Source organism: Telmatherina bonti, assembly GCF_933228915.1.
Source record: "Telmatherina bonti genome assembly, chromosome: 10".
Lineage (NCBI taxonomy): Eukaryota > Metazoa > Chordata > Actinopteri > Atheriniformes > Telmatherinidae > Telmatherina > Telmatherina bonti.
The window spans coordinates 35,109,892-35,173,401 of NC_136628.1; the positions used below are offsets into that span (position 1 = coordinate 35,109,892).

The following is a 63,510-nucleotide window of genomic DNA, read 5'->3' on the forward strand; positions in this document are numbered from 1 at the left end:
TCCCATAGTCTGGGTGAATACAGTAGTGAGTACTGTGAGTGAGTAGTGTAGTGAATAGCAGTTCCTGTTGTCTTTCTGTCCTCTTGCCCCCCACGCAGCAGAGGCAGATGGCTGCCTGTCCTTGAGCCGAGTTCTGCTGGAGGTTTCCTTCCTATTAAAAGGGAGTTTTTTCCTTCCCACTGTTGCCAGTGTGCTTGCTCAGGATGGGAGATTGAGTTGGACCTCCAACTCAATCTGTTGGTTTCCTTATATAGGCTGTTATGAATTGCCTTTCATTATGTTTTCTCCTCTGTCTGTAAAGCGTCTTGAGATGGCATTGCCGTGATTTGACGCTATATAAATAAAGTTGAATTCAATTGGATTGAATTGAATTGAATACTCAATTCTGATTGGTTGCAGGGTGTCCGTTAAAAAGTGATAATGGACACCAGTAAAAAAAAAATAGCCCAATGATTCTAAATCACTGCGCTGTCTCAAACGCCAGTTATGGTTGGTAACCGTGGCAACAGAAATGATAGCGACAAACAAACAAAACAGAAAGCAGAAAGACTATCTGGAAGGACTATGTCAAACATCATCACACCATCATCGGTGATTTGTTGCAACGGTATCTGCTGCAGAATGATCTGCGGGTGTTGCCAACAGCGGTTACCTTGGCAACACCACAAGATATATTAAAATTTTAATAGTAAAAACAACATTAGTAATTGATCTTATGTTATTTCCTTCGTGAGTGACCATGGCATAAATGGAATCATGCCCTCCAAGGTGTCCATTATCAGAAATTAATGGACTTCTCATGTATTTCTCGTTGTATTTCAGTTTGTTTTTATATTGGCATTATAAAAAAATGTTGATGACCTACCCTGTACTGGGCGTGTAAACTAACTTTTGATCCAATCAAATACTGTTTTTATATTCAACACATTATATTGTATTTTTCTTATGGGAATAATAAAGTGTTTCTCATGTTAGGCTTTTTGTGGAATAGTAGGTGGTTTTACAGCCCCAAAAGCGGACTTACAGTGGGTTTCTCAGCACAGCAGACAGCGCCCACAGATTAAATATTTTTAAGTAAATATGTTTTTAATAAGCGATAAAGACGCTTTATGAGGACAGTTCAGTCTTCTTAATTTAGGATTGCAAATTAAGGACCTTGAATATTAAGATTTGATAACTTGTTGAGAGTCCATTGTTGCATTTTTTGGCTCTTCACAGACCCCCACAGGGAGGAAATCATGTGCATTTCTAATTGCTGTTTATCCTCCAGCAGCTGGAGAACAATGTGGCTGACCCTTCTCACATACCAACTTGCCAAACTTCTACTCGTCAATGCTCAAAATGCCTGTATTGGAGATTCCACATACAGGAATCCAGGTCAGTGGGGATCTTTCAAAATGCAATACAGCAGCTAAACATAATTGATCAACATGGAAGAGTTTGTTTTGTTTTTTTTACAGACTGACGTCAGCTACTCCTACTCATTTACACAACAAGTGCAGTAGGTGAAAGATTGATGATAATCTCTATTGTCGCCCAGATTTAAACAATTCAAATCAGACCTTTTACCACTGGGTGAAAACTCACCAACTCTTGCTGTCTAATCAGCAACCAGGTTATTTACTGGCTTCGGCTCCAGTCAGCGTTGATGGGAACTGAACACACACACATGTTCAATGAGGATGCTGCACTCCGGGCTGCAAGAGTGGATGCAGTCCAAACACATATTAACTGACAAATAAAGATATGATTGGCTGATTTTTACTTACACTACAGATGTAAGTGGAGCAACATCTGCAAATCAGTCAAGAAAAATTACATTTTTGTCAGAGAAGTGTGCTTTTCAGACTTTTCAGCCTACCACACCCAACAAGCTGCAGTGTGGCATCTTCAGAGCATGGAAGGTTAATGCACGACTACTGGCAGTGGAAAGCTTTGTCGTAGCCAGTGTAATGAATAAAAACACTGAATATTCTTTTGCTGTGCAGGAAGAAAAACTCATATTATAAAGAAAAATAGTTCTGCCACAATACTGGCTTGAAGTTATAAAGAGTAATGTTACTTCAAACCTACTTTTTACATCAGTAATCTCCAACTCTGGTCTACATAGCTCACTTTCCAGAAGGTATGAGATGTTTTCCTGCTGCAACACAACTGATTCAAATTAAAATCTCAGACAGGCACTGCATGAATCTGCTGCTGATCTGTTCATTTGAGTCAGGCGGTAAAACCACAGACTGTATGTAAAAGATGGAGCCTCGGTGACGCCACCCGCAGGTTTCTGAGGAGCTGAATCGAACTAAAAGGCAGTTTCCATTGTTGCCATTTTGGGAGCGTCGTGCTTTTCGTCACTCGGGGGAAATAGAAAAATGGGCGAAGAGGTGGAGCGGAGAGGGAGGCTGTGAGCATGGGGTCAAACTTCAGTCTACTTGCAGCTAAGAACTAACCAAGCTAACAGGAGCTAACCAGCTCATGGAGGTATCTGGGGTAAAGCTAAGACATGCTGCTAGCTGACTAAAACCTGTAGTTGTGCTACACTCTATCTCAAGGGTCACCAACTCTGGTCCTCAAGGGCTACCATCTTTTAGTGTTTCCCCCCTGCAACACACTTGACCCAAATCAATGGTTCATTAACAGGCAGGTCCAGAAGATGACAACCTTTTCATTTGAATCAACTGTGTTGTAGCAGGAAAACACTAAAACCTGCAGGACGGTAGCCCTTGAGGACCTGAGTTGGAGACCTTTGCCTCCAGTTAGCGGATACCTATTAATTAAAAGGCCACGCCCCTAACTATGCAGAATTTCAAGACTAAGTAACATCTAAACGGATGAGTTGTCATGAAGGTATACCTGACCTATTAAACCTAAAATGTTTTTGTAGACGTGTTTATTTCTACTGTGAAGTTGGTCTTTTTAACACTCCTAACCCCTAGTGGATGAGGGAGGAACTGAAGGTTTGTGCACTGTATTGGCTTCACTTTTAACCGCAGGAGGTTGCTGCCTGGTTGAAACGGAAACATAAAACCACAAAACATTTGCAGGACAGCGGGCTTTGAGCAGTAAATTCCTGCTCACACGGTGTTTACATGGCTCATTGACCTTGGTTTCTTCTTGTTGGTTTAAACCCTGTGGTCTTCCCCTTTGGTCATTTCTCTCTCTTAATCTCTTAAGAAGCCTTGTTGATTCTCATCTCCTTCTCTTTCTCTTCAGCAAACTCAGATATCAATGTTATTTGCGGAAGTCAGACAGTGGACCTGTACATCCTCCTGTGTCCCATCTATTTCAATGGATACCATGAGTCACTGCTGGCCCTCAACTCCCAGCACTCCAAAACCCAGTGTAGAGGCATAGCAGACTGGACGGCAAACCCGCCTGTTGTCAAATTCAACTTCTCCATCACAGACGAAGCCATCGCTAAATGCTCCAGCACAATGACTGTACGGTATCAGAGCCCAAAATATCCCGCAACCCACAGCCCACAACACATCCTCATGAAACTCTCTTTTCTCAAAGGTTACCCAGGAGGTAGGAACTGGGATATTTGCAGATTTCTCCAGTGTTCAGTACGTCAACATCTCAGGCATGGTCTCCTCTGAAGACCCGACCACAGGAACCATCACCTACCAACAAGGAATGATGTACAAGTTCTCCTGTCGCTACCCACTGCAGTACCTGGTCAACAATACTCAGATGAGCGTGTAAGTGAGTCGTTGCTTTGACAAAACCTTAAAGGATTAAGTACGGATTAAACCAAGGTGGTTGTAAATGATTCTTTATAGGAAAGATTAAACTTCCCATGTAGTGGCTTTAGAGATGTGTGTTAGATCTGAGTCTAGTTTCAGCAACACATAAATCTCACCTGAGGCTGTTGTTCCCTCGTGTATCATATGAATGATGACCTGGTTTGTTTACAACTTGGGTTTTTCCCCCTTTGATTGATTTTCAGCTGCTGACAGAATCTTTTCTGTCCAACAGGGCCGGGATAAATGTGGCAATCAGAGACAATAACGGGAGTTTCATCAGCACACTGAGCATGCGACTCTACTCTGTAAGGAAAAGGAAGGTGTCAGCAGGAAATGACTTCGTGTTTACCAGATCACGATGGCCAAGTAGTTACTCAGAGGACAGTGTTTCTGCCTTCAGCACATGTGGCAGAGCGACAACAGTATCAAGATTCAAAGAAAGTATCCAAAAACAACAACTTATTCAAAACTGCACGTGTCTGGGTGCAGGATGGAAAAAAAAAAAAAAAAAAAAAAGTTTATGCCAGTTTTACCACAAAGATCCCTCAGATCAAATAGCCTCCGTCTTTGCAAAAAAAAAAAAAAAAAAAAGCTTGACTCCACATACTGGAGTCATGCACCAATAAATGGCAGCTAATCCGTTAGCATTAGAATGATAGCCAAAAAAAAAAAAGAAAAAAAAGTGGATGATTTGGTAGGTTTTCTACCTTGACATGATGGCAGCTAGCCTAGAAATGCTAATAGCTAGCAACCCTATTCATGCTAATACCCGACTGAGTGAATCTCTACTGGGTAACAAGCAGAGGTGGCAATTCCTGGTCCTGACATGTTTTTTAATCTACTTGTACATTTAGAACAGGTGTTTTCTCGAACAGGCTCGTTTACCTGGCAAATAAACTCTGCTTATTAAATTTAGCTGGTTTGGTGACTGGTCGGAACAGCTGCTGGACAGGACTTTTACTTTCCGGACCAGGAATTGCCACCTCTGATAACAAGCTATAAAGATGCTAATCATATGCCTCCCCATGCATATACACAGCCAATGATAAAATCAGTCATGTAAATGAGTTGCTCCCCAGGTTGGATGAATTTAGCTTTCTTCTTTGCAAAACCTAGCAGTTTAGTTCCTAGCGCCAGCTTGTTATACATGTTCAGATCAGTAGCAGCCTCGGGCAGGGATATAGCCTCCTGTTACTGGTCTATACCCATGTCTGAATGCTCCATATCTTAGCTTTATCCCTCCCACTGCAACATACAATAAGAAATGATTGTGTTACAAATAAGAGGCCTTTAAGAGCATCAGTTCACACAAAGACAGCGCCAGGATTACAGCGGATGCAACACCTCATGCAGCAAAATAAAAAAGAGCCATGAGAAGCCTTAAGATATATGAGTCGAATGTCATCTGGTTGCAGAAGACCAGTGTGACCTTATTAAAGCTTGCACAACCAAGATCTTCCATCGCTAAAGAAAGCCAGCCTTCATAACAGTTAGGTGTGATATATTTTATCGCCCCACAAATGGTTGCTTGTTTTTCATCAGTGGAAGAGAAGTTCTGAGTTTGGAGGGAAAATGTTTTAACTTCTGCAAGACTGTAACTGACATGTAATGTTTAGACACTGTCTTATTACACTCTATGATGACTTGAAATGGAAAAAAAACTAAATAATGAGGATTTTAATAAAGTTTTTAAGTACTTTATGGGTCAAAACACAGTCTAAATGTGATTTTTTGTCTGATCTATTTTTAACGTATTCCGTTGTAAATAATAATCTTTTATGTGTTAATGCACCAAAAGGACCAAAGCTACTCAAACAGCTTGCAGATCCCTCCGATTGGCTTGGAGCTGAAGACCAGGATCTTTGTCAAAGTAAAAGCATCCAACCTCACCACCAGGTACTTTGGTAGTTTATTACTTTCTATCCATCTATAAAATAAATAAATAAAGGAAACACTTTTTTGTCCTCTTTACTCTGGCATAACAAGATCTTCATACAGATATAATCACATGAAAGTATTTCCATCTTTTATGACATCAGCCAAAACCAAAGTTTGTTCTTACAGATTCAATGTGCTCCTCGACCGGTGTTGGGCCACGACCTCTCTTTACCCCGTCAACACTTCATCTTATGATCTTTTTGTTGGGTAGGTTACTGCAAAGTACAACAACATAGTCAACTTATCTCAGATCTTGATAGTTTGGATTTTTTTTTAACACAAACAAGAATAAAATGGAAATTTAGCCTCAATTGGTTATGTGGTTTTATGTGTCGGGAGAAGTATTTTAAAAAGTCATATTTGTCCTTCACCCTTATGTCTTATGTATCATATTTGATACATACAGTTTGAACATTTTTGCATCACTTTATGGTAAAAACTCAGCTCAAAACCTTCTTCTAAACAATCTCCTTTTTGTCCTCTGTTCCCTGGTGGACATAATGATAAACTACAATTGGTTTGACATATCACACTGTTATAAAAGGTAAATAAACATGAATTATTTTTGTTAATTATTTCCTTACATTTTGTTAAAGAGCCAAAGAAAAAAATAACTCAGTTAAAAATAATACATTAAAAATAAATACTTTTTCTTTTTTAGTTCGACTTTGAAGATTAACAGGTCTGAGTCAACCTGAAGAAGCATTGTGTGTCAACCAAGCGGCAATCTTTGATGGCTAAAAGTGAAGCCTAAGCAGAAGTGCATAAAACTGCAGTTCCCCCCTCATCCACTAGGGGCTGCAAAACAGAGCTAATCCCCATAGACTCCCATGTTAAAAAGACCAATTTCACAGCAGAAATAAACATGTTTACAGCCTGGTAAAAAAAAAAAATCCATTTTCAGTTCAATAGGTCAGGTTTACCTTCATGACAACTGTGAGTGAATCGTTTTCTAGCTGGTCCGTTTAAAAGTAATTAAATTTCGAAATTTGGCTATTTAGGGACGTGTCCCTTTGATCAACAGGTACCCAATCTCCTGCTTCAAGTCAAAAGAACGCAGAACAACCGCGGTTTTTAGCCGGTTAACAACGTGACTTAGCTTTAGCCCGCTGGTTAGCTCCTGTTATCTTCAGGTTAGCTCGGTTAGCTCTTAGCTACAGGCAGCTTGGAGTTCGTTCGATGTCAATCATCCACCATGATGCTCACAGCCCCCCTCTCAGCTCCACCTCTTTGCCCATATTTGTATTTTCCGGGCGAGACGAGACACATGCCCCTGCAATGATGGTGATGGTAGGAACCGCCCACCGAGCTTCAGTTCAGCTCTTCAGAAACCTATGGGTGACGTCACAGAGGCTCTGCCCATCTTTTTATATACAGTCTATGGTAAAAACTCAAAATATCTCTACCGCTATGTAAGTGTTCTCTGAACTCAGCACTGTCCACTCGTGGATGAACTGACTGGCAATGTAAAAGATGTATTGAAGTATGAGGTGATGTATGACAATGTAAGGGAGCAGAAATGGGCCTTCAAAGAGCTGAACAGCAACATATTTAGAAACTATGTTGAGCCAACTTTGAACTGCATTTGCTCTGTTCTGTCTGTTTCATGTCTGTATATCATCTCTATCGTCCTCTTCAAGATGTGATCGGGATGGTCAGACAGTCATCAACAGCAACGGGGCACAGCAGGAGGCCCGCTTCTCTTTTGAGGCTTTCCGCTTTGTCCAAAACACTGGCGCAATGATTTCCACCTATTATGTCCAATGTGCCACCAGGCTGTGTGTGAACACCATCTGCCCAACACTCTTTCAGGTTATTTTTCCCTGCATTACTTCCAGCAGCAGAGTTTAGTGCTATGCAGATGACACACAGCTCTACATCTGGGCTCTATCTGAGGACACTAAGATGGATCTCAGAAATGTCTTTGTATGTTAAATGTCTTTGTATGTTTTTGTTGTTAAAGAAAGAACAACAAATATTCTGATTATTGAAGAGTAAGATTGTTACTGAAACAACGTATCCAATGTTTGTGTTTTCACCAAAATGGTCGTCATTGAATGCAGAACTGTACCCAGAACACCTTGAGAAGGCGTCGCAGTGCCGATGAGGGAACCACCGTAAGCGATACGGCCACCGTCAGCTCAGGTCCCATCACCATCCACCTCGATAATGGTGAGGATGCTTCGGTTGGAGGCTCAAAGCTGTCGCAGCAGCTTGCTGTAGCGCTCAGTTGGTCATAAATGAAGTTAAAATTTTTCTTTTTTTAATTTCAGGGTATGTGCTGACATCTGCAGGTGTGTATCGTTGTTTATTGTTTTTATAGCTTTATTTATTACCATACTTAGGAACACTTGAGACTATTATTGGGAACAGCGGCTGTAGGACTGAAGTTTTGATTTAAAACAAATCAAAATCCAGAAAAATCCCATGGAAACATGGACACCTTTTTGCAATCAATGACAGTAAATGTTACAAAACTCATTTTCCAATGAGACATAGCGAAATTATTTTCTATTAAGGTATTAACTTCTTAGTTATTTGCTAAATTCAGCAAAACTGGTCTCTAAAGTCCCATAAAAATATTTGTTATTTGTTTGTTATAAGCTCAAAGAAATTACATCATTTGAGCTCTTGTTGGAAATGGGATTTACTCCATAATTCATACTAAAAGCATGTGTTCATGTGAATGTTGGCAAACATCAAATATTAGTGAAGAGATGGAGGTTCAAAGATTGGTCACAAATAACTTGCAGGATAATTTTCAGAGGGATGATATCATGTTCTTACTTCTCGTGTTTTTTTATCTTCCAAGGTGCGAAAGAGATGGACAGGAGCGACACTTTGATGGCCGTGGCAGCTGCAGCAGGAATCATTGGAGTCATCTGTCTCTGTCTGGTGGCCTTCATAGCTTACCAGAAATATAACTCGAAAGTCGCTTTAAACAAGACAATTCTGTACACACAGGAGTGACTGTGGACCAGAGAAGCCACAAGAATGCATGAAGAAATACTACCGTGTGATAACTGTAGCTGGATGTGAGCTCAAGGCTGCATTTTAAAGCCATGTACACATTACCAACAGACCTCATGTGAAGTTTTCACACATGCTTTTTTGTAAGACTGTTTGGGAAATTATGTTGTCTTTAGTGACAATTAGCGTACATTTTAGCAAACAGCCATTTAGAATAAAAAAAATAAAAGAAAACTTGACTCTTTCTGCAGAGCAACATAGAAACATGAATCTGATTTAGCATGACATACTAAAGTGATGGACATGGAGCATTTTTATTCTGACTGAATATTCATCTCATCATGGAAATAAGGATTCACAATTTTTTATTTTGCAATTAATCGTGATATTAAACGCCAATATTAAAATTTCCTAAACATCACTTTTTATAAAAGATCACGTATTAAATGAGATGACAGCTCAGCTCAGCCTGCACAAGGAGTGAAAAGGGTTTTATGATTTATCAAGCCTTGCAGCCTCTTAACGTGAGACCTGAAACCGTCAGGCTCTTCCTAAACAAGGAGGTAAACCTCTGTGGCAAGGCACCTACGTGTCTAAAATAAGCTTCTCTCTGCAGGATAATGTAGAATATTGATGCCTTTGATGCAAAGATACAGTTTAAATAAACACAAAATGTAATATTTACACATCTGCGTGAATAAAAGCAGGGGAAATTATTTCAGCCTGATAATGTGAACATAGTTCATAGTTCAGGTGATGAGAAATAAAATCAGCCGCGAGTGTTTCACTCCACCAAGAGCCAATCATCTAAACCTGGATTCATATTGAGATCAAGCAAACAATTCTGAACTTATACTTCCTAAGCGAGGACAAACAATACCAACACATCAGCGCCACGTTAGAGGTAAGAAAGATTTATAACTAAACCTTTTAGAGCCTGAGTGATCACAACAGCTCAAACTTAGTGATGCTACTAGTTATTATACAGTCACTTCCACAGAAGCAATAATAAAATAGCCCTCATACGCTTTTTGTAACCATGTTAAGACTTATTGATACATTAGTTAAATCAATACTGGCATTGATTCCTTTTATATGCCATTTAAACAGGATAATGATTATAACACACATGGGTTGGTTTTTCTAATACTTTTATAACCATTAAAGGCTCTGACGTTTTGTATTTCTTTCCAATAAAGATGTTTGACAACATTTCGTGGTTTATCATTATTTTTTAAATACAGTTATGTTTGTGTGATTTAATAACAGCTTGTTTGAACAGAAAATTAACTTGGATCATTTAAGTGCACCAAATAAAAAGCAGCCTTGTTATGTGACACTTTAGACCACGTTATTTTGCTTAACCAGCTATTTTTGCAGCTGTTTTGCTAAAGTTATTTAATTGTTAAATGATTAAAGATTGGTTACAAACTTCTTTTGGGACGTGGGATCTCTCCGGGTACTCCAGCTTCCTCCTACCGTCCAAAGACATGCACATTTAGTAGGTCAAACTCCGGTCCACCAGGGCTGGTTTCCTGCAGGTTTGTTATTATCTGCACCAACACACCTAATTAAAATAAAATGGATCCAACAGCTTCTTCTCAACTGTTTTGTTCATTTGGGTCAGGTGTGTTGGAGCAGGGAGACAACAAAAACCTGCAGGATACCTGAAGCCCTAAGGGACTGGAGTTTTACAATTGTGCTCTGAATTGTTACTTGGTGAGTGCGAGTGTGAATGGTTGTGTGTTTCTGTGTCGGCCTTGTGAGGGGCAGGTGACCTGTCCAAGGTGTACCCCGCCTCTGGCCCGCTACTTGCTGGGATAGACTCAAGCTTTTCCAGAACCATGAACTGGACTAAGAGGTTTGGAAAATTAGTTTTATGTTTATTCTAGATTACCCTTTTTATGATGAAAATTTACACTAAACATCACGATTTTCTGCCAAGAGGCTAAAAGTATCGACATCAGTATTGAAGCAAAAGCATCATAAACACATGGTATGGCATCGACAGGAAATATTCTGGTACCGCCCATCCCGATCAGGCGGTACCATGGTGATGGAGCAACAGTGGCCGTCCAGTAGATGGAAACATGGTCATGTGACACCACATTAAGTTTCCAACTTCTCCTTCATTATGCTTTTGGTTTGTTTTTAAACTTTATGGCCTTGAGATGAACCCATTTAGCCATTTATGTCATTTTACAACCAAAGCCACATCTTTACAGTGCCTGTTAGGACTAATTTTAAAGTTTCTGAACCAACTTTGCCTCAAAGTAAAGCTCATGTTTATAAATTAACAAAATGACAAATAAAAAATCTTTTATTCTCAGTTTAGAAATAAACATTGTTTACTTCCTATTACAATTTTATTTCCCATCCCATGGAATTAGAAAGCAGACCCAAAATCCTGATCCAAGCCCCTCAGCTTCCCTGTTCCGGCAAAAACACACAAGTGTGTCTCTGGTTGTTACACAGTAAAGATCAGCAACAATCCTACCACACGACACGGCTTCTCAACATTTTATTCCCCCTGCACAAACATTCAAGCACTTCTCAAAGACCGCATTGAGAAATACGTGGAGCTGGTTTTTGTAACGTTTTTCAGTCAGCAGAGAGAGAGAGAGAGAGAGCAGAGCAACAATACTGAGAGCTGGATGATGGTGCCCAGCTTGCTTATACAGAAGAAGAGGAAGAAAACTTCAGAGTGTGATGCTGGAATGTTTGCTAGTAAACAAGTTCCAGAAATTACGATGGACTCAAAGATATCAGCAGAAAACTGACTGCACCTGTGAAGAAGTCCCACTACCTGCAAAATACAAAAGACACACAACGATAGCAGCATTTCACGTCACGCTTCTGCATAATTTACATATCTGAGAGGAAATATTTCCCTGGTGTTGCGTCGCACTAATAATAAATGAGGTCAAATTAATATTCAATATGATTCAAAAGTACATTAACAACAGTTAACGTGCTGATGTGCCCTTTTTTAAAATATTGTTTTAGTACTGGAAATTAAAACTATGCAGCCGAACGGATTTTAAATTGGCACAAAAATCTGAGGAGAGTCCTGAATCTCTACAATATGGCTGAGTAACAACATTAACTCAGACAGATGCTAAGCTAGCACCACCGTTAACTCAGACAGATGCTTAGCTAGCAGCACCGTTAACTCATTCAGATGCTAAGCTAGCAGCACCACACCACCATTAACTCAGACAGATGCTAAGCTAGCAGCTCTGCCCCACCGTTAACTCATTCAGATGCTAAGCTGGCAGCACCACACCACCATTAACTCATTCAGACCTTAAGCTTCATTTTAAAAAACGTTTCTTGACCAAGCTGACTAAAACTTGTATGCCAAAGCCTTTGGAGAAACGAGAAAAGGCAAAAAGTAAAAACCATTAAATGAGTTAAAGCTTCCGTTTTTATTGTAAATCCTTGACTTTCTCCTCCCGTTTATCAATATAAAAAAAATAACGTGTTTTTGACAGATGTGAAAGCTAAAAGTACACATTTGTAGTATCAGGTCTGAATGGGTTAGGAACATTAAGTGCTAGCAACAGATCAGCGCTCAGCTAACGATCCCTGGTGGACACAAGGAAGCATCTTTTCCTATTTTTTTTTTATTTATTTATTTATTTTTTATATTTTACGTGTATCTTGGCACAGATGCAGTCTGGGGCTTTGTTTTGGTGAAACTGTTTCTCCGTTATGTGCGCGAAAAAAGAAAAAGAGGAGCTGCATGGGGACACAAGGGAGGGGATGATGAGAGGATTCTTCAATCTTCATCCAATCAGCTTCCAGAAATTCAACAAAAAATAAAGAACTAAAGAAAAGAGAGCGAACTTGAACATTTCACACTGTCAATAAATAGTGATTTTTTTCCCCCAGAGTTCCAGCTGTTATAATTCATCCTCTATGTGGTTTTCAGGTTGAGCCTTTTCTGTTGATTCTGCAAACAAAAAACAGAAGAATTAGGAAAGAAACACAAAAAGTCAACATTCCCTTCTTCATGTGTCATGATTATATTATTACTGTGCTTTCATTTACATTTTTCTACCAAGTAACCAGACTTTGTTGTAATATTTAACCCGAGATCACATCGAATATGTGGTACAAAACTATTTGAAAGCAGTTGCATCACTATGTGGTAAAAACCCTGTTGTATACAATCTGATACTGGTCATCTGCCGCCTGGTGGACACATTTTGCACTACAAAATTAAGTGGTGATAAGGAATACAAGCATGTACATGATTTTTGTTCTATTTTTTTTTTTTTGTTAAAATAAAGGTTTCATATTTAAAATAAATGAATAAATAAATTTGTGCCTATTAATTCTAACAGACATTTAAAAAGATCTGATCAAAAATTCTCCAGACTTCAAGGAATCCCTTGTGTTAACTCTGAATTATGACTTAATTAAGCATTAAAAATTCTCCTGACCCCTGTTGTTTCGACACATAACAGCAACCACACAGTGGTGTGGTGCTGCTAGCTTAGCATCTGAGGTTTTTTTATTCATAAAACTTAATAAACATTTGTTCCCTTTTTTTTTTTTTTTTTTTTTTTTTTTTTTTTTTTAATAATTACAGGCTATGAAAAATGCCAAATACAACATTTAACAAACAAAAAATAAAGTTTTTCTGCAACAATGTGCCAAAAACTTGGCACTGGGCCCTTTAAACAAATGGAGGATGAAGACAAAGAGTCACTTGTCTCCACATTTGCAGCCATTTTCAGGCACATACTGGAATATTTTATCTTTAAGTTTGGATTCCCCCACAGTCACTACTGATCTATAATTTACATCTCTGTGTTTTAGTCATTTTGATTAATGGCAGACAAACCTGTGGTTATCGTTTCTTCTGTGGGCTCTGATTGGCTGTCTGAATTAGGCTGTTGAACGGTTTCCTCAGTGGGCGGAGTTTCACCTGGCGAGACGTCTTCTGCGTTTCCTGCTGTTTGGAGAAACACACCAATTATATGCAACCCTTGTTTTCTAGAAAAGCTGAGAAATTTCTGAAAAACACAATCAAACCTCAAATCGGAAATTAATTTAAATCTTTAACACATGAATAAAAAATGATCTTCTGTGTCTTCACTGACCAGGTCCTTTCGCTTAGAAAATATAACTCAGAATTTGATGCATTAACAAACAAGAAAAGTACAGCAAGAAGTTAACAATAAAAAGCTTAACTGTAGTAATTAGTTCAAGGTGAGGGTACCACAGTTGAGTATAAAATGAGAAGGGGTGGGAAAATTAAAAAAAATAAAAAATAAATATTGAATATCAAGATTATTTGCTTCGCAATTTAATTAAAAAAAAAAAAAGAAAATTTCAGATAAAAATAATCCATGGTAAAATTTGTCATTTTTATTGTTTTTATTGATCTTTTTACTTGTCTTCTTGGGCATTTTAGCAGCAGAATGATGGTCTGGCTACTGTGTTGTTTTTTCCTAATTGAAATCAAGAAAAATGATGAGCAATGACTTTTTTTTTTTTTCGTTTTTAGACATCTGCAACATTGAGGAATTGTGAGAGTCGTAATTTAAATCGAATCGGCACTCAAAATATATGAATAGAATTGGGACAAAAGCATATCGTCACAGCCCTAAATATGAGACTTCAAAATTTTATTCTATAAAGATAGTGTCTAGGTAATTAATTTATGCCAAACTCTATTAGAGAATTAATCAGTGAGCTCCAAAAATATCTTTTTCATAAAAAACTCTTAACATTTAATAATTATTGTTACAGTGCTGAGATATAAAGGAACTTCCAGGTAATTTTAATGTAAACAGGCCGTCATGTGACATAGGCTCAAGAATATCTTGGAAAACCTCCTCTTTGGACAAATATCTGCTTTTTTTTTTTTTTTTTTTTTTTTTTTAAATTTTTTAATCAGAGCTGCAGTAAAATACTATTTGGGTAAACATTTAATTTATTTTTTCATCAATAGGGAAGAAAAATTTCAAATTATCAAACTAAAGAGGAAAAAACAACAAGTCTTCACATAAACCAGTCATTTTCCTCTTCCTCAACAAATTTCAATACTGAGCGGCATGTTAGAATAAAAACAGCATGTTGGTATCGTATCAACATGGTTTTAAGGTTTCAAACCATAAATCTATTTAAAAACTGTAAAAAAAAACAAAAAAAAAAAAAAACAAAAAAAAAAAAACAACTTTCCTAAAAATTCTTAAAGGGTGAAGAGGTCTGATAAAGTCTGATAAAAAAAATAAAAATGCATTTAGGACTTTTTATATTCAAGTCAAGTTACTGTTTCGACTCTGAAACAAACAAACTGCAGAGATTTTATTGCATTTTAAAGTCCTGAAATAAGAAGAAAAGCTGTTAACTCACCGCTCTTGGAGTCTGTGCTCTCCTCTGTCGGTGGGACGTCTTTTTCCTCCACCGTGTTATTGGCCTTGCTGCTGCTTTTGTCTGCGTTTGTGCCGTTCTTGGGTTTAGCTTTCGCTTTGGGCTTGGCGAACTTGGCTTTGTTGAGCAAATAGTTGACCTCTCGATCCAGAAGCGCCACCTTGGACTCAATGTCTTTGGACAGCAGGATCGGGCGGGCTTGAGGAGATCGTTTCTCCTGCTCTGCTACCGTCTCGTTCTTCCAGGTCTGAAACAGGAAACGCAACACGAACGTCAGAATGAAAATAAAAATGAGTTGGCGATTCTCTTCATCACTTCATCACTCACTGCTGTTTCATTGATGACTTTTTCCAACATGTTCAGCTCAACCTCAGTGAAAATCTGGTCGTCCTCTGGGATCAGTTTGGCACTCCTGTGGAACAGAAAAAAGGACTCGATCGGCAACATGCACCAGCTTAACTCTTGTTCCAGCCTTAAGTTTTGTCCTGTCTGTAAATCTTAGTGGTAAAAAATGTCATAAAGCAACAAAGTGCAGTGAAATGGAAACATCAGATGTTTTTCTGCCTTTTTGTTTCCATATAAATCACTTATCAGAAGTACCAAACCTTCAATTATTTTTAGGGTTTTCACCATATACTGTATATGAAAGATGGACGGAGCCTCTGGCGGTTAAAAGTGAAGCCTATGTGGAAGAGCCAGAAACTGCAGTTCCCCCTTCATCCACTAGGGGCTGCAAAACAGAGCGAATCCCCAAAGACTCCCATGTTAAAAAGACCAACTTCACAGCAGAAATAAACATGTTTACAGCCTGGTACATAAATCTAATTTAGGTTTAATAGGTCAGGTTTACCTTCATGACAACTGTGGGGGGAGTGAATGTTTTTGTAACTCGCCCGTTTTTTTGTTTTTTTTTTAAAAAAGTAATTTAATCTCGAAGTTTGGCATATTTAGGGGCGTGTCCTTTTGATTGACAGGTACCAAACCTCCTGCTTAAAGTTTGAAGAACGTAGAACAACCGCAGTTTTTAAGCCGGTTAACAACGTGACTTAGCTTTAGCCCGCTTCCCTCCGTTAGCTGGTTAGCTCAGTTATTTCTGGGTTAGCTCAGTTAGCTTTTAGCTATAGAAAGCTTTTTATATACAGTTTATGGTTTTCACCCTTTAAACACCAGTTTGATTTTTCAAATTAGTTAATATCAAACAAAAGATTAATTATTTTCTTACTAGTAATATTCAGAGAGATGGATCTTGAGTAGAGATAAGTCATAAACATAAACAAACTGCACTTTCTGCTCCTTTTCTTCTCATTTATACCATGGAATACCACATGATAAGCACCGTTCCCGCATCAATTTTGGTTATTTTGAAGCACCAGCTTAACACGATCATACAACTTCAGTACTTGTGATGGAATAATTTAACCAGCATCCCCAGAATGACCAGAAGTAACTTCGGTTGGAATGAATCAGTTCAAATTAAAATGAGAATAAATCAGAATTAATTCCCTAATGTCATTTCCGTTTAGGTGTTTACATGGTTATCTTCCACCTGTTTAAAGCTGATTTAACTTTTATTAAAGAGGAATTAAAACTCTTGTAAAGATTTTAAAGTGCATTTACGCTTTAAATGTTTGGTTATTTTGATCAGATCTTAAGTTGTGATTCAGGAAGAAAAAACTGATGATTTGCAGCAGTTTCTTTTGTGCTTATACATATTTCAACACAAATGCCACCAAAAGGTGCAAAATACACAGACAGTATAGATGGGATACAAAATCAAGGTGGGTTTATTAAAAAGTAATAAAAAGAACTTTATGCCACCAGCTTCAACACAGACAAAATTATCACAAAGTCAAAGAAAAAGAAAAAAAGTGGATAAAAACGCAGTAAAACGCCTGAAGAGCTTCCATCAACTCACCTCAGAAAGAAGCTGGAGGTGTTGAGCAGGCTGTCGAGGGCGGCCAGGCGGTCCGGCCACTTGCGTCGCTCCTCCACCCTGAAAAACATGTCCTTACAAAGGCTCTTCAGCTGAGACAGCTTCTCTTTCAGCTGCTTGGTGGTGGCGGCGTAGCCTTCCTCGTCCATCCACTCCGACGCCTCGCTCAGCTTGGCGGAGATCTGCTCCTTCTCCTCCTCGGTCACCACCTGCTGGTAGTCGTCCTGGTACAGCTTGTCCTGGAAACAGAGCAGTGGTTTGTTTTACTTTTATCCGACCAGGTCATCTTAACGACACCGTAATGAACTTTTACCATTTTCCACATCACACGCCCCCCATTGCTAATCTAGCCTCCATCCTGCATCCTACCTGACCCGTTAGCTCTCTCCAGTCAGCAGAAGACGATCTTACAATGACTTGTTTTGTGTCTCTCTTTTAATCTTGTGTTTCTTTGTGGAATCAGTGACATTGCATGTTCAAAACATTCAGTGTATTTTCTGGCCTGAACTAAACTCGCGTCCCGGATGTAAAAGTTGTATCGTGTCGGTTTCTCAGCCTTGGGATGCTCTCAGCTCCAGAAACGCACATGATAGATGTCACTGTGTCACCAAAGAAGACTTGAGCGTCAGAAAGTTGCGTAATGCGTCTTTAGAGAGAAGAACATAAACATTAACCCATTCCTACAGGTATGAAAGTTGTCTCTGGGATGTTCATTTGGAACATAAAACATTTGGGACATTTTCCACATCCAGAATAAAACTTTAATCTAAAATCGGATGCGTTTCAGCCTGCAGGCTGACAAACATGAGCGGTGAGACCGCCACCAAACTGCTCATTCCCACCCACATCAACTTTCACTGTCTGGGAATGATAACAAATTATCATGGAGAAAACACATAAATAATATGATTGCAAAGATGGGTACGGGTATCTCAATTATAGGAAGATGGGCAACTTTTATGAAGCAAAACATCCTCATAATTATAATTCAATCACTGATTTTATCTCAACTAGATTTCTGTCCAGTTGTTTGGTCAAATGCCACAAGAGATGTGTTAGACTACAGAGCTGCCCAAACGGTACTGAAGTGTGATTTCTGGACAAATATCATCACAATGCATAAGAAACTTAACTGGTTGTTGGTCAAAGACAGACTCTTATATTCACTGACAGTTGTAATCAGAAATATATCTGTATTAAAACTACCTGTTACTTTATTTAATAACCTTACTTTTAGTGCTGGAAATCACAAATATATCACAAGACATGCAAAAGATGGAAATTTACCTTGCCTAAAGCAAAATCAGCTGCCATAAAAAACAGTTGTGTATAGAGGCATGAAAATATGGAATTCTCTACTAAAGAACATTAAATTCTCCACTAATCTAAAAACAACTTTAAAATATTATTAAAAGACTATTTGTCAAAAGTATGGGTATCTATTTAAATCATACTTATAAGGGTTTGGTGATAAAAGTATAATAAATACATATGTATGTATAATAGAGTAAACTAATTGATAATGTGGATAGAGGTGTACTAGAAGATTTGTATTATAATCAAATATACAGGTTGATTTTCAATTATGAGTAAGAGTATCTTGTGCATGAATAGGGTGTGTATTACAGTAAACTGTTTATATGATAGAATACGATGTATTATGGTTAAAGTACTGGATATAACATGAATGGACATGACATGCATGCATTTAGTGTGTAAAAATGGATGTAAAGAGATGGATTTAAGTATGTAAGTAGTTTGTATTCCATGATTGAACAGAAGTGCTGATGTGCTGTGTAACTTTTACAAGTTTTTGTTTTTTGATGTAATAATTGTGCCGGACCCCAGGAAGAATGGGGATCCTAAATAAACTAAACTAAACTAAAACAAAAACCAAAACTAAACCTAAACCTAAAACTGAACCTAAACTAAACCTAAAACTAAACTAAACCAAACCTAAAACTGAACTAAGCCTAAACCTAAAACTGAACCTAAACCTAAAACTGAACCTAAACTAAACTAAACTAAACCTAAAACTAAACTAAACCTAAAACTGAACCTAAAATAAACCTAAAACTAAACTAAACTAAACCTAAAACTGAACTAAGCCTAAAACTAAAACTGAACCTAAAACTAAACTGAACCTAAAACTAAACTAAACCTAAAACTGAACCTAAAACTGAACCTAAACTAAATTAAACAAAACTAAACCTAAAACTAAACTAAACCTATAACTAAACCTAAAACTAAACCTAAACCTAAACTAAACTAAATCTAAAACTAAACCTAAAACTGAACCTAAACTAAACTAAACCTAAAACTTAACCTAAACTAAAACCTTAAACTAAGCCTAAGACTAAACCTAAACTTAAACTTAAACCTAAACCAAACCTAAAACTAAACTAAACTAACCTAAACGGTGCATTCCAGCCGATGTTCCTTCCTACATTCGTTCTGTATGGATCCACTGTCAGATTGTTGATTCATTGATGATACACAATAAAAAGAGAGTTCTGTAAAACATTCCTAGATCCTGCTCACCTGCGTCTCAAAGATGAACGCTTCCAGGGTGTTCAGGGTTTTCTCCCGCTCCTGTTTGGCTAAATCTCGGTCTGTCAGATCCTGCAGCCTGGAAACAGAGGGATTTTAGTGGATAAAAGTGGGATTCTGACGAGATGTGAGCGGAAAAGTCTTTACTTCTTCTGAGAGGAAGCGAGGTAGTCTGCAGTGGGGTCGATGATGTCGTTGATGAGGAGCTTCACCGTGACGTCTTCAGAGATTTTGCTTTTTTTCTGAGGTTTTGTCTTCTCTGCTTCTGCGTTGTCGGGTTTCTCTCCGTCCTTTTCTTCCTGAACCCGGAAGGAAACAAAAAGCAGATGAACCCGCCTGAAGCAACAGTTGGTGCGAGCGGCGAGTTCCCACCGGAGATCTTACCGCAGCCTCCGTCTTGCCGCCCGACTCCTCCGTCTTCTCCGCACTTTTCTCTTCATCTGCCTTTTTCTCCGAATCATCCGGTGTCTCTTTGGGCTCTTTGTCCTTCTGGTCCTCGTCCTTGCCGTCCTTTCCGGACTCTGGCGGTACCTCTTCCTCATCCTCGACGGGAAAAACAAAAGAAACATTCGAGGTTAGGATCTTATACCAGATGTAAAAGTTCAGTGAGTGAGCTTCGCATCTCAGCAAGTGGAAGTTTGTCAGAAAAGCCAGAACTGGACCCGACCTGGGCAGGTTCAGTCACATTCGGAGCGGGTTCAGAGGATCCTCCTCCAAACAAGGTGGAAATCGTGTTTCCCAGCTCTGAAACACAGCAGTGAAATAAAGGTTAGTCAAACTCGCATCAATACGCCTGTAAAATGATTTATGTTTAAACATGCTGCAGAACCAAACATTTCATTTATTTCCATTTTAATTTAATTTAATGTGCCCAAAAAGTTAAGGATTTTTTTCTTTTATTATACACAACAAATTTATAGTATTAAAAAAAGTATTCAAATTATATTATATATATCATTTTATTACATTTCCCCACATTATATTACATATTTTATTTAAAATATATTATTTAACATATTTAAATATTTTATTTAAACTATATCAGCTTACATTTTAATTAAAACAATAATTTATATTTCAGTTCAATTATATATTTTATTTAAAACCCATTATGTGATATTTAAATTAGATTTGACTTAATTTGTTTTTTTAATCTTTTATGTATATCATTTTTTAAAGTCTAAAAAGGGAATTTAAAGCCATCACCTATTAAAACACTACGACTTACTAAGAAGTTATAGATTGAAATATTTAACACATTTCTGATTGAACAGAAGCAATCGAAAGCTGTATTTCACATGTTAAACTCACGACTATCATTAAGAATTATTATTATTTATATTATTGTTAATATGACTATTATATTTTTGAAACATTACAAAGAGCTTCAAATATCTGTAGATAAAAGTCAAGATCAAGTAAAAAAAACAACAAAAAAAAAACTCTTGTATGGTCGTGTACTTGTTACTATGCACCAGAAATGCCAGATAAACAAAGTTTCTGCTTATTCCAGATGCAGTTTGATAAAAACTTCCCCAGAAAGAAAGACGGCAGAAATCTTCAGTCAGCAATGATGACGGACGTGTTTGCCAGACCTCTGAATACACATTTAATAAGAAAACTATTTATTTTTTCCTTTCTCTCTCTTTTTCTCTCTACAAGGTGTTTTCTGTTTTCTCGTCTTTTCAATTCTCTTTCTGTCCCTCTTCTGTCCTCTCCGGTCCAGCAGTACAAACTTTGTAATACAAACAAATATGAAAAATAAATAGAAAAATAAAATTAAAATCCAGAATATCAAGGGGAGCATTTTATCTATGATGCTTCCCTTGACAAAGTAAATTTGTCCAGCAGAACACAGCATCCAAAAAATCCATTTTGCCTGCTTAAATGCTGGACAAGACAAAAAACAAAACAAAAAAATAAAAATAAATATCTAAATAAAAATAAATCACACGTCTAATGTGGAAAAAAACACAAAGGTTTTACATGCGGTGCGTTTCCTAACGCTTTGGTTCAGACTGAAGAACGTACTCGTTAAAGTGGATTCCTCTTCCTTCTCCTCCACGAATGTTTCAAAGACAGACTCCACCTGCAGATGGAAAAACACATTTTTACTTTATTTACTGGCAGAAACAAAGTTTTGTCAAAACAAAAACAAAGAGGGAAAACAGATCCTGTAGAAGTTGTTTCAACCATCCAGAAACACCTTCGTTCCTTCAACACGAGTTAATCACATCAGGTTTTATTCGACACCGATGAGCTAAACTAAACTCACCCGGTCCAGCAGCAGCACCCCGCTTTCGTCCATGTTGAAGTGGGCTTTGATTCCTTTGGACTCGGCATCTGCGTGCTTCTGGAAGCTGCTTCCCACTCCAGACAGCTTGACCGTGGTCAGATTCAGAGAGCCGAACACACTGCAACACACCAGGACAGGACTTAGACTTCCCTTCCGACGAACAGAACCACAGCGATCCTTCCAACCACATCTCCCAGAAACAGAGCCCCACATTCCCAGAATAAATGACGAGGAGGAGGACGTACCTGAGTTCTTCCTGACTCAGGAAGCTGAGGTCGCCGTAGTTAATGTTGAAGGAGAAGTCGTCGTTATAGCGATTGAATGTGATGACTTTCCGCTGGGGGTAAGGCGCCATCCTCTGGAACAGGATGCGCTTGTTGTGTTTCTGGGTTTTCACACCATCTTCCTCCATCTCCCGGGAAAACTCCACCTGCCAGAGCGAAGCGGCATTAACATATACATGTCTGCCCTTCGTTGTGCACGCATCACCACCTCCCGTCTAAAGAAAAGTGCTTTTAATACGCAGATGATAAACAGCTTCCAGAGGGGGATCGATACATTATGATTGGAAAATGATGTAAAGTCGGTCCTCAGTTTACAAACGAGTTCCGTTCCTACGCTGTGGCGTAACCCAAAAGTCGGATTTTTACCCTTATATGCCCCCTAAACACTCCCTTAATTACTTACTTAATAACTGTCTAAAGATATGTATTGAACATCATATTAATGGAAAAAGAGACATTTTGATTCAAATAAAATAAACACACACAAGGCGCTGTCTCAGCCTCCGCGTCACGCTTGTAAGAAGTTACATGGAACCTTGTAACTTCAAAACTTACTCTATTGTTTTTACATTTATTTATTGAGCGTTGTAAAGTCAGAGGCCAGACAAGGCTTGACATCGACACCAGACTTCTGAAAAAGCATCGAATAAAAAGCAGCGTGTCATTAGGCCTCAGAAAGACTCCTGAGAACCGCTGCAGACTTTCACCTGCGATGAGGCTTCGTAGCTTACCGAAGTCGTACAAAAACATTTTGACACCTTTCTGAGCGCCGTGTACCACATAAAATCAGTTTGACGTCAACAAGCACAACCAGAACAAGTTAATACATGAATACATAAGGCGTACCGGATCATAAGGTGCACTGCCCATTTCTGACAGAATTTAAGGATTTTAATTGCATCTCAAGGTCCAGAAAATATGGTATTAAATACAAGTATCTACAGAGGCTTATAAACATACTGAATAAGAAAATGGATCCACCCAGACCCAATAAATCTGGATCAATCTGGACCAAACCAAAGATTCAGACTGGAGGAAATCTACATGATGGAGAAACTAAAATACATTAAAACTAGAGAAGATAAAAAAAAAAGTGAAGAAATGGACATCTGGGAAAATAAAGATAAGACATTGTAACACATAACAAAGCTACCGCCACGACCAAAGAAATTCAGTGTTTGTTATATAAAAAAAAAGGAAAAACCTGATTTTCTATTCGATCATGATGTAATCTGCAGGTAAAGCTCTGAACCAACCTGAATGGGGAAGACGGCCGCATCTCGAACCAGGAAAGGTTTGACCTTGAAGGCCTTGCTGAGGGCAGCAGCCTGGTACACAGCCCCCATAGCTGCTGCTTCATCTGCATTGATGTTCTTCCCCAGCTCCTCTCTGCACACAAAACACAAGTACTTTCTGCAATTTACCACAAAAACATGTTGTGCAGGCATGTCTAAGTCCGGTCTGAGATCTACTATCCTGCATCTCCTCTCCAACACACCTGAGCCCCTTCTGCTGCACGTCATCAGTCTTCCCAGAGGCCTGGTGACGACACATTCATTTGTTTCAGGTGTGTTGGAGCAGGGTTGCATCTAAAAGTTGCAGGGTGGCAGATCTCGAGGTGTTTTAGTGCTTCATTTAAAGTTAAAAATTGTTTCCTAAAACACAACAAAATGATCAAACATTCTTCACCTCTGACACTGACTTACCTGAACATGTGGATTTAAACTAATTAATTACCAACGTGACATTTTATTGCATTGTAGAGACGGCGTTTGACAGTGAAAGACGACGGCATGATTTGACACTTACTTCCCGACAGCTTTGAGCAGCACCTCTTGAACTTTGGGGACCCGAGTGGCGCCTCCGACTAAAATCACCTGCTCAATTTCCTCCTGTTGACACGACAACAAAAAGTCAGAACCACAGCGGTGGCACCAGCCAGCTCATATTCGCAGATGCCGTGAGATTCCTGCTCTGTTGACGCATTAGTTATAAATATATATATATATATTTGTTTTGTAGCGACCAATACGTCAGACACCGAAGACATCTGGATATTGTGTCAACTTGTAAAAAACATGTAAGAACACCAACCAGTTTCATTTCTGCAGCGGTGAGAGCATCCTGGACTGGGCGAGGGACTCGCTCAAACAGATCTGCACACAGCTCTTCGAACTCAGCCCTGGTCACCTTCGCTTTGAAATCGATGTCATCCATCAGGCCTTCCACCTGCGGCGCGGAGAAAACGGGCAAATGTTGCCAACTTGAAGTTATTTACACGCTTGGAGGAGTCAGTTTCAGACAAATCTGTCATTTTGACTGAAAGCAGTGTTAGAAGGGGTGGAGTGGCTTCATCCTGGCCACCCTGTTGGCCGTCACAACCGTCACATAAGTTTTATTTTATTTTAATCCACCATGTAGAACCACACTGATCACCTCAGAGAGGCAGAAACTAAACAGATCAGCAGAAGAACTTCTTGCCAGTCAGGCTTTGAATCCCCACAGAGCTCTGACAACGTGGAGAGTTTACCGCCATCTCCACCTCTCAGGCCCAATGCCCAAATCCATTTTTTACACTAAAATCTAGTTTTCTTCATGGTCGTTCAGAAGGTTTTAATGAAACCTTCATCATGCTGAAGTATGAACATTAAGTGGCCCTGACGTGACACGCATCCAGAGAGGATAGGTCAACGTGACACATGCACACGATCATAAGGTGCACTGTTAATTTCTGAGAGAATTTAAGGATTTTAATTGCACCTCAAGGTCCAGAAAATACGATATTAGATAAAAATATCTACAGAGGCTTAAAAAATACTGAATAAGAAAATGGATCCAGCCAGACGAAATCTGAACCAATCTGGACCAAACCAAAGATTCAGACTGGAGGAAATCTACATGATGGAGAAACTGAAATACATTAAAACTAGAGAAGATAAAAATGAAGAAAGGAAAGAAATGGACCATATCTGGGAACTGACGTAACACGCATCCAGAGAGGATAGGTCAACGTGACACACGCATGGTGTTGTAAATGTGGATGCTTCACATGTGTTTATGGGAGTACTTGCATACTTGGAAAAGACAAAATTATGCCTGAAGAAGTGACTGCTACTTGTGAACAGATGCAGCAGCTGAGTTCATCCGTGTAAATTCGTGCACTGGTCCAATTTTACCCAACTGCACCCACACAAATCCATGAGGATAATGAGCAAACCCAACTGGTTATTGGCAGATATCTCCCAGTGAAATCTGGACTCAACCAGACTATGTAAAACCTGCAACCTGATACTTATAACACATTAATCGTAAATACACCTTGTCACTACTTAATCGCATTATTTTTTTTTATTCATTCTGACATTTCATGTCATGTGTTTGTGCACTGTGTGTCACTGGTTTGAATTATAATGAAAAAAGGAAAATACAACAGCTAAGTTCATATTTGAAGCTTTATTTTAAGCAAAGTCTGCTAAATATTTGCTGGCGGTGTCCGAAGTTGGTCATTAAGGGCTGCTGTCTCGCAGGTTTTCATTGTATTCCTGATTCAGCACGCCAGACTCAAACGAAATGGATCCAACGGCATGTGAAGTTCTGCATAATGTTGATCAGGGATTGTGGTGCTCCTGCATTAGATGACTTCTTGTCTTATTTAGCCACTTTAGGGGCTTTATTCATTTGAATAAATTTCAAATGGCTTTTATTTCAAACGAAGCGATGTCTGCATCACTTCATCTGCATCTTCTTACCCCGATGCTCCATCACTCTGGAACAGGATAAATCTGGACTCTTCAGACCACATAACCTTCCATTGCTGCAGAGTCAAATCTTTATGGTCTTTTACAAATTGAAGTGTTCATTCTGTTCTTCCAGAATGTTCTGCGTTATGAAGAAAGGTCCCATTTAACTCAAATCAGCAGATCTGGAGCCAAAAGATCACAGTTTGGGACTGGAGTGAGTTTGTGAAACCTGCTTTCTGTAACAGGCGATGATGTTTCATGATGGTGATGTTTCATGATTTTTTCCTTTTTTTATTTTTCATTTATTTTTTAAATAAATGATTACATATTTATTTAATTTATATTATACTTTTTTTATTTGTTGTTTGTTTTAGCAGCTTTAAAATGTCAGACAAAAAGCTTTGAGATAATTTTCTTATTCATTTCATGAATGAAACCTAACCTGTACTACATTTCACAACAAAGAATTTGAAAATAAAAGGTTAAAAGGTTCTGCGATGGACTGGTGAGCTGTCCAGGGTGTACCCTGCCTTTCGCCTGCTGGGATAGGCTCCAGCTTCCCCGCAACCCTTCATTGATGAATGAATTTAATTTAAAAAATAAATTGAAACCTTAAGATTTTCTGCTATAATTAGCATTTGTGTTCTGCTTAACATTTAAAGACAGAAATAAATTTTTTTTTAAAAATGAACAAAAGCCACATTTCTTTTTGTTTTTTTTTTTATTTTCTATTCATTTATTTATTTTTTTTATTTAGGGGAAAGGACCTGAGGAAAAAGAGGTGAGAGAACAATGTTAAAAGTAAAGGAATCACTGTATCTCTCAACAGCCATCTCTGTCATCATTGTATGGCTGGAAATTTCTGCTGAACTACACAGCTACACTCCCAGGAAATAAATATCTAGTTGTACTTTCAGGAGTACAAAGAACTGTCACTAGGGTGGAACCCATAAAGGTACTGCTGTTGTACCCCTAACAGCTCAGTTTATACCTCATTAAGACCAATACTCCTCCTCTGGGGTCGGTCTGGTCTTGAAGTACAAACTGCACAGTTAAGGGTACAACAGCAGTACCTTTGCAGGTACCGCCGCAGTGACGATCCTTTATGCCTCGAAAGGTACAATTAGATATTCAACTACCGGGAGTGTAAACAATGATGACAGATAGGCAAAAAAGTTTGTCTCTTTTTGGTGTCTTGTTGAATGAAGTGTTCAGTCGGGGTTTAAAAAAAAAGGGGAAGTATAAAGTAAAGTGATTTAAGGTGATAAGATGGTTAGGTTTGACACACCAGAGTTGGGTTGAGGTAGGAAAAACATTTCTCAGCAATGTTTTTTGGATCTGCAGGAATTCCTTCCTACATTAGCTTGAGTGTCTGGAATGGGATTTCTGTCTGGCAGATGTATTTTGGCCTTGTTCTTCTAAAAACATCTGAGCTTCGAGACTCTGAACTCGCCTCAACAGGTCTTCTCTAGACCGTCTTCTCTGTACTTCTTTTTCTTCTAGAGACTTCTTCAGAGTGGACATTTTTTGTAGAAGCTCTGACTTTTCATCGTGCCATTGCTTCTCCTGATCTTTCAGTTCTTTCTCAGACTCCATTGCAGATCTTTCTATGGAGGATTTGGTATTTTTCTGCTCAAGCAGGAGATGGTTCTTGCACTGCTCCCACTGGTGTTTCTGCTTGTCTAGCTCTTCCTGTGTTTTCTCCAGAGCAGACTTTATTCTCGAGGTCTCCGCCACCTCCTGGGCGATGCAGGTCTCAGCTTTCGATGCCTTCATCTTCTCAGCAGCGAGAGCTGCTTCTAGCTGGATGACTCTTTTAGACTTGTCTTCATTTAGGTGATTTTTCTTCTTAAGCTCAGCGTACAGAATGGCCATCTCCTTCTCAGACACAGACTTATGAGATCTCATTTGCTGTTTTAGCTGCTCCACCTCCATCATGTGAGCCGTTTTCTCCTCGGTGGCATTTTGTTGTTGATCCTGGAGCTGAATCTGGCTCAGTTCAATTATGGCTTTGTTCGTTTCATGTTGCAGCTTTGATAAAGAAGTTTCAGCCGATTGTCTCTTCAGTCTTTCCTCGCAGAGTTCGGCCTCCATTTGCTGCACATGCTTAGACGCCAATGACTGCATGATGTTAGTTTTGTGGACCTGATAATGCAGGTCCTTCAGCTGATTCAGCAAGTCCTCATGTTGTTTCTGCAGTGCTGAGATCTTCTCGTCTTTGGCAGCCAAGGTCTGATGAAACTGGTGTTCAGAGATCATCAGTAAACCTGGACTGTGAGGGATATTTTGTTCATCAACATTGTTCATGTTGGTTGACAGCTGATTTGATGGGTTGTTGGCCTGCAGAAGCTTTAGAACTGGATGCAGCTCTGCAGCTGGTGGTGCTGGTAATGATGGGGTCAATTCAGGCTGTGCTTCTGTTGGTGGTTTCAGAACCACAGATTCTGAAGCGACCCTACAAGCGACGTCTGATCCTGGGTTTCCAGATGTTATTGGGAGATTTTCCAGGTTTTCAGACATTTTGCAGAGGTCTTTCGGAGTCCTGTCTATGTTATGTTTATGTGTTTGACTGACTGCCTGACGACAGGACTGATTTAAGTTTCTAGGCAGACAATCAGCAACTTCAGTCTCTGATGTGGGATGACTAGATTCTTCTTTACTTGGAACCAAAGGTTCTGAAAAGACTTCCACGGGTATATCTGATCCAAATATGATGGGAGTCTCCAGGTTTTCAGATTCCAGAAGACACTCATATATGGGTTCAATTGGTACCTCAAAGAAAGGTACCAAAGGTTTATGTCGTTCAACTTTCTTTTGTTGCTGGATTTTCTCTTGACATCCTTGTGTGCTTGTTTGCATAGAGGTAACGTGCAGTTCTTCAAAATCAAGATGTTTCTCGGCCTGTTCACAGACATTTTTTGTGTTTTCAAGGACTTCAGCTGGAACTTCTAATCCTGGGGCTTCAAATGTAATTTTCTGGGTATTCCCCAGGTTTTCAGGTTCCTTGCAAACATCAGTGATGGTTTCATCTCTCTGATGATTGTTGCTCTGATCTTCAGACTCTGTTGTCTGTAGAGTGTTCAACAACGTACCAGAGCAAGACTCGGGTTTGTCCGGCACATTTGATGGCTCTTTAACCAGCTTTGGTAACTGAGGAGATTCCTCAAGATTGTCCATTGATTCCAATTGTAGATCCCAGACAATCGCTGGTCTACTTTTCTTGCATTTCTTGCGCCGTTTTTTTATGCTTTGATGCTCTGTTCCAATCGGTTCCTCAATAAACTTGACTTCTTGTAAAACAGGTGTTTCATCCTCTAACGCTGGTTTGATGGCAGTCTGTACAGACTGTTCTGCAGCTGCTTGCTCAGAAGGGGTTGCTGCAGGTTCAGGAATCTGGTTTGCTGTTGACATATTGGAAATACTATCAGTTGCAGTTCCAGATAATTCTTGATCAGATTTTCTGACTGTAGGCTGTCCAGGTGAGACAGTCTCAGGACTGTCCAGCTCAGCCTTTGTGTTGTCTTGTCGTTGTCCGTCTATCTGATGTCGAGATTTTGGACTGTCTGCCTGATGATGGGATTGATTTGGGTTTTCTTGAGCAGGCAGAACATCAGCTACTTTAGTCTCAGATAAAAGATGACTAGAAGTCTCCTCAACCTGAACTTGTGTTGGTTTTTTAAGAACCAAAGGTTCTGTAATAAGTTCAAATGGAATTTCGGATCCTGGGCCTCCGAATGTTATCGGGGGGTTCAGGTTTCCAAATTTCACTGATGAAGTTTCCGTGAAGTTTGGTGTCTTAAGAGATGGAAACTCAAAGATTGGTACCAAAGGTTTAAGACTTCTATCTTTATTACCTTGTTTGGTTTTTTTCTGATCTCCTTTAAGTTGTCCTTTGATCTCATGGTGTTCCACAGACTTCCTCGGCTGGTTTGTGTTTGTAAGGACTTCAATTGGGATTTCTGAGCCTGGTCCTCCAAACGTTATTTTCTGGAGATTCTCCAGGTGTTCAGATTTATTGCAAACCTCTGTGTCATCTCCCTGAACCTCTTTTTTGGGATGTTCAGATCTTTTTTTGACACCCTGATGAAGGAGTGGGTTTGCATTTGCACAAAGTTCTGTGGGGATTTCGGATTCTGGGCCTCCGAATGTTACAGGGAGTTTCTTCAGATTTTTGGACTTTGAAGGATTCTCCAAAAAGCTTGATTGCAGATGAGACTCCTCTACAGCTTGAAGCGGCACCTCACGGGTAGGTACCAAAGGTGTATGTCTCTCTACTTCCTTGGACTGTTGGACTTTCCTTTGATCTCCAAATGTAATTTTCTGGAGATTGTCCATGTTTTGAGAGTCCTTGCAAACATCAGCCTTGGTGTTGCTTGTCTGACTCTCATGAGCTTCAGATGTTTTTGTTGGCAGAGTGGGAAATTCTTCGCTGTTCAATAAAATGCCAGATTTAAACTCACCTTTTTCCTGGAGAGTTGATTGACTGTTGGACAACTTTGGTAACTGAGGAAATTCCTCCAGATAGTCATCGTAGGTTTTGCCCATTGAGTCTAGGTGCAGATCCCAGACAGGCTCTGTAGATGAACACTTCTTTTTCTTGCGTGGTTTCTTTTGCTGTTTGTATCCACTTGCATTTGGTTCCTCGATGAAAAACTTGATGTCTTGTGCAACAGGTGCTTGATTTTCCAAAGGTGTTTCAGTGCGGGTTTGCACAAATGGTTCCACTGAGATCGGAGCGAGCACGTTGGATCCAGCTGCTTGCTCAGAAAAGGTTTCTCCAGGTTGGACAACACTTTCCGTCTCCATCTCAGTTGAATCTTGTTTAGCTTCTCCGATGGAAGGCTGTGCAAGTGAAACAGTCCCAGAGCTGTTTCCAAGAATCAGTCCAAATGTCATTTTCTGGACATTCCTGCGTTTCTTTGAAACTTTGCACATTTTAGCCTCAGTGTTGTCGTTTTTACTCTGGTGCCTTTTGTGTTCAGGTGAAATTTTCTCCAATGCGGGAAAGTTTTCAATACCAAATGAGAAACCAGAGTTGCTTTCACCTCCGTTTTGGAGATTTGATGGAATTTCTCCAACGTTTGGTGAGCTAGGAGACTCCTGGATACGTCGAACGTTCCAGACCGACTCCGGAGCTTTAGGTCTGATGACCGTCTCAGGTTGTCCATCGTGGACTTGATCTTTTCTATCTATCGCCATTGTCAAAACTAATTGATTTGCGTTTCCTTTCTCTAAAGACTGGAATCGGGATGCGTACTCAGAGGGGTTCTCAAAGTGTACTGACTTTATTACAAAAGCAGGTTATATAGGCACAGTGATGTCACAAATAATGTTACTGTCATCAAAGTAAACTAGGCTCCGCCCTAAAAGCTGATTACATCCTACAACTGTCGCTAGGTTACCACCCTTCAGATGATTCCATGAAAGAATTAAGACCTGTTGCATGTTGCCTGGCAACAGCTGCAACTCAAGTCTGCATGTAGCCAATTTTCTTATGAGGATTTTCTGTAGGAGTGCTACAGATCTTTTTTTTTTTTTTTTAAATCAACGTATAATCAATTGTCGATTTTTGGCCCTGGGTTTTTTTTTTGTTTTGTTTTTTTTGTTTTGTTTTTTAATGTAAAATTTCTCAACATTTTTATTCTTGTTTAACAAAACACCATGAGGACAAACCAAAAGAAAAATAAATTAAGAAATTATGAGTAACAGTAATTTGTAGAAACATCTCACAGCTCGCTCTCTTTCTCTAAGGTGGTCGTGTAGATCAGCATACCCATTGGTGTGACGGACATGGACCTGGTGCGCTTTATTAGTTTGGCTGACATTAACCAAGTGGCCTGAAGAGATGGAAGTAGTACTTAATTCTATTTAATTTATTGGTATTTGTTGTTTTGATGGTAAAACAAATAGGTAAGATGACATAATTTAGTCTTTTTTTTTGGGTATGTACTGTTTGGAGCTTATTTGTATTGAAGGTTTTTCAGGGTAATAACTATAAATACACTCCTGTGCTGGGCACTGAGGGGTTGTGGCTCGAGTATGTATATACTTTTGGAGGAATATTAATTGTAAAAGAAGAAAGTATTCATGCATGATGAACTGGAAGAAAAACAGTCTTGTGTATTCTTCTACCTTTTTTTGCATTGCGTTTGGTTAAACCTTGCACAACTTATTTTCCTAAATAAAAACACTGGCTTTATGTCTGAACAAATACACAACTTGCAAGATGAACTGAGGGGGTTGGGGTCAGGGTTTTAAGTCTGATGGACTCACCTGGGCCATGAAGTCCACGTTTGCACTCAGCACAGTCTTAAGCCTCTGGGCCTCTTTGAGGAGCTTGGCCATGGCTCGGTGGTTCTCCCTCACATCCTTCTTGGACTTCTTCTGCTCATTGAAAAGTTTGGCCAGGTGGTCCCGCAGTCGCAGGTCCATCTCAAAGCCTCCCAGCCCGCGGTCATACCTAGAACCAGACAGCGAGAAGCACACCTATTCCTGAGTGTTTCCATCAGCAGGCGGTCAGCTGCGCCACAATGATGCATCAACACGATAGCGTCTTTTCAAACTGTGGACTCACCCGACACCTCGGATCTGGAGCTGGGGCTGGGTGCCAGACTCCTTGGTTTTAACGGTTTGATAGGCGACGATGGTGGCGGTTGTGCTGCCTGAGCCCATATCATAAAACATGATATTCTGGAAAAGAACCGGTTCAGATTCAACTGTGCGTCAACGTAAAATGTGGCTCATTTACAGACAAGAAAAACATTTCAGGCTTGTAAGAAAAAACTAAAAACAACATACGGAAGGAAAACTTTACTTAAACTTGTTGGGTAATTTGTTGGATGCAAAAACGTAAATAAAAACAAAATTCATCAAATTGCAAAACCGTTTTTAAATGTTCAAACTAATGAACTTCATTGTTTTTAATGCAAATATACCAATTTTAAATTAAATGGCTGCAACACAAATACAAATTATTAAAAAAGGAAAAATCCACTCAAAGAAATTAAAAATAATAAGAACAATAAAAACAACAAGATAAACAAGGCTGATAAATATGGTCACCTTAGCTGTGTTGTCAATATCTTTCCTTCTAAAGACGCCGTAGTTCAAGGCCACAGCTGTGTTGTCGTTGATGAGCTGAAGGACCTTTAGACCTGCCATCTGTGCAGTGTGCAGGACTGCCCTACGCTCTGCCTGGTTGAAAAAGGCTGGAACGGTGATCACTGCATCTTTGATATGCTGTTCTGTGATTAGACAGATTCATTAGGATTTCAGAGGGAAAAAAATGGCGTTGATATCCAGCAAATTATAGATAAATGCGTCTCATTTTCAGGCTAACAGACCTGCAAAGTCCTGAGCCAGTCCACGTGAATAATTGAGCATCATCCCAAGGAGCTCCTCAGGTGTGTACTGCATTTCTCTGCCAGGACAGAAGATCAACATGTTTGTTAAGAATCATGTCAACAGCTGCTTAAAACAAGTAAAAAAAAAGACTGAAAAAAAAAAAAAAAAAAGTAGAGTTGTGCAACTGCACGACAGCAGAGTGGGAAATAAATAGGAGCAAAAGCCAAACATTACTCCAAAGCCTCGTTTCCACCTACAGGTGAATGTTGGAACACACTGGGACAGGTTCCCTTATATCCAGAAAAGCATCCCCAGACTTACATAAAAGTAATTAAAAGTAAAATAAAACGAGGAATGAGAAACATCACATGTTGATGTTCTTCCTCTGGGTACAAAAGACAATTGACATCATGTTTGTTTAATAAAATAAGAAGAAGGTGATTGGTTAGAAAAGGCCACATGACCCTTAACCTTCTGAGGACACGTTTTATACCTCTGAAAAAAAGCATGTGACTTTGGGAATTCAGGAATGTGGAAGCTAAAATTTCATTTCATGCTATTAAAACTTGCAGCTCCAGTTAGTTTACATGACTGCAAAGAAAAAAAACCAAACTATCCTGAAGTTTAATGTGTGAACATGTGATCTGTAGCTGGATAATCAGCCATAGAATCGACCGAATCTGGTTTCACATCAGAAATGAAAAAAAAAAAAAAAATTGAAGCTTTATTTAGTCCGCCTGCTTTCTGCCTGTAGAAACTCAACCCTTTAATCCTAGTAAACATCCAGACAAGATGTTTCTAGGACAACTCAGCTGTCAGACGATGATGAAAAAATGAAAGTATCAATAGATATAGCAGCATAAAGACCAAGAATAAGAAGAAAACAGGATTTATTACTAACAGTGGAGATAACCACAGCTCAATGGCGACCAAATCTCTCATCTACACGTAAGCCAAGATCGGTCACGGTCAGCTGCTATTTTTATTAATCGCTATCTAAGATAACGAGGTCCATTTCTCACGATAACGGGAACATTTATGAGATATCTGGAAGATTAAAATGGGTTAGAAGTGGTAACTGTGTTACAACAAGCACAAAATGACTCGTTAGCCGGTAAAATCCTTAAATTAGCCACATCGTTGTTTAAGCGGCACAATTCAAACCATGATATAGCCTGAAAATTACGGGATTAACAAGTAGTTTTTCTGGGAGGAACCTTCGTGGAGCCCCCCTTGTGTATGCGTGGTTCTTTTTCTACCATTCACATCCCAGTTGAAACGTTAATTTTTCTCTGAACGCGACAAATTTTTAAGAACTTGAACGTAAACTTGATCTGATTACATGAGGTCCTCTAACGGCCACCGCCTACATTTTCCCTGCAGCAACACAGACTTCACAATGTGTTACCCTCTGCTCTGACGTGGTGGGCGCAGGTGGAAGGGGAGAAGATGAGGATACACCACGTGCATTAGCAGCTTCGTACGGGAATATAAAAATCTATTGCAAGTTTTGTCTGCCTGCACTTAAAAAGTAAGTTATTACGTTTGCAATGGAGTGGAAACATCCATCCAGAGCATGTCTGCAAGTCGTCGCCTTCAGATCCGCTAGGAACGGGCAAACAGCCGAGCAACAGGCCAGCTGCTTAGTTACAGGTCTTTCCTTCTCACCTCTAATTTAAAACAGCTGAAATTAAATTAACTTTGAACAAGTTCATGAGAAGCAAATGTCCTCACAGAAACAAATCACACCCATCACAGAGGATCCAAATGTCTTATTTCACACTTTACATTCATTTTGTTCTTTTCAAGATCTCTAGCTGCTCCTGATTGGATGTTACCATCCATTTAGGCCAGGCATGGTCAACTCTAGTCCTCAGGGGTCAAAAGTCCTGCAAATGTTCTGAGTTTCCCTGCTGCAACACACCTGACTCACATCAATGGGTAATTAGCAGACTTCAGTAGAGTTTAAAGCTCTAGTAGGTAATGTTGCTCAGAGACATTTATGGGTGAAGTGGTTCCTCGTCCTGATAGTAGTCTGTACATTCTGTAATCATGAACAAGAAGAAATATAGTTAGACCCCTCAGTTTACTGTAAATCTTTAAAAACTCTGACCAATCCAAACATTCCGACCCAAAGGAAGTTGTTTATTTCTTATATTTCGTAAGCTTCTTCTCCCAGCTCCCCTCCTCCCCCTCCAGCAGCGCATACCTGATAGCCACACCCTGCATATAAACAGCGTGTTAGGATGAAAATACAAAGTAGTGAAGAAGAAACTCGGAAGGCAAACATGGCTGAGAAAATGCAGGAAGGATTTCCCGACCCGGCTCAGTTTATTTGCCTCCTCCCGCTAAACAGCCGAGAAAGAGAAAATCGTTGGTGGAAAAAGATGCTAACTAGAAAAACAAACCCTCCGCCAGGGTCTTTAAAAAGTTCCTGGATCCAAACAGTGATCCGGATCACAACCGAAATTAAATCAGTTCTTCCTTTTCACATTTCCAACAACTCCTGAAAATTTAATTTAAATCTGTCCATAACTTTTTGAGTTATCTTGAACACAAACAGATAAACGGCGATAAAAACATTACCTTCTCGGCGGAGGTAAGAAAAAAGCCTTGGAGCAAAACTACAGGGGGAGGAGCCAAGACAGGGTGCCACTTTCATATCTTGCTCCCCAACATGACCAACACCAGATTTAATGTCAAGATCTCCACATGTCTGCTAATTAAGCCTGATGTGAGTCAGGTGTGTTGCAGCAGGGAAACTCTGCAGCCCTTCAGGACCTAAGTTGCTCCTTCCCGATTGAAGCTCTCATATTAGTGGAAAGTCTGACAAGAAGTGGCTTCATCACCTTTTCCAGGTGGAAATAGAGGTCTCTTAGCAAATTAGTAGGGATACTGATCTTTTCTATCAGGTTATCAGGAGTTACTCGTTGTGGATTCACCACACAGAGACTGAATAAAAACTTTATTTTGGAAATAAAATCCTGGGAAATTCCCGTAGATCACAAGTTAGATCACAAGTAGATCATCCAAATAAATAAAATAATCCATTATAACATTTTTTGTCATTTTTATTGTCATTTCATTGATCTTTTTACTTTTCTTCTTGGGTATTCTAGCAGCAGAATTATGGTCTGGCTACTGGGTTGTTTTTTCCTCATTGAAATCCAGAAAAATTACATTTTTAATCTACAAAAATCAGCAATATCGAAGAATTGTTAGAATTGCAATTTAAATCGAATCGACTCCCAAAAAAAAATCAGAATTGAATCGGAACAAAAGCATATTGTCACAGCCCTTCAAGTTCCCCCACAAAGTTACACGCTAGGAGAACCTGTTCAAGAGTTTTAAGGGTTAAGGGGTCATGAAAAGGGACTTTTCATGACGATAAAATGTAAGAAAATAAAAGAGGAGACTCACTCTGAGCTTTTAAAGGAAACGGTTCCTCTCATGGCGTCCTCCTGGAGCTGATGCTCAGGAAAATGTTGTCGGTAGAGCTCCACCTGGAGGTTGTCGTGCTTTTTACCCAGGAGGCTTTGCAGGTGTCTGTAGACGGTTTTGGGGTTTTTCACGGACTGAAACGTAGAATATATGTGACCATTAACAGCATGCAACGACGATAATGAGTGCTGAAAAACAGCAGATGAAGATGGAAACCATGTCGTACCACGCCTAATGCACTTTCCCCAAAAAGTCTCTCGTTCTCCTTTAGACAGACGGCTATGGGCGTTTTCCTCCTCGACTCCCTGCAAAAACACAAAACACCAGTCATTTCCACTGGTTCAACATTCCTGGTGGAGTTAAATAAAACCTCACACTCACCTGTTCAGGACGATCTCCATCGGCACACCTGGTTTCACGATGGCAATTTTCATCCACTCGCTGCCGAGGTCAACAGACATGACCGCCACGGTCTCTGAAAACACAACGTTACATGAATCTGATGAGAAGCATCTGCGCGATGGCACAGCTGAATTATTAATGAAGTCCAGCGCTGGCTGGTAAAACTGAACCGCAGCCAGACATCCAGCCTGACGACTCTTAAGACACATTTAAACCAGGTTAATGCATGAAATCTGCACAGAAGCTTTTAATTATTTTAGCTATTTGTGTTGTATTTTATGCTTTTCACACCATCTGTAATGCTTTTAATGTGTCTTATAAAGCACTTTGAATCATCTTGTACATGAAAGGTGATGTACAAATAAACTTGCCTTGCCTGATCAACAATAAAAACTACAATTTACAGAAATCTGTCTGACGTTGATGAACTGTTACCTGTGTAAGGAAGCAACATGGCCAGAACGACGCAGCTGAGAGAAACCAGCAGCGAACTCCTGGTCTCCATGATGAGCTGTTGAACTGAACACATTAAACATCTATTAATAATCAATAACAAATATATGAGTGCAGTACTGTTTAAAACTGGAGATCCAACCAAAATGTCTTCATATTTCATTGAAGTATTATTCATAATAGTAACAATTATGATAGTTTTTAGAAGTTCCTTTCACGACCGCCAAAGACACTTCACAAAATTAAAAACAATTAAAGTAAAAGAATTTTTTTTTTTTAATTTAAAAAATAAAATAAATCACACAAAACATACAGGTAGAACATCAGATAAACAAGATCTGAAGGATGCATCTGGTCCTTCAGTGCTTTCAGCCTAAAAGACCATCTAGACCTGGTCTTTATGGATGGAAAAGAGTGTAAAAAAGGTTGAGGTGTGCAGCATGGCCCAAAAACTGGACTGAAAAGTCACTGGCAACAGGTCTGATGGAGGAACGAACCCTTCCCATAAAGCTCAACATAACTGAAGCATTGTGGGATCATCTGACCAGAGAGCAACACAAAAGGCCAAAACATCCAAAGAAGAGTCCTTTGGGAAGCCTGGAAAACTATTCCTGAAGACCACTTAAAAAAAGTCCAACAAGAAATCTTGTCTAAGAGGGTTCGGAGAATTTATCCGCTCAGACCAAATATTCACTTTCAGACTTATTAGTTACACAAACTCTGTTTCTGCCTCATATTTCTGTTTATATGCATTTTCTGGTATTAAATTAAGTCACTAGAGGTGGCTCAAGATTTCTGCACAGAACTGCTATCAGAACCTGTAATGAAATGGTCTCAGGTCCAGTTCTGCTCTTCCACCAGCTCTTTCTACTTTTATCTGGCTTTAAATTTACCCAGCTGTCCATTTAGAGAAGCTAAATCGATGTCTACAACCTCTTATGGATCTCAGAAGTTAAACTGACTTCATGTGAGGAACTGCCAGGCTTTGGTACGTGGCATTGCAGCAGTTAACACTAACCCTTTCAATCAGCTCTGATCTTTGATGCTTAATTGTGGAGGGTGAACGTGCATATAGTAGCCTGACCTCCAATCCAGAAACCAGGGAAACAATGAAGCAAACCTGCGTAGAAACTTCTGGCTCCACGTCAGACGATGAAGCAAAAGAGCTAAACACAAGCAAACCCTTCCCCTTGTCATCAACGCTGTTTTTTATGTGCTGTATTTTCCCCAAGAACAAGTCTTCTAGCTTCTAGAAAACCACCAGTATGAGCTGGTTGGACACAAAAAGATCTTCTAGCTTCTGGAAAACCACCAGTATGAGCTGGTTGGACATAAAAAGATCTTCTAGCTTCTGGAAAACCACCAGTATGAGCTGGTTGGACATAAAAAGATCTTCTAGCTTCTGGAAAACCACCAGTATGAGCTGGTTGGACATAAAAAGATCTTCTAGCTTCTGGAAAACCACCAGTATGAGCTGGTTGGACATAAAAAGATCTTCTAGCTTCTGGAAAACCACCAGTATGAGCTGGTTGGACATAAAAAGATCTTCTAGCTTCTGGAAAACCACCAGTATGAGCTGGTTGGACATAAAAAGATCTTCTAGCTTCTGGAAAACCACCAGTATGAGCTGGTTGGACATAAAAAGATCTTCTAGCTTCTGGAAAACCACCAGTAGGAGCTGGTTGGACATAAAAAGACCTTCTAGCTTCTGGAAAACCACCAGTGTGTGCTGGTTGGACATAAAAAGATCTTCTAGCTTCTGGAAAACCACCAGTATGAGCTGGTTGGACATAAAAAGATCTTCTAGCTTCTGGAAAACCACCAGTATGAGCTGGTTGGACATAAAAAGATCTTCTAGCTTCTGGAAAACCACCAGTATGAGCTGGTTGGACATAAAAAAGATCTTCTAGCTTCTAGAAAACCACCAGTAGGAGCTGGTTGGACATAAAAAGATCTTCTAGCTTCTGGAAAACCACCAGTGTGTGCTGGTTGGACATAAAAAGATCTTCTAGCTTCTGGAAAACCACCAGTATGTGCTGGTTGGACACAAAAAGATCTTCTAGCTTCTGGAAAACCACCAGTATGTGCTGGTTGGACACAAAAAGATCTTCTAGCTTCTAGAAAACCACCAGTAGGAGCTGGTTGGACATAAAAAAGATCTTCTAGCTTCTAGAAAACCACCAGTAGGAGCTGGTTGGACATAAAAAAGATCTTCTAGCTTCTAGAAAACCACCAGTAGGAGCTGGTTGGACATAAAAATATCTTCTAGCTTCTAGAAAACCACCAGTAGGAGCTGGTTGGACATTAAAAGAAGTTGCTGATGTGCAGCCGAGTTGGACTCTGTTCAGCATTAAACCAGTAAGTAAACCAGTAATTCAGGCAAAACGTGGCCATGTGGAGCCTCTCCTAAACAATTTATTCACCTTAAACAGATACCAGAAGTACATGCTGACCAGCTAGCTGCAGCCTGCCAAACATGAAGCATGAATGACACATGATGATCGTTGCAGCAGGAACTAACCTTTACTTCCTCCAGTCCGGACAAACGGAGCCGTTCAGAGACACGCTGCGCTTCTCCCTACAGGATGTGAGATAACTTTACCCAGAACCGCCTCGATTTACAGCCTCTGCGCTGCCAAACTCCGGGGTTTTACTGCTCCTTATCACCGGCTTGTTAGCGGTAGTTGGGCCCGGAACGCGGCGTCTCCTCATTGGATCCACCGGAGATGCTGCCACGAGAAAAAGCTGGTCATGCTGGCTGCAAGCAACCAAAGTACTTCCGGTTAGCCTTCAAGACAAAAGCACCACTTCCAAATATTCTATTCTATTCTATTCTATTCTATTCTATTCTATTCTATTCTATTCTATTCTATTCTATTCTACATTTAGCAGACGCTTTTAGCCAAAGCAGCTCATTCACAATGAGTGAGAACAACACAAGCAAGAAATCAAACAGTAGAGGACGTTGTAGGAAGGTGCTGGTGGACTGTCTGTTGGACGTAGGTCCTTCCATTAAGTGCTACAGGTTTTGTTTTGTTTTTTTTAATATATGACATATATGTATATATAATGACAAATGTCATTTTAATTTAGTTGAATATATGACAAACTAAATAACAATTTAAAATAATATTTCATGTAATCTGAACAGGAGGGAAAACATCACTACAGTTAATTTAAATCTTTTTTTTTTGTTTGTTTGTTTCTTCTGAATTGAAATTTTGTCAGCAATTATAGTAATTCAAGTAATAATATGCGGGGCTGCATGGTGGCGCAGTGGTTAGCACTGTGGCCTCACAGCAAGAAGGTCACTGGTTCAATCCTTGGCTGGTTTGGTCAGTGGCCTTTCTGTGTGGAGTTTACATGTTCTCCCCATGTATGCGTGGGTTCTCTCCAGGTACTCCAGCTTCCTCCCACCATCCAAAGACATGCATGATAGGTTAATTGGTCACTCTAAATTGCCCCTAGGAGTGAGTGTGAGCATGAGTGTGGTTGTTTGTCTCTCTGTGTCGCCCTGCGATGGACTGGCAAGCTGTCTAGGGTGTACCCTGCCTGTCACCCAAAGCCGGCTGGGATAGGCTCCAGCTTCCCCGCGACCCTGAATTGGAATAAGCAGTTCAGAAAATGAATGAATGAATGAAGTAATAATATGCATTAAAATGATTTTAAAAGACGTATAAAGTACATGAACTTAAAAATAAAAAATTGATATATTTAAGAAAGACAAAAATATGTAAATAAGGTGTAAATAATCTAAGATAATATTTCATGTCATTCGAAAAGGGAGAAAACATTACTACAGTTATTATTTTAATTCTATTGTCTTCTGGGTTACTTATTAATTGAAATATTGTCAGTAATTATAGTCATTCAAATAATAATATGCATTAAATAATTTTAAAAGACATACAAAATACATGAACTTAAAAAATAAATAAGTGATATGTTTAAGAAAGACAAAAATATGTCAATAATATGTAATATGAAAATAATCTATCTCAGTAATTAAATGTGCTATTTTATCTAAATATTTATTTATATCGTGATGTACTCAGGCACATTAAAACAAGGTGTAGAACCTATACTTTTAAAATATTGTTCAATAAACTTATGAAGTCAAAATCAGAGTCTCAAAAACTCATTCAGCTCTTCAGGTAAGTCTCAAAGTTTAATATCTGAAGTTTTTCTGCTCTGTTCTCGCCTCAAATTTATCAACTCTTTTGTTATGAAAGGTAAACCGTGTTACTTCCTGTATGTCCCTCCTGCTGGACTGAATCTTCTGCAACAGCCGGCAATGACCCCTACAACCCAGGACCCGCCCAGATTATTCCACGCACTGCTTCATGATTGGTCCACGCGAGGTAAAGCGCGCAAAAACTAGTTTTGGCTTTATCCAATTGGTCCACGTGCAGCTAGTGGGCGTACTAGTGATGACGACACTTCCAGGTAAACTCAGAACAAACCGCATGCACCCTCATAAATATAATTCAGCCGAGTTTTACATGCGACCTCACCGCTCAGTTGATTCTAATTTTAATGTTTTACTTGGAAAAAAAAAAAAAAAAAGAAAGAAAGAAACAGGACGCGTTCATGCCCTGAAATAAAAAAAAAACTTTATTTTATTTATTTTTAAAAAGGACTAAATGAGGCGTTGCCTTAAAAACTTAGATTGGTTTATTTTTTTACTTGAATTCTAAAAATACATGATAGGAAGTTCATGTACAGACACACACACACACACACATGTGTGATACATGTGTATCCATGCCATTTCAGTTCATTGGTTCTGGACTTGAACTGAACCAGAACTTGATCTCCTGTCGTTTGGGATCATTGTCCAGTTTCAGAAACCAGTTCCAACCCAGATTTAGCTATCATACAGATGGACTCCCATTTCATGTCAGAATACGTTGGTCTGCAGAGGAGTTCAGGGTCCACTCAATGGCGACAAGTTGTTCCACCTCCTGTGACAGCTAAACAAGCCTTAATGACCATCCTTCCACCACAGTGTTCATCCTAGGAGATATTTGTGCTGATATTGTTCTTTGTTTTCTTTTCACTTGTTCTATCCATCTTGTTACCCTCCCAAAGAAGCAAAACTTCTCAGTCTATTTTTACTGATACAAAAACAACTAGACAGATTTTCATGATGTATTTTCAGAGAACGGGTCTTGGAAGTGATCCGGATCAGCATCTTGATCCAGGAATATTGTGAAGGATTTTTTCTCCTTGCGAGGTCGACCATTTTCAGTATATTTGCATATAATTCCACAATACAAGGTGTGAAAATCCAGGAGAAGTTCCCAACAGGTTTTCCAAGATATCAAAGGTAGATGTGGATCCTGAATACATTCTGGATACTACCATCCAGAACAGGAACAACATTCTGGATACTACCATTCAGAACTGGAACAACATTCTGGATACTACCGTCCAGAACTGGAACAACATTCTGGATACTACCCTCCAGAACTGGAACAACATTCTGGATACTACCATTCAGAACAGGAACAACATTCTAGATAATACCATCCAGAACAGGAACAACATTCTGGATACTACCGTCCAGAACTGGAACAACATTCTGGATACTACCCTCCAGAACTGGAACAACATTCTGGATACTACCATTCAGAACAGGAACAATATTCTAGATACTACCATTCAGAACAGTAACAATATTCTAGATACTACCATTCAGAACTGGAACAACATTCTGGATACTACCATCCAGAACTGGAACAACATTCTGGATACTACCATTCAGAACAGGAACAACATTCTGGATACTACCGTCCAGAACTGGAACAACATTCTGGATACTACCGTCCAGAACAGGAACAACATTCTGGATACTACCATTCAGAACAGGAACAACATTCTGGATACTACCATTCAGAACTGGAACAAAATTCTGGATACTACCATTCAGAACAGGAACAACATTCTAGATAGTACCATCCAGAACAGGAACAACATTCTGGATACTACCATTCAGAACAGTAACAACATTCTAGATACTACCGTCCAGAACTGGAACAACATTCTGGATACTACCATTCAGAACAGTAACAACATTCTAGATACTACCATTCAGAACAGGAACAACATTCTGGATACTACCGTCCAGAACTGGAACAATATTCTAGATACTACCATTCAGAACAGTAACAATATTCTAGATACTACCATTCAGAACAGTAACAACATTCTAGATACTACCGTCCAGAACTGGAACAACATTCTGGATACTACCCTCCAGAACAGGAACAATATTCTAGATACTACCATTCAGAACAGTAACAATATTCTAGATACTACCGTCCAGAACTGGAACAACATTCTGGATACTACCATTCAGAACTGGAACAACATTCTAGATAGTACCATCCAGAACATGGACAATTTTTCATCACTGCAAGAGAACAAACATGCAACAAACTCCACAATGTAGCCCAGACACTGTTGATTCATCATCATTGTATCCCCGTAATCGTGTATCCATTTAAAATGATGTAGGACTGGTGAGCCGGCTGGAAATCACTGGATGGGTGGAAATGAACTGCTTGGTGGAGATTTGAGCTCTAACAGGGCTTTTCTAGTTTTAATTAAGTCACAAACTAAACATTTACCAGGCTGAATTCGGCCCGGACAGTCTGAGATGTAACTTTTGGGTTTGTAACAGTTTCTCTGAGCAGTTCTCGGTCTGAATTTGCAGGATGTCCACTCCTGGAAATATTGTTAGCAAGCTTGAATCTGTGAATAATCTTTCTGCATGTAGAATGAAGTCAAAGATTGTTTGTAAATTACCTGTTCATGCTTTCCAGACTGATGTGCAGCAACAGTTCTTCACTGATCACTGCTGATGTCTTTCCTCCTTGAAATCTTAACACTACAGTTCTGCAGCATAATGCTCTGCAGCATTCAAACAAATGTTTCACAGACACACAAAACGTTTACCTTTTTCACAATTTTAATCATCATGTATTCATCATTAAGTGTTTCACGGATCTTTTTATTCATTTCCGACAGAAAAACAACAATCTGGTGTTACTTCAGGGTTACTTTTTAAGTCACTGATGACTCAACGTACCGCATTAACACAGAACAGTCCATTTACAGGAAGAGTAAGCAGATTAAATAAGCGGCATCCTGTGTGGAGAAGTGTGGAGAGCCTGGTATGACGCCTTGGTGGACGCCAAGTGTCGCCTCACATGATAATTCCAGGCTGAGGTTTTAGTTGTTCCTCTTGGTGTGGATGAGAAGGTCCCTCTGCAGGTTCACCTCGAGGCTCCCGACCGCTTTGCTACCAGGGGGGTCGGTGACTAGAGTCAGTTTGTTAAACACTCCTCGGCCAAAATAGTCGGCCACGACTGAGAAACCGTCGTTGGAGCTGCGTAACTGAGGAGGAAAATGATGGAGAAGTAACGAGACAGACCAGGATGTTTGGTTAGTTTACATAGTTTATGATAGTTTCTGAATAAACTGTCTTTTACCTGTCGGTTGAAGTGGTCGTGGAGGTCACGCTTCTGATCCTGAGCGCGCAGCATGTCCATGACTTTGCGGTTCTCCGGAGTGCAGGTCGGGCACTCGGCCTCGCTCTCTGCGTAGCTTTCGAAGCAGTGTTGGTGAAACGAGTGACTACACAGGAAGTGGACAGACGGGAGCTCCAAGGGGCTGTTGCACATGTTGCACTTGGTCTTCTGGAAAATCTTGGCGCTGTTGGAAACATTCAGGCCAGTTTTTCAAACCATTCTCTGCCAAATTTGTAAAATGCAGGAGGAGTTTTCATGCAACTCGCCTTGTTTTGAGCTCCTGGATCTCAGAACGAAGATGAGCGGTTTCCTCCTGGTACTGGCAGATTTTGCGTTCGTCATCCTCGATCTGTTTGCTCTCCCTCTGCAGCTTGTTGATGAGGTAGTCCTTTATGACCGAGAGAGTGGCCGTCGAGTTGTGTGCCAGCGTCTGCACAACTACTCAGACAAAAACGACAAGATGCAGAGCTGCTAAGACGTGTTTTTAAAAGAAGAAACAACATCGTAATAACAAACACAGACCAAACAAGCAGGCATGTGCAGCACCCTCCAAAATAATCACATTCTACAGCCAAGTTCTGTTTTTTTTTTATGACATTTGATGAACATAAATAAAATGTAAACAGGGAGAAAACAATGCGAGTTAAGATACCACTACGGACAACTGATCCTGGACGTCGGGTCTATAAAATAAAAAGAAAAAAAGCCTCAAATCACCTTTGTTGTTTTTAAAAATAACAAGAAACTAGAATTAGGTGCAACAAATTGACATTAATAAACAAAAGTATATAATTTTTTTTTTAAAGTTCTAATGAGCTTTAAAGTAAAAAGATCCAGGTTCTGGGGAGGATTCATCATCCCTCTTTCGGACCTACTGCCACTCATTTTCAGTCCAGTTCTGGAGTCATGTGACACCTCGGCCTTTTCTCTCCTTTCCCCTTTCTTAGGAACGGCTTCTTGACACCAATGTTTCCATGGAGACCATCATGAGGAGGCGTTGGTAAACATTAAATGGCTCAAATGAAGGTCTAGATGCATCTGTCAAGTCCTGGTTCAGTATTCTTAGTCCTTTACTTTGTCAATACGAATATCTCGCTTTTCTAGGTGTTGTCGCCACGCAACGCACTTTAACACAACATGCCACAATCACACACACACACTCATAGGGCAGTTGTGCATTACATATACTCAGCAGTTTTCCTGTCACGCACATTCATCACCTTATCATGAGGCAATGTGGGGTTCAGTGTCTTGCCGGAGTTTGGCATGTAGTCAGAGGAAGCCGGGAGTTGAACCTTCAGGTTGGCAGGTGACTGCTGTTCCTCCTGAGCTACAGCTGCATCTTGTCCAGTTTCTGCACCTCATGCTGAGATACGCCAAGTTTCCAGCTCTTTGTTGCTGCAGAAATCTTATTTTCTGTCTTATTTAACCATTTTTCACATCTCTTCAGCAGTTTGAAGACATTTTTGGGGGGCTTCATGCTTTAAAACCATTTACTAGAACCGCCTTCTTCCACCTGCGTAATATAGCAGAAATTAGGGGCATCTTGTCTCAGAAAGATGCAGAAAAATTAGTCCATGCCTTTGTTAATTCCAGACTGGATTACTGCAATTCCGTATTTATGGGTTGTCCCAAATATGCCCTGAAAAGTCTCCAGCTGATCCAAAATGCTGCAGCGAGGGTTCTGATAAGGACTAGCAGGACAGATCATATTTCACCAGTTTTAGCCTCTCTACACTGGCTCCCTGCTAAATCCAGGATAAAATTTAAACTCTTCCCCTCACATATAAAGCTCTCCATGACCAAGCTCCATTGTACATAAAAGATCTCATAGTTCCATATATTCCAAATAGAGTACTTCGCTCTCAGACTGCAGGTTTACTGGTGGTTCCCAGAGTCTCAAAGAGTACTATGGGAGGAAGGGCCTTTAGCAATCAGGCTCCTCTCTTATGGAACCAGCTCCCACCGTGGGTTCGGGAGGCAAACTCCCTCCACACCTTTAAGATGGAGCTAAAAACCTTCCTTTTCCATGATTCTTATAGTTAGGATATGAGCATCTCCTGAGTTGGAGTCTGCATGTACGGGACCCAACTGGCCAGGTTATGCGCTGGCTACATGCCAATATTGTCGTCTTTAACTTATTTCTCCTTTTTTCCGTAGGTCTTCCTGAATAAGTGCAATTGTACATGTTGATCTGTCTTTCCTGTCCTCTCCACCCCAACCAGTCGAGGCAGATGGCTGCCCTCCCTGAGCCGGGTTCTGCCGGAGGTTTTCTTCCTGTTACAGGGGAGTTTTTTCCTTCCCACTGTCGCCGCATGCAGCTCAGGATGGGGAATTGGATCCAAGTCATGATTTGATGCAATCAGTTGGTTTCTATTATAGGATATGTATGAATTGGCTCGAAATGATTTGTATGAAAAGTACCCTACAAATAAAGCTGAATTGAATTGATAAAATTCTGCTGACTGCCCAGTTTAAACCCCCCCCAGTCATCCCACACAAGTGTTGTGTATTTCAGACCAGGTGATCAATGTGCACGGGATCCTTCTCTTTCTATTAGTAGTTTGTTTTCCAGCCTAAAGGTGTGTTTGAAGTCGTCATCTTGTTGCATGAGAAGGCAGAGACCTTTCAAACGAGCCCCGAACAGTTCAACAACACCGGGAACGATTCACGTTTCTTCTTGGATTCTTTTGGATATTTATGAATGATGTCTTTCAAGCCTCCAACCTGACGCCCAGAGACTTGATACATCCAAATAAATAAATAATAAAACATCATTATGATGCTACAAAACTTCAGACAAAAGCTGAACTCTAAAGTTGAAAAGTTGAGAAGTGTCGACCAGCTCACCGAGTAACGGAGGCATCAGGTTTTTCTGATCGATGTGATGCAGGACCTCGCTGATGTAGGCCTTACAGTCTTCTTCCTTTCTGGCAAAATATCCCAGTGCCTGCTCCCAAAGGCAACCCTCCTGGTCTCCATAACGCTTGCAGGCTTCCACGACTTTTCCGTACTCCTCGTTCTGCATGTGGTAGTGCATAATTTGCTGGTACCTGCAATGCAGAGTCGAGCCATCATGAAGACTCAGAATTTACTCAGAATTAATCATAAATGTTCTGATCGGCTTGCTAATGAGGCCATTGTTGGGATTATTGAATGGAAATAACATCAACCTGCCAAGAATCAACACAGCCTGGAATTAACAGTCTGACTTTAGATTTTTAAGGGGAAATATTGTAAAAAAAAAAAAACAGATTAAATATGAAAAAGAAATGGTTTTCTGTCATTCGGGTGTATATCTGCCTGTTGTCTGTAACACAGAGGTAAACTGAATTGGCATTGGCTTTGAAACTGCCAGAGGTGTATAATCCAGGTAACAGAAAGTAAAAGTCCTGCCATGTTTCTGGATCTACCTGTGCATTTAGAACAGGTGTTTTCACTACCTCACAGTGGAGCTGAGCTGATTAAATTCAGCTGGTTTAGAGGCTGGCTGAAACAGCTGGTGGACAGGACTTTTGCTTTATAGCACCTGGATTATACACCTCTGGAAACCGCGATATGTAATGGTAATGGCTTTCAGGTGTACCAGTTTGTATTACAAAGGCAATTTCAGGACATCCAGGTTGTCTTTTGGTTATCTGGCACGGACGAGTGTTGGTCATTCTGCTGTTGTTGTTTATTGTTTGGACATTTTGTACACACAGAACCATGTTTCTAGAGTCTCTGGAACTGCAAAGGTCACCCTTTTCTGTGTAAATTACCTCAACACATCTCCTTTAAAACCCAATAACACAATCACACCAGAGCCCTTCCACAACACTGGCTGTCAATGTTCACACAGGGGCTGTACTACATGCTATGTCTCCATACAAACAGCAGACTACAGAAGAAATAACCTTCAGGGAGCGAAGAAGCAATACCACAAGCAGGAAGAAGGACAAAATGGAGCTGGATGCTTTGTGACATGTACATCTTTCCAACTGTGCTGTTACGTTGCCTGGCAACCAAATAAACTTTCAGTAGGCAATGAATGTCATCTGGTGTTGACACCATAGACTGTATATAAAAGATGGACGGAGCCTCCGTGACATCACCCATTGGTTTCTGAAGAGATAAATTAAAGCTTGGTGGGCGGTTCCCACCGTTGCCATCTTGGCAGGGGCTAAAGCTAAGTCACGTTTATAACCGGTTAAAACCCATGTTTGTTTTGAGTTCTTCTTACTTGAAGCGGGAGATCGGGTACTTGTCAATCAAAAGGACACGCCCACAAATATGCCAAATTTTGAGATTGTTTACTTTTAAACAAAAGAGTTACAAAAAGTTAACCCCCCTCACAGTTGTCATGATGGTACACCTGACCTATTAAACTGAAAATGGATTTTTGTACCAGGCTGTAAACATGTTTATTTCTGCTGTTAGGACCAAATCTCCTTAACTGGTTAAACTGGTGTGAACGCAGGCTGCTTCACCAGAAAGCACTTGAGATTTGAGAACAAAGTCGGTGCCAGAACCAGAAAAAGAACTGCATCTGTGTGTAAAAACACTGCTGCGGACCTCACTCTTCTTCTCCTGCTTCTTTGTCGGTAGTTTTCATCTTTACGTTTCATGTAGGTATTTCTGTTGCAGCCCTTCAGCGCCACCTACAGGTCTGGGATTGACACCTTTCTGGATAAACTTCTGAGCGCCGGCTTTCTGACTCTGGATGTGTGTGTTTGTTCAACTGTGTAAAACTTGCTTTAGTTTCTATTTCAACAGTAGATAATGACATGTGGTTTCACATTACAAAGTGTTGAGTCCATTCAATGTGTTACTCACAGTTTGCCCTTCTCATAAAGGTAGAGGACGCCTTCTTTAAAGTTGTGCATCTGGCAAAGGACCAGGGCCTTATCAAACACGGTGCTGTCACTCCTCAGCAGCAACAATGCTTCCCCCTCCAGGACCTTCTTTCTCTGTCAAACGCATACATGAAAATAATAATAAAACAGGCTTTTTCTTAGTAGATTTTTCTGTTTTCAGGGCGATATAATGATTACTATATTATACGCTGATTAAAGCAGCATTCATAACGAGGTAGCGTGTTTTATACCAACCCCCGGGTCTTGTTCGTGTGCCCAGTCCTGCAGTCGGAGCTCCAGAAGTGTGTCGTACACACCCTGAGGAGAACAGGGCTCCACCTCGATCATATGCTCCAGGAAGGCTTTCAGCTCTCGAGGGTTATTGGCAAAAATTGGGATGAATTCCTCTGAGTTTGCCTAAATTGAACAGTAATTTGTGCATTAGGAACATTTTGTCCAAAGTATTCTCATAATCTGATTAGTTTTAAAGGAAAAGGAGGAAAACGGCACCAGTAGCTGACCTTGTTGACCCGACTCCGGTCCATGCTGTCCACTGCATCTCCGCTGGGTTGGTAGTTCGTACATAAGCCCTTTAGGAGCAGCGTGGTGCCTTCAGGGACATGGTGCATCAGTGTCTTGCCGTAACGCTTCATGTTGCTTTCAGCTTGTTCAAAAGGCAAACGTCCAATGTAGCGCAGTCCCTCCTGATAGTTCTGGTTTGGAAGTGGAAACAGGATATGTGAGTTGCCATGGAATCCAGACGAGACGAAGGAAACGCCTGCATCAGAATCCATCTTAGAAGTAAATGTGTTCTCTTCATGTTTACAGCATGTTTTAATAATCTGCCTCAAGGTAAAGTGAGCACTGAGTGGGATAAATAGCAGGTGGGCCTGATGATGCCAGTATAGACCAGTGTGGAGACTTTGCTCATTTGCCACCAGTGACCTGCATGTATTGGGTTGACTAAATGTGAACGAGGCTGCTGAAAGTTAGCTACGTCACCACCAGATGTAACCCACAAGGAAATGCAATAATCACCAACCAGGTGCGCTTCCCTGCATTTGGACCGCTTCTGGCCCGCAGGAGACTTCCCAAAATCCACAACCAGGGTAACAACTGACGTCTGGACCGCTTCTGGCTAGGGCTGGCGATTAATCAGATTTAATCTCAATTATGATCTGGGTTTTCAACGATCATAAAAATAAAAGGGTGTGATTATTTTTCTCTCTGCAGTTTCCTCTCCTGCTGTCTTCAGCTGCTAATCGAGCGTCTCTGGCGTTGCAGCGCTGTGCTGTAAACTCCTCCCACAGCCGCTTTGCTTTCATTCAGACACTGTTGCCAACTTGACGACTTTCTCGCAAAATCTGGCGACTTTTTTTGTTAAAAGTGACAAATCTAGCAACTTTTACTGGAGTTATTAGAGACTTTTCTGGTGTTTTGGCGACTGACTTGAAGGCACATATTGTTCTGCTGTTACTGTAAGGAAGGAGCAGCGGGAGCCTCTCCCGTCCTAAAGCACTCCCAGGCGGCCAGTCTCAGTCGGCTCCGGCTGCAGGTCAATGTAGAATAACTGCAGTAGGTTGTGGAAGTTCACCTAAACATAGTTTATACCATTGTCAGTGACAACTGGCTGCTTTATTTTCCTATGCATAGTTCGGCCAGTTAAACACTGTAATATCCCTCCGTTACGGGGCGTTACCATAGCAACGCATTAATCAGATGGTTCAGATCAGCCGTCTTTTAACAGGTAAATGAGAGAAACGCGCTGCAGCCTGACAGCGGTTGTTTGGCATAAAACGTACATCCAGGCCAACGTAAAATAGTTCCTATATAAGCGGTAAAAGCAGATTAAACAACTCAGAACCGTCCATTAGACGGTTATAATGCACGACACGGAGTCTAGAACACCATGACGCGCAGCATTGTTTAAAGATACTGGATAATTGTGTTAAATAATTGAGATCTCAATTTCAGTGAGATCTTCTGACCCAAAGGAGACTTCCCAAAATCCACATCCAGGGCAACAACTCACGACTGGATCACGTGTGGGCCACAAGAGAGAGACCAAATTGTCTTCAATATACATACATGTACTTTTCCATTTCTGTGTAGTAATTCTGACCACTTCAACTGGCTCAAGATAATAACTTAAGTTAGATATGTAAAATAAAGTGAAAATGATCTGTTTTTTTGGTTTTGTTTTTTCACATACTCTCTGGAGTGTTTCCGAGTACATAAGGGGGGACGTGTACCTTTGTTTGAGAAAAGCTGTCCTACCAATCGACCAAACCTACCTTGAGGTCCTCCAGCTGGATCTTCAGGTACCACTCGTGGTGTTTGTGCCTCTCAGCCAGGAACACGGCATGGCTGTGGTAGCCAGCCTGACGAAGAACCTTGATTGCGATCTCAACATCAAAGTGGACCTCGGATTCACTGCTCTGTAAAGAATACAGCACAGGAAGACAAAAAACATCACGTCTGTTAAGAAAGACATGAAATAATAAAAAAATATAAAAGATCTTTTCTGTTATTTTCATCAATCCTCAGAGCTCATGGTCACATGTCACCTTGATGAACTCCTCCAGCTTCGAGCTGTCCTTCAGCTTGGTGTAACAGTTCAGCAGCAGAGTGGTGTGGTCTGCGTTGGCCAGCGACTGCCTGTGAAGAGCCTGAAGGTAAGCCGTCAGGTTGTGGATCCTCTGCGCATCCAGGAACTTTCTGATCACGTACGAAGGCTCCAGTTTTCCAATTGTGCTGCAGAATAAACAGCAATGTTGACAGAGGGCTTCATTGATGGCTAAAATGAAAAGCAAACCTTTGTCTGAAAGCAATTAGCTGAAGAAACCGAGTCCCAATCCCAGTATCTTGACTCTGGTTTCCCTAAAACTACCACAGGGTGTGAACATGCGCATCAGTCACACAGGAAGTGTTTCAGCAGGAAATGTAAATACCGAATGTACTGCTGGATGGCGCCGTCGTGATCTCCCTTTAAGTAGAGGTGATCGCCGTACTGTCGGAAGATCTCCGAGAGTCCGTCGCTGTCGAGGTGCTGGCTCTTCGCCAGGTTTATGGCCATCACAAACAGGTTCTTCTTAAACAGCATCTGTAAAGACAACAGTGACGCCTCGTTGAAGTTATTTCAATAATCAGAGATTAAACTGGTCATGACTGTTCTCATGATATTTTACAAACCCCCATAAGGCAAAGCCAGGAAGTGACAGTAATCATAATTTATAACGTTGAATCTGTAAATTGTTTATTTATTGTTGATTATGTGACAGTTTGAAACTAAATGGTGCCTCATGATCCATTTTTTCACATAAAATCTACACATTTAGTGGAGTCTCCTTTTATACTCAATGCTGACACCCTCACTGGACACTAATAATCGATCTGCTGAATGGAGAATCTTCCAGAAAGCTGCTAGTTGATCGTCAATAAACGTTTCCATATTTTTTAACTTGTTTTAATGGTGTTAAGTTTTAAACTAAATAAAGTTACAGTTGTGCTCATATTTATTCATACCCTTTCATTTAAGAAGGAAAAAAACAGCTGCTTGTAAAATAAGCTGAAATTGACAAAAGTAATAAGAAATAAAAAATTCATGAAAATCATTACATTATTTTCTAATTCTGGTTCAATAGAAATATTTTTTTTTTAAAAAAGCAAACAAATAAGATAATTACATCACTCATAAACTAAAATTGAGTTGAACAATCCTTTTGTTTCCGCTCCAGTCAGGTGTTTTCTGTTCCTCTCAGTCATACTTCTGCACCTGTTGACAGGTATTTTGTCCCACTGTTCAACAGAAAAATGCTCTATTTTGTCCAGGACTGATTTGTTTTGTTTTTTCTTTATTTCTTCAACTCAATTAAATGAAAAAACAGTGTCTTTAATTACTATATTATATTTTTGCAAATTTTTATTTATTGTTCCTTTTTTAAGTCTTCGGTTATTTAAGTGATTGTTGTAAATACAGCCTTTTCTTAACGAAAGGGGATGAATACATATGAGCACAACTGTAAATAAAGATTTAGACAACTAAAACAGCTGTAAATTTAATTCTTTACATTTGAGAAGTGAGCTTTGTTGGCTGCGTTTTCATCTCACCTCCAGTTTGGTCTGCGTGTCTTTTTCCTGGAGAACCAGCATCTTTCCGTCTCTGGTTAGGATGTAGAAGGAGCCCCACTCCGCCACCACGTCGATGACATCGTCAAAACAGGCGCTGTAGGCGATGAACTTGTTGTCGAGGTCGTAGACGGTTAAAAGCTGCTTTTCTGACGGGGAGGTCTCGCCGCTGCCAAAACCTGCTCTGGGTTCAAAAGAAACACCATTGGAGCCACCTGAGATGCACGTCCTCGAGTTTTAAATACCCCCAGCCACCATTAACAATATCTGTAGTGCTATTCGGACATCTGCTGCTCTTCCAGGTTCTACGTTTTCCATCCCTGCCACTGACCACCGTTAGGTGAAAACTCTGAGTTGTCATCTCCCACATGTGCTGCTTTGGGTAGGTTATTATGATGCATATTCACGCCACGGTGAAGCAATTACTTTCCATCTAGAGGAGGCAAACATTCCCCTCCAGAAGAGTTTCCATGCCTTCTCTCTGTAATAAACTCTGCATCACTACGTGCGTTGCCTCATCGGCTCCATGTTTCAAATGCGATTTATCGTCAATTCTGAGTTGACCATCTCCCCTCCCCTGTTACATCGGGTACGGTTACATGATGGTTTTTAATGAATAATTCCTCCTACGAGTTAACATGAAAATAATAATTCTGAATGGGGGTTTATAAGAAACACGTAAATACGCAGTTCTGCTTAAGAGCGATGAGTTGGGAAGGGTTCTGATTGGAAAGAAGGTGCACATGACGTATTTACGTATCCCGGAAATAAACAAAGTTAGTAGGGCTGTGGCAATATGCTTTTGTCCCGATTTAATTCCGATTTTTTGGGTGCCGATTCGATTTAAATTGCGATTCTCACAATTCTTTGATATTTCTGATTTTTGTAGATTAAAAACATAAAAAATGTATAAAACTTTTTTTGCTCGCCATTTTTCTTGATTTCAGTGAGGAAAAAACAATCCGTCATTCTGCTGCTATAACGCTGAAAAAGACTAGTAAAATAATCAATAAAAACAATTAAAAAATACCAAGATTTTATAATGAATTACTTTTATTTATTTAAAGAAAAAAAATCAATTTTTTCTAACAAAAAAAAAAATTTATTTTAAAATTGTGAAGCAAAATAATCCCAATTTGCGATTTTTCAATTTGATTTTCCCATCCCTAAAAGTTAGCATCGTGCTTCTTATCATTTCAGTCGTAACTTGTAAAAACAACATAATAAATACCAGTTTCGCCGTTATTTTGATAGTAATTTGAAGTAACACCTCGACACAAACATACTACATCATTTTTTTCAGCAACTGAGAAGGAAGATCGGCTACTGAAGATGGGAAGCAAAACAACGCGCGTCATCGGGACGGGACAAGGTCACAAGCACGCGCAGAACGACTGGAATTAACTTTGAGCGGAATGAAGGTTCGCATGACGGAGGAATTAAACAGTTCGGAAGTAAAATACAACTAAACCAGCCACTTACTTCTGAATTAAGTTTAGCTCTGAATAGACATTTGCTTTAGGAATTAGGTGTTTACATGGTCATCTTTTCATCAGTTTAAACCAGAATTAACTTTTATTTGGAATTAAAACTCCCATGCAAACGTAGCAATTGAGGAGTCACATCTGCCATCTAGTGGTGAAAAGTGGTAACAGGTTTAAGATGTTTAGTCTAAAGGGTTAAATCCCTCTTAAACAATAACACCTGTAATCTGACAGATTATGTATTTCCTTGTGTGATGATCTGAAGTGGCGCTATGATGATTTCTGTCCATCAGCTTACTTGTTGGGTGACTTGGCGTCTCTGATGAGGAGGAACAAATATCCTCGGTGCCAGTGGACCAACAGTTTGTGACCATCAAAAGCAAAGCAGGGTCCTCGTTCATCAGGCTGGTAGAGGTAGACGCACTCATCCCCCGCCACGATGAACTGGGAGTCCTGGGACGGATCAGCCAAAGACGAGCAGCGCAGCCCACAACCATGCGAGTCCAGCTCTACTTTAGGATACTCCTTGATGGACAGAGTGTAACACTGCAGAAGACGAAAGGGGAGGAGTCAGAAAAGGAGGAACTATTGATAACTTTAACTGCTTTTAAAGTCAAGAATCTTTCATTTCGCCTTTTTCTGTTTTAGTTTGGATGTTCACATTATTTTAATGTGCAAGAAAACCAAAACTTTTCCACAAAAAAAACACAAACTACCCAGGTGAAAATAATTAAACACCCTGGTGTTACATGGAAAGCATACTGCAGTCACTTGTTGGGATTTTCGGACACCTGTCTTGGGTAATCCCAGTTCATTGTTCCTCAGGAAATCCTCCAGACTTTACTTTCTGGCGTGGATCTTCGTCTTCAGGTCAGCATGCAGGTTTTCAGTGGGATCCCAGTCTGGGCTTCGTGGGCCAGTCAGTAACATTCCCGTCGGTCTTCTGGAGGTCAGTCTTCACCCGGACCGAAGCACCGTTTAGGTTGTTGTCATGTTGGAAGACAAAACAACGACCCAGATCCAGTTCTGCTGATGATTGTTTTTTTTTTTCTCCCTCAAATCTTTCTTTCTTCACGTTTCCTTCCACTCTGAAAAGACTCCCAGTTCCAGATCTACCGAAACATCCCCTCAGGATAATACTTCCACCACCATGCTTCCCTGTGGGGACACTGTTCGACAGGTTATCTGCCTTTGAGGACAAAGAGCTGTAGTTCCATCTCATCTGAGCCCAGTCTGGCTTGAAGGTGTTTCCTTTTCTTGTTTTTTTTAACCTCTCGGTCCTTCCTGTGCAGAAGTTTTCCTGTCCTGGCAGATGTTCTGGGGCCTTTACAGACCTTTCCAGGGTCTTTCAGTCTTTCACTTCCTACCTCTGCCAGGTTTGTTCTTTACTGTCCCACAATTCTTCTCACTTCACTTCTCAGATTTGACGATGGTTGTTTTCAGTGGCTCAGATCCTGAGGAGGTTAATAATATCAAGTTCTGTTGTGTGGAAACAGAAATAATTGATGTTTTCTAAACTTTTCTAAACAACTTCAATGTTTAGGTGAAAACTCTCTGTTCTGTTTAAAAAAAAAAGCAGCAAATTTCATAACGGTGGAGGCTTTTTCTTTCGTCCTCAGGTGAAGAAAGACTTACAAAGACTTTCTCCAGAGTGGCGACAAACAAATGTGTGACTTTTGCCATCTGGCGGAAGGCGAGACCGGTGACTGGACTGCCGCCCTCGTGTAGCGTCAGAGTTTTACTGTGACGGTCTCTGGTGATGTCACCTTTGGTCAGAACCACGCTGCCATCTGTAAAACCTGCCAGCGACAACTTTCATGAGCCGTGTAAGGTCAAGAAACGGGTCAACCAGCATGAAGAAGATCGTTTCTTTTTGTCTCACCAATAGCCATGAAGTTGAGGTTCTCGTGAACGCTGAGGCAAGACACCTCCGTCGGTTTGTTGCCGGGAATTGCAGGAAAGATTCTGGTGCAGAGCGGATTTCCGCTGTCACGTTTGTCCAGGTTCCAGACCTTCACCTGGGACATAATCACAGATTGAGATTAGTGGTTTAATCCATTCAGAACATGTGTGTGTGTCTTTAGGAAACAAAGACGCATGGTTAATGTTGGAGCATAAGTCAGTTTTCAGAGCAACCAAGGCTGAACACCTGCTGCAGGATGACCTTTTTAACCCAGACAACGGAACCAGACTGATGAAACTAAGATGTTTTCAGACTGACAAGGCTCCAGAAAGCGACTAAAGTGCTTCATGTGCAACAAACATTTTTCTTGGTCACACCAGTGTGCAAACAGATCAAGCTGAAGAGCTTCTGTTATTTTATTCCACTATTCTGTTTACTTTATGTTCTTTAATGTTTTCTTTTCTTTGTTTATTTATATTTCTGTATTTTTTAGTGTAGCTGCTTTGGTCTTTTTAACTTCATTAATGTTTTATCTTTGGAAAATCATTTTGGTCACCTGAGGGTTGCTGGAGAGGCCCAGACAGATAAAAGTCTTATTTATTTATCTCTCTGAACATCTGTGCGTATTCTGTGTTCAGTCTGCTTCCCGAGCTCAGAGATGAAAAACACCATGATAAAAAGCAAAAAGAAGTGGGCGGGTCTTCGCCTCTGATTGGCTCTGTTGCACAAAATGTATATAAAAGATGGACGGAGCCTCCGTGATGTCACCTGTAGGTTTCTGAAGAGCTGAACTGAACCTCGGTGGGCGGTTCCTACCATCGCCATCTTGGCAGGGGCATGCGTGTCGTCTCCCCCGGAAAATACAAATATGGTCAAAGAGGTGGAGCTGAGAGGGGGGCTGTGAGCGTCATGGTGGATCATTCACTCCCCCAACAGTTGTTATGAAGGGAAACCTGACCTATTAAACCTCAAATGGATTTTTGTACCAGGCTGTAAACATGTTTATTTCTGCTGTAAACATGTTTATTTCTGTTGTAAACATGTTTATTTCTGCAGAGCAGTTGGTCTTTTTAACATGGGAGTCTATGGGGATCTGCGCTGTTTTGCAGCCCCTAGTGGATGAAGGGGGAACTGCAGTTTTCTGCACTTCCGCATCGTCTTCACTTTTAACCACCGGAGGCGCGTCCATCTTTCATATCCGATCTATGCTCTGTTTTCCACTTGGTTTGAAATTAACTCATTTCTTTTTTCTTTTTTGCAAAACAAATGCATGAATCTCACTCATTACCCTTCCCCCACAACTATTTTGTACAATTTTGTAGGTTTTATACCCAGTCAACTGCAAGAAGGGTCAGAATAGGTTAAATTAATTTTACAAAACTGCATCGTATTTATAAAATGTGAGACTTACGAGGGGGTTGATTCCATGTTCGTCCTGCCCCACCGATACAAGGATGCTGTGCTGCTTCAGCTGGAAGAGATGTGTCACCCGCAGCTTGTAGGCCTGAAAAGACGTCAGCTGCAGGGAGCGCGTCAGGAGCCAAATCTTCCCGTCCATATGTAACATGACGGAGGTTAAGAACAATTTCATTTAGCAGTTTGGTGCACTAAACCAGAGTGCTTATATATTGCTTATAGCTGCAGCAGTTTTGTGAAAAATTATTAAAACTAGATTATCTCAGCGTTCAATCTGCCTGCTTTCTTCCAGCAAAGTGAAACAACACTTCATTCTTCCTTTATAATCAACTTTACTTCCATGCCTTTAGTATGTAACGGCGTAAATCAATAAAGTTAAAAAAAAAACAAGGTTTGATTATTTATTCTAAAAACACATTTTAAAAATGCCTGGACAAATTACTATTCAGAAAATAACCATAAATCACTGTATTATTGTCACACGTCAAAAACTGTTCAACTCTAATTAATATCAGGGATTTTTCTGTTCTTCAAAAACCCTTGTAAGAGGAAAAAACTCTCCCACTACAAAGCACAACGTTGAACAAAGGCCAGGAAAAGCAGAGAAGGAAGCTGCCGGGAAGAAAATGGTGTGTCAGCAAGCTGTAAGACTAAACCAAAGCTCTTTCGCATTTCTACAACTACGGCCGCAAATCTACATGATCCGCAAGTTAAAAGTTGTGTTTTAGAGATTCTACATGCTCTGTAAAACAGTTCAGTCTGAGTTTGAAGAGTCTACGTCTTGTCATTTGTGAATATGAGCTGGTTTGATCTGGTCTACAAGCCAAGAACCCAAAAATACATTTTTCTTTTCACAAACAAAACTGTCCCACTAATCAGAAACCGTGTGCTGATTAATCTCTAGATTTCAGCCTATATTTGAAGAGTATAGGGTTTGTGAGCAGGGCCTGGTAAACTATGGTCTATACCTAAATAAATAAAATAATGATTTAAAATTGCCCTTTGTTGCATTTTAAAAAGGAAAATAGTTTCCAAACATGAGATATTTTGTTTTGAAGAATCTATATCCTGTTTTATTTATTCAGTTTAATTAATATCATATGTCCACAGAAGAATGAATGCTTGACAAATCAGAAACTGTTTGTTATTAAACTTATACCCTGTAATAATTTATTAGTGCACATCCGAACACATTAGTGTTGAAATAAAAAAACAGGATCAGGTTTTAAGTTAATAATGTCCAAAAACAGCAGAAAGACCCTTTAAGCATGAGACCCAGAACCCAACATCCCAGCATTTTCATTCCTTTATTTATTTTTGTTAAACTATTTAATAATAATCAATTAAATAAAACTATGACAAGCAAAATTATGGAAGTGCTAAACATAACAACATAAATAATCAATAACCGGAAGTGGTTTATAAAGGACCGATTCATTTAAAAAATGTCCCCAATTTAAAGTAGATCATATTGTTTTATATCACTGATATCAGTCTGAATTTATAGTTAATATTAAGGAGTGTTAAACAGTTTGTTTTAGTTGTAATTTAGTTAAATATATATAAGTAAAGGCAGACTGAGAAGGAATGTTTCCCAAACACAATGTCATTGATTATTATTAAAAACTTTTAAACACGTGATGCCTATTTGCTTCCCTATACTGTTAAACTAACAGCAAATAAATTAAACTCTTAAAAATTACTTTGTCTTGATGTCTGTTTCTACATTTTCTGAGCCTGAAGTAACAACAACCAGACGTAGCATTAGCTCAAAAAGCTAAAACAGCTAACAGTTGCAGATGAAGGATATCTCCCAGAACAACGTGACCCCGCCCGGAATCACTCGCCGAGATTCCTTTGGGAAGAATAAAGTTTTTTCCATTATCCCCGGGATCCTTCACTATATCTTTATCGAAAAAAACAAATTTCCTCCACTGTAAGAACGCTGCCATCGTGTTATTCGCGTTAGCAAGCTCAGTTAGCCAGGGCGTTGTCATGTGACATGTTGTCACGTGACAAAAATGTGGGCGCGTTCCATTTCTAGCATAATTAAATCTTCAATGAAACTACAGCAAAAGACAACGAAGTCTTATTCTTTTCTGTCACATTAAAACGTTTATTTCTTAAAGTTTAACAGAGCAGAAACGATACAACACAACAATATGCCGAACAGCCATTTGTAGTCATGGCAACATCTCGAGCCACCTTTTAAATAAGATCAATAAACAATGGTGGGAAATATATAAAAATAAAGCGACCCACTGATGACACATTGAGTTTTACAGGGAATCCAGACAGCTGAATATACTTTTAATTTAAAGAATATAAATATTTTTTATGTCTGTGTCAACATGTGGTGTTTAAAGTAATAAAACTGCGTTTCCGCAGTAGGAAAGGAGAGAAACGGACAGGGATGGGTGACGCTCTCCAGGTGGAACAATGTATTTCAGGTAAATTCAGGGCCTGATTAAAAGTGCACAGGTCCCTGGGCCCAGAGTGTTCGAGGGGCCCCTTTCCCCCACTGTGACAATTGTGAATGAAAACGACATTTGTAACATCTCTCAGCCAATGGTACCAATAGCAACACACTGGACACTGTGGTGTAACTATTTGTCTTTTATATATATTTTGTTTTATGTCCAAACTGCTGGTGTTTGCCCTAAGTGGGCCCCAAGTGGGCATGGGCCCCTGGGCCTGTGCCCATTGGATAATCTGGCCTTGGGTAAACTAGTTCATTTGATGCTCAAATGTCAGTAGATGAAGACGAGGAGGAATTATTAAAACTGTGACAAATTAATGCGTTGGTTTTGTAGATAGATTTGGGATGAATATTAAGCATGCTGTTTGTGTGTTAGGATTCAATTTTAATGTGACACCTGGTCAAGTTGCAATGAATTGAGGTTGGAAAGGTGAATGTTGGTGGGGGGGTGGTGGTCTTGTGGTTACAGAGGTGGGTCTGGTTCCAGAGAACCAAAGTTCTGGAGCACCACTGTGGTCTGAAAGCTACTCCCAATGCACCAAAACATGGAGGTAGACTGCTCTGTAGTACATAAAGATGGGTTCAATTTTGAGTTAAATTTCCCTAATTGACATTAATTAAGTAAAACCATTATTTTGTAATTAGCACAGCAGTGAAAATGAAGCAAGCAGATTATGAAGAGAAGAGGACTGAAACCTCACGTACACAATGAAAGTAGGGGCTACAGATAATAAGCAAATCTTTTACCAGTTGTGAGATCATGCTGAAAACCCCGTTTCCACCAGTACACTGAAACTTTGACATGAAAAGAGTATTAAATCTGGGAAAGAAGTGAATCTTGCATCAGGGTTTGACCAGATTTCTTGTGGATGGGAATGACAGCAGCCAATCTGAGAGCTGGTGGAAACGACCCACATGTGGATGAAGGTTTACTTCACACAGTGGTTAACATGGTGGCAGGAAAGCAGGTGACGTTTCTTAAACACTTTTGCTGTGAAAAATGCATTTTTCTGTTGGTCTTCTGTTTTGTTCATTAATTAGGGTCCGAGCCATACGAAGTATGGCAAGGCCCTATTGTTTTCCAAATGTTTATTATTATTGTCAGCACAACTCGCCCAGTTTTGACCCCCTTAGGCCCCGTGAAAAGTTGCGAAACTTGGCACACACCTCAGTCCCGGTGAAAATAGCGATATTCTAGAGTCCGCATGCACGCCAATTCAAAAATGCCTCGACAGCGCCCCCTAGAAACGCCAAAAATGGCCTCTAGAATGGGGAAGAAAATTTTTAGTTTAACATAGGACGACGAAATTCGGTACACATGTCTATCACATCAAGACAAGTAAAAAAGTCATTGAAACGCCTGTTCTCATGGCAACCATCTTGGCGTTTGCGGCCATTTTTTTGCCCGTTTTTTCAATTTGGGCGCATCGTATTTGAACGAACTAGTCTGAGGGGATTCATGTTATTGGCTCCACATTCGCCATGGAGCTTCGTGACAAGATGGGGACAAAAAGTTATTCAAATCTTTCTGATAGGAGAAAGCATGTTACCATGGCAACCGATGGAAAAAAGCGTTCTCGCCATGAAACACGGTTCACTCATATCTTCGCAGAAATACATCCAATCAGAACCAAAATTAAAATAATTGATCTTTGGTAGGTCCTTAATGCATTGTAATATGTATTGTGGGGGGGGCGCATTTTGGGGGGGGCCCCTAGGAGCCCGATGGTCTACTTTGAGCTAGGGCTACGAAATTTGGTACACATGTATAAGTAACCAAGACGAGCAAAAAAGTCAATTAAGAACCTGTTACCATGGCAACGGGGTGTCCGCCATCTTGGCGTTTGTGCCCTTTTTATCACTTTAAGCGTATCGTATTTGAACGAACTAGTCTGAGGGGATTCATGCGATTGGCTCCATACTCAGCAGGAAGCTTCGTGACGAGATGGGGATCAAAAGTTAGTGAAATCTTTACAACAGGACAAAGCATGTTACCGTGGCAACCCAGGGACAAAAGCGTTCTCGCCATGAAACACGGTTCACTCATATCTTCGCAGAAATACGTCCAATCGGAACAAAAATTAAAATAATTCATATTGGTGGGTCCTTAACGCATTGTAATATGTATTGTGGGGGGGGGGGGCACATTTATTGGGGGGCCCCTAGGGGCCCGATCGTCTACTTTGAGCTAAGGCTACGAAATTTGGCACACGTGTATCAACCCTAAACAAGCAAAAAACTCAATTAAG

The 63,510-nt window shown here is 40.1% G+C and overlaps 3 protein-coding genes across 4 annotated transcripts; 1 reads left to right on the forward strand and 2 right to left on the reverse strand.

The window, feature by feature from the left end:
• Positions 1–1,283: 1,283 nt before the first annotated feature.
• LOC306761347 (zona pellucida-like domain-containing protein 1) lies at positions 1,284–8,651 on the forward strand (the record flags this gene model as incomplete). Its single annotated transcript, XM_079247472.1, has 9 exons — positions 1,284–1,377; positions 3,211–3,437; positions 3,514–3,698; positions 3,976–4,048; positions 5,542–5,639; positions 5,808–5,888; positions 7,322–7,493; positions 7,745–7,910; positions 8,494–8,651. The coding sequence occupies 9 exons, from the start codon at positions 1,284–1,286 to the stop codon at positions 8,649–8,651; spliced, it is 1,254 nt and encodes a 417-aa protein (XP_079103598.1).
• Positions 8,652–10,953: 2,302 nt separating this feature from the next.
• On the reverse strand, positions 10,954–40,158 carry hyou1 (hypoxia up-regulated 1). 2 transcript variants are annotated; one of them, XM_079247854.1, is made up of 24 exons: positions 40,003–40,158; positions 37,464–37,547; positions 37,008–37,101; positions 36,853–36,931; positions 36,606–36,760; positions 33,185–33,261; positions 32,904–33,085; positions 32,416–32,531; positions 32,115–32,301; positions 24,196–24,330; positions 23,911–23,993; positions 23,358–23,490; positions 22,063–22,247; positions 21,797–21,935; positions 21,553–21,610; positions 20,189–20,265; positions 19,906–20,064; positions 19,669–19,820; positions 19,513–19,600; positions 16,954–17,210; positions 15,366–15,450; positions 15,021–15,285; positions 13,504–13,611; positions 10,954–12,606 (listed from the first exon to the last, which is right to left on the reverse strand). In XM_079247854.1, the coding sequence occupies exons 2-24, from the start codon at positions 37,531–37,533 to the stop codon at positions 12,557–12,559; spliced, it is 2,934 nt and encodes a 977-aa protein (XP_079103980.1). In that variant the 5' UTR covers positions 37,534–37,547; positions 40,003–40,158; the 3' UTR covers positions 10,954–12,556. The 2 variants fall into 2 exon arrangements, with proteins under 2 accessions (XP_079103980.1, XP_079103979.1); XM_079247853.1 differs by having other exon boundaries at positions 13,504–13,614.
• A 4,385-nt stretch (positions 40,159–44,543) lies between these two features.
• vps11 (VPS11 core subunit of CORVET and HOPS complexes) lies at positions 44,544–60,765 on the reverse strand. Its single transcript, XM_079248013.1, has 16 exons — positions 60,593–60,765; positions 58,778–58,926; positions 57,346–57,481; positions 57,099–57,262; positions 55,762–56,009; positions 53,962–54,163; positions 52,803–52,954; positions 52,419–52,605; positions 52,146–52,289; positions 50,373–50,564; positions 50,107–50,268; positions 49,832–49,965; positions 47,867–48,069; positions 45,283–45,454; positions 44,978–45,200; positions 44,544–44,882 (listed from the first exon to the last, which is right to left on the reverse strand). Exons 1-16 carry the CDS (start codon positions 60,732–60,734, stop codon positions 44,718–44,720), a joined length of 2,775 nt encoding a protein of 924 aa, XP_079104139.1. The 5' UTR covers positions 60,735–60,765; the 3' UTR covers positions 44,544–44,717.
• Positions 60,766–63,510: the final 2,745 nt, after the last annotated feature.

Bases quoted from the DNA above. Each gene is read 5' to 3' on its own strand.
- vps11 (XM_079248013.1), bottom strand. From the start codon at position 60,734: ATGGCAGCGTTCTTACAGTGGAGGAAATTTGTTTTTTTCGATAAAGAT. The intron at 50,269-50,372 runs GTCAGCTACTGG...TGTTCAATTTAG, and splicing joins ACCGGAGTCGGGTCAACAAG to GCAAACTCAGAGGAATTCAT. The intron at 45,455-47,866 runs GTGAGCTGGTCG...TTGTCTGAGTAG, and splicing joins CCTGATGCCTCCGTTACTCG to TTGTGCAGACGCTGGCACAC.
- hyou1 (XM_079247853.1), bottom strand. From the start codon at position 37,533: ATGGAGACCAGGAGTTCGCTGCTGGTTTCTCTCAGCTGCGTCGTTCTG. The intron at 23,491-23,910 runs GTAAGTGTCAAA...TTTTGTGTGCAG, and splicing joins CTGCTCAAAGCTGTCGGGAA to AGAGGAGCTGGGGAAGAACA. The intron at 21,611-21,796 runs GTGAGTTTAGTT...TTCCATCTGCAG, and splicing joins GGGTGCTGCTGCTGGACCGG to GTGGAGTCTGTCTTTGAAAC.